This window comes from Melanaphis sacchari, unplaced genomic scaffold (genome assembly GCF_002803265.2).
Source record: "Melanaphis sacchari strain LSU unplaced genomic scaffold, SCAv2.0 Contig2_pilon_pilon, whole genome shotgun sequence".
Classification (NCBI taxonomy): domain Eukaryota; kingdom Metazoa; phylum Arthropoda; class Insecta; order Hemiptera; family Aphididae; genus Melanaphis; species Melanaphis sacchari.
Genome location: NW_020271173.1, coordinates 7,926,341 through 7,998,429, shown reverse-complemented (window position 1 = coordinate 7,998,429; position 72,089 = coordinate 7,926,341). Strand labels below are relative to the sequence as shown.

At 26.9% G+C, this 72,089-nt stretch overlaps 5 protein-coding genes across 11 annotated transcripts; 2 read left to right on the top strand and 3 right to left on the bottom strand.

Moving 5' to 3' along the window:
- The first annotated feature begins 12,178 nt into the window (after positions 1-12,178).
- Positions 12,179-13,092, top strand: LOC112595913 (ataxin-2 homolog). The gene has a single exon (XM_025341305.1). It carries the CDS (start codon positions 12,279-12,281, stop codon positions 12,924-12,926), a length of 648 nt encoding a protein of 215 aa, XP_025197090.1. The 5' UTR covers positions 12,179-12,278; the 3' UTR covers positions 12,927-13,092.
- A 17,286-nt stretch (positions 13,093-30,378) lies between these two features.
- LOC112596003 lies at positions 30,379-31,128 on the bottom strand. Its single transcript, XM_025341440.1, has one exon. It carries the CDS (start codon positions 30,995-30,997, stop codon positions 30,494-30,496), a length of 504 nt encoding a protein of 167 aa, XP_025197225.1. The 5' UTR covers positions 30,998-31,128; the 3' UTR covers positions 30,379-30,493.
- Positions 31,129-32,889: 1,761 nt separating this feature from the next.
- LOC112595985 lies at positions 32,890-34,018 on the bottom strand. Its single transcript, XM_025341416.1, has one exon. The coding sequence runs from the start codon at positions 33,727-33,729 to the stop codon at positions 33,133-33,135; it is 597 nt and encodes a 198-aa protein (XP_025197201.1). The 5' UTR covers positions 33,730-34,018; the 3' UTR covers positions 32,890-33,132.
- Positions 34,019-41,352: 7,334 nt separating this feature from the next.
- LOC112596021 lies at positions 41,353-42,050 on the bottom strand. Its single transcript, XM_025341461.1, has one exon. The coding sequence runs from the start codon at positions 41,972-41,974 to the stop codon at positions 41,534-41,536; it is 441 nt and encodes a 146-aa protein (XP_025197246.1). The 5' UTR covers positions 41,975-42,050; the 3' UTR covers positions 41,353-41,533.
- Positions 42,051-48,667: 6,617 nt separating this feature from the next.
- LOC112596060 lies at positions 48,668-69,200 on the top strand. 7 transcript variants are annotated; one of them, XM_025341536.1, is made up of 11 exons: positions 48,668-48,794; positions 49,817-49,828; positions 49,894-50,147; positions 60,847-61,003; positions 63,256-63,421; positions 64,905-65,041; positions 65,159-65,318; positions 65,798-65,973; positions 66,204-66,356; positions 67,616-67,794; positions 68,897-69,200. In XM_025341536.1, the coding sequence occupies exons 3-11, from the start codon at positions 49,975-49,977 to the stop codon at positions 69,084-69,086; spliced, it is 1,491 nt and encodes a 496-aa protein (XP_025197321.1). In that variant the 5' UTR covers positions 48,668-48,794; positions 49,817-49,828; positions 49,894-49,974; the 3' UTR covers positions 69,087-69,200. The 7 variants fall into 7 exon arrangements, with proteins under 7 accessions (XP_025197321.1, XP_025197318.1, XP_025197323.1 ...); XM_025341533.1 differs by lacking the exon at positions 49,817-49,828; XM_025341538.1 differs by having other exon boundaries at positions 49,817-50,147; positions 64,908-65,041.
- The last annotated feature ends 2,889 nt before the right edge of the window (positions 69,201-72,089 follow it).

Genomic DNA, 72,089 nt, shown 5'->3' with positions numbered 1-72,089 from the left:
TTAATATAATGAATGAATTTATTGGCAGTAAACACTCATTATCTCAAGAAATATTACTATTTTTACTAAGTATTTTTTTTCTTCATCTTAATTTGATGTTATTAAAATTTACAGAAGAACATTTTCTAAAAAATGGCATTATCCTAGTTCTTTTATCGTTAACTTAAAATATGAAGAAAAAAATTATTTTTAAAAACTTTAATTCTTATTTATTTATTTATTTATTTTTTTTTTTTTGAGATAATTAGTAAATTATGTATTATTAAAATAATCACACATGATGTGTTTATAGTGTTTATAACGTAAACACCAAGTATATAATTACTTTAAATGAAGCTCAAAAGAGGACAGGGTTATTAAAAATAAAATTTAAATTGTTTATTAATTTATTAAGATTCTTGCGAATTATGATAAGTAGACGATTTACTGTAAATAATATTTACTTCATAATCTTTAAAACATACTCAATGTTTTCATTCATATCATTCCATCAAAATTTTTATGATGAATGTTAGTGTTTGTTTCTGAAACTAGATAACCAATCGTGATTTCTAAGACTATACATTATTGCAGTAGGTATAACTGAAATGTTATCTAAATATTATTATTTTTTAATTTATGTATCAAAAATATATTGTGTGTTATGATGTATTTTAAGTTGTTTTTATTACACAAAAAGGTGTATAATAATATCCATACTCCCGATTTGAACGACGCATTCAACTATCATAAGATTTAAACCAAACTCTACCCGTTTCGGAAAAAAAAAACGATATAGGTGGCGATTCACAAAGAATTATGGTTACTGGAAGTCGGGAAGACAAGAGAAAAATTCTAACTTGGTAATTTTTCCATTTTATTTGGCCGAGTGCGCGCCTTCGGTCTTCGAGGATTTCACGGCATGCGCGCGTGCGTCATTAACGTCGAGATACATACAAGCTACAACATTATTGTATTTTATAAATAGTGTTTACTGCCATGTTAGATCTGTGCGATTTTGTCAAATTACCACACCGATATGGTCGTCGATGCGTAAATGTTTATGTAAATGTGAATACAAACGGCGTAAAAACGATTTGGCTGAAGCGATTGTCCTAAAACAGTACGATTATAATATAATATATTCGGGTTCGGGTATACTGCCGTGGCGAAATGTTGTTGTGGTTTTTTAACGATAATCCGTAATTTAAATACGCCTTTTTTTTTTTTTTTGAATTCGCGTCGTTCAATATACCAAATGGAAAATACGTTATTGTTTTGCGTCACTATTCTATTGTGGGTGTGTGTTTTTGGAACGAAAATATGTATACCATACGCGCGTGCGACCCGCAGAAATCGTTCGTCGAGCTCTGTGCAAAGGGTTAAGCGTATTTAAACAAAAGAACTTTTGTCACGTGAGACTTTTAGAATAATTACAACATTGTTTGCAAAAAAAAAAAAAAAATCAAAAAACTAGTGCCGTTTCTTTATTTTTATCATTTCATTTTTTATACAAAAAACAAAGACATTTGAAAATTTTTTATAATAATTTTCGAGTGCTTTTGTCTCCTCTAGGGTGGGAGCACATTTCAGATTAGCAACCGCAGTAGGTGTAATAGTACAATAACCTGCGGATTGTCGTAGACCTCGTACTATATATAGGTAGGTACTAGCTTTGACTACAAAGCGCTGAGATAATAATACATCTGAAGTTTTGAACTTAACTCGTACGATTATTAAGCAAGTTATTTGAGACTTCGAGTGTACCGTATATGTAATCTCGCAATGATTATCGTCGTATGGTCACACTGCGACCGCATGTGTGGTACTCACACAGATAGCCTCGCTGTAAGGTTTGTGACCATTCAAACACCTCAGGGACTTCATATAAAGTTTAAACGTCTTCCAGGTATATATGTCGCATACTTGTAAGATTGCACATTTGCACACGTTAACATACATTAAATGACAATGAAGACATAACAATTGCGTGTGTAATCTCTGAGGAAATCGTCAAATCTCGTCACTTCCACATCTAGATTGTCATTTTAAATCCCTATTTGCGCGTCTTGTCGAAAGTAATATTAATTCTCAAAACTTGTTCTAACTGCAGTACAATCAGTTTCACCGACAAACTACCAACAAGCAAAATAAAACTTAAAACCAGGTTCACACTAAATTTCCTTATATATATATTTAGCTTATTAATTACGTATTACCAAATTATTGATATTAATTATTTTTACTTATTTATATTAAACGTACAGGATATATCTACATGGAGTAGAGCAAACCGTATATAATATTATCTCGGACTTAAACGATATTATTAATTTTTGAAGGGGTTGCCTTACAAAGAAATAAAAATAGGTAATCGTAGTTCGTAAAAGGTTAAATACCACCCGCTGATCTAGAGTCAAATGACTTTTCAAAAATTCTACAGTATAACATGAATACATTATTTAAATAGTATAATACAAATAAAAGTATACATATTACACTCATGGTTTTGAGTTAAATAGTATAAAATGCGTGAATTTTTATAACTATTTTACTTAAATAATTACAATAGCAATATAGCTTACAACATTTGTTTGATAACAATGAATACATGTACATTAAATAATTCAATTAAATAGTTTAATTTCAACAACACACATGTCATCTTACCTAACCTTAATCATTGAGATAGTAATAGTAGGTATTTAGTTAAAACCTCTACTAACATAAAAGAATACAAGGAATTGTTTTGGCGAGGGCTAAATTAAATCATTTTTAAATTGTAATAAGGTTTATTTTGAAGTACGATAAGTACATAAATTCAAAGAAAGTCGTCTACAACGCCTCTAACAATACATATGTATTAATTATCATATTGATTGTGAATTCTGGCTACCCAGCCCCCTATAACGTCTTACATACTCACAAATCCCAAATTAGAAACCACTGATTTGCTAGTTAAATATTATAAATAATCCCAAACCCCAATATATATCATAATTTTGAAATCAATTGCAGCGAGACAAGTATTCGTAGTATTCGTATCTAGAACCATTAATATACTTAATAATAGACTATTTTTTTTCCATTATTTTAAATTGAATAAATTACTTTCTTTTATTACTTCTTTTAATTACTCGAATATAAAATAAATAAAATACATTTACTATAATCGTTTGGTATGAAGTTTAATATGTAAACTTAAAATTATATATTGATCTGGTTTAATACTTTAAAAACCATACATATAATATAAACAGAGTTTAAGAACTTTTGTAAAACACAAAACGGTTATGCGAATATTCTGAATAAGAATAAATAATTGACCAAAATTTAAAATTATATAATCCAATTATTTTTATATTTTATATCATAACTTTCAAAAAAGATAGGTTTACTATTTTGATCTAAATTTCTTCAAGTGGTTAAAATTTAAAATTTATCGGTTAATAAAATATTATTGTCTCTGTGAAAATTTTACCAATAAATTCGACGAATCATCCAATTTTTTTTTTTTTTTTTTTTTTGGAACGTAAAAAACTATAATTTTAATAATTTAATGTAGCCACCGACGTTTTAACCAATTTTTTTAGAGATTTTCAAAGTTTCTTAGTGTATTAATAGGAGCCTTACGCACAACAATAAATCCTCAACTTAAACAAAAACAACTCTGTCAGTAGGTACATTATATACATACAAGTAGGTACTCGAAAAAAGTTTAAATAATTTACACGATATTATATAAGCCATGTGCGGCATCCGACGATAATAGATGATTCTCCGATATAGCAATATAGAGATGAACGTTTTGGGTAAACATGATGTTAAAATTAAAAAAATAAAAGTTTAATAAAATGATCTCGGTTGAATAAACATTTTTGTAATTTTATTTTATTATTTCCCGTTTTGTTTCAGCTGCACGAAAAACACGTTCAGCGACGCGACGGGAGCTCTGATGTAACGCTTATTTATATTGAGTTTTAAACGACCATAGTGTGTGCACATACAACGCCTCTGAATGTGTGTACACTATGAAAGTATTTAGCGCACATATATACAAACCATGGTGTTTTTTTTTTCGTCAACCGTCGACCATTTTACGTTTTTTTTTTACGCGAGCACGCCCTGTATGCACGGCGTGGTGGTATTTTTTCCGCAGTTTATTATTTGCACGTCGCTTAAGCGATTCGTAAACGTTGCCAATGAATTATGGGCTGCGTAATATGCACATAAAAGACCGGAGAAAAAACCCGTCGCCGAAGCACGTCCGTTCGCATTAATTTTTCCTTCGCAACACCCCCGTCGGCTTGCACGCCGTACACTCGGGCCGCTGTCTGCATCTCTTAGGGAATAAATCCGTGATCTCATCCCGCTGTCGACCTAAAATGGTCCACGCGATAAATCCTTCTTGAAATCCGCTCTCATGTGTGTGTGTATGTTTTTTTTTTTTTTTTTGTAGAGATAACAAACACTATATAAACCACCGTACATCTCCTATTATAACAGTTATGAATTATTTACGTTTACACCGCAATTACGAGTATATAACATTCAATTAGCATTTTGCGATGATTAAATGCAGCTCTCCAGATTTTAAAAAACTTGCCACATTGTAGTTTTATGAATATTTTAATACACTCCTCCCCCTGCTACATAAGTTCGGTTAGCCTATGTAAATAATCATATAAAATCGATACTCTGTGTGCATCGGAGCAGACATCGTTTCGCTGTATAACCTAAATGAAATCACAGAAATGACATCCGTCAAAGCCAAGAATCAGAAAAAAATCTATTAATTTTATACATATAAATGGTTAACTTAAAGTTTTTAACAGATACTTAAATAATATTTATATATTATATAACGATATCGACTTGTATAGTATTAACAAAAATGTATTTAATAGAGCTTGTCACTTTTCACTTTTAATGTTTGTTTAGTAGAGTAGATACCCTACTCAAAAGGGAATATATAAACTTTTCACTAAATTGAATTACAATTAGGCGTTTCCGCATAAGTACCAAAAATACACCCAAAGTTACTTTCAAGTACTTATAGACTATAAAGTGCATTTTTGATTTCATTATCTTCTGAAATGTATATTGAAAATGTTTTATGAACAAGTGACTTGTGAATAATTAATTTACAATGTCTATACTTTTAAAATATCGTATATATTGAGATTATTAATAATATACCTACGATTAAAATTTTAACTCTTTAGGACATTGTAGATATAGAACAAAAATTGATTTGACAAGTTCAAAAGATAAAACTAAAAATACAAAAAAAAACTTTTCAAATAAATATGAATGATATAGACATATAGTATACATGAGTATTAGTTTTTCAGTGCACCTTATTATTTTATATATTCTTTTCATTTCACGAATAGATTACCTACAAATACATTATTATTTTTAATTTACTTTTAACAAATTTTATCGTTTGATGTTTTTTTACGAATTCCATTTTAGATATCAAAAAAAGTCAATGAATGTATTAGTTATACAAAGATGTTTTTTTTTTTTTGTTTTTTATGTGTGTGTATGTCTGTAAGCAATTTTTGAGACAGTAAACATGCTTTGACTTTCAAAAATGAAGTTTGCTTCTGGCAGAAAACAGGAAAAGTTAAAATGTTGATAAAATTCATAAAAGTTTAATTTTATACATAAAACTCGAAAATTTAAATCAATATCTTTAAAAGATTTTCAATCTTCACAAAAAAAAAAAAAAAAATTCTACCAAAAAGCTAAATTAATTTCTATAAATACTTTAAGTTCTAATTTTTAGGACAAAGGTTTATTCACTGGTAAAATAATAATTTTTACTTCTCAAAAAATGTTTGATGTTTTGCTGTGTTCTAAAAAAAAAAAAATCAATATTTTAAATTTTCATAAAATCCATTTATTATTATTTTAATTTTATAATAACATTTTAAAAATATTTTAACTCTTTTTGAGCTATTTTTATTATTCAAAACAGGCAACTTTTTAATTATTTTAGTTTAATAATTATTGATTTATTGATTAAAAATTACTCACTGGGTCCAATTTCTCATAAATTTAATACTACAAATCTCACTGAAGTTGTTTTTATATCAGTGTAAAAATATTAAAATTACAGAGACACATTTTGTTTTATATTTTATAAACAATTTTATCAACCTACCGTTACATTAACATTAAAATAAATTACTTTAATAACTATATCACTAAATATATTTTGTGATATAAGCGCGCGTCTCCGCTTAAAATTAATTTTCGTATACAATTATATTATGTATCATAGAATTCAAGTTTAACACACTCATAATAGTGACTCACTCAATACCTAATTCGCAGCTAAGTGGTACCTACTTTTTTTTTTTCATATGAGCAAGCATAGGCTGTTGCCCGAAAAATGTTATTCTGAATTTTCGAACAGATCGATGAAAATTAATTAAAAACTATAAATAAAATATATTAGAAACAATCATATTTGAACGAGACTGGGAAATGTGATTATTCCTCTGACATCGTGGCCTGGGGACTTGATAAATATTGATCGGTTGTCGACTGTCGAAACAGGAGAGAATAAAACAAAAACCAGACCGAAAATGTTTTGGCAAGTTATTATATGCTCGTAACTTTCAAATTGAACTTTGTATGACTTCGTAAAAAGGTTTATATATATATATATATATATATATATAGACAAGATTCCTATAGTGAATACGTCACGAGGTTTCATCGAACAAGTCTTCAATTCAACGAGCAATAAAAAAAATTTACATTATACAATATACATACATACATACGTGCGTATGCGTGTGTATGTACTGTGTACGTATTTATCACTGTGTTTTCGATTTTCTTGATTTTCTAAAAGGACCTTAACAAAAGACTGCTAACTCATCATTTAAAATTTAATTGTGGCTTTAACCATTCAGATATACAATTTTAAAACGCCCGTGTCTTGACAACTGTACGTATCTGAAAGTATATCATAATATTATACCCGTATTTATTTTAAAAAACTATCGCTACAATGGTGTGTTTCAAGTGTCATGCGATAATTTCTATTATACAGTATTGTTAATACGTAAAATATTTTAAAACCTATGTATACACAATTATATACAACATCTCTGCAACAAATTTGTTTAATAATTATTTTTATAATTTAATTTTATAAACGTTACATTGTTACATTACCCCTATGTATAAGAGATGTTTATAGATAGTATACACATTACAACTGTAAAAGCACAAACGAGAAAAACCTAAAAAAAAGTTAAAGCTTTCAACTTTGATACGTTTTTAAAAATAATATTAAAATTGTTTTCAACAATACACAGCAACTCTCCATTGTCATATTAACAATATCATTATTTCATTTCTTAAAAACTACAAAAAAAAAAAAAATATATAAAAGCCATTTTAGGATTAGCAATTCAATTTTAATGTATCAACTAATCAAAAATAATATTGTTAAATTTAAATAAATGATAAATATTATTCTAAACAAAATTCATAGTTAATAAAAAAATATCTAATAATACATAAATGTGTACTAATAATTCTCTTTTTGTAGTTGAATATTTATGTATTATTTATTATCAAATAGTAATAAGTATATATAGTAATTCTATTGTTTATATAATCAATGGTAGTACTTATTTTTAAAAAAAGATGATTTATTTAAAGTTATTTTTCAAGTATGTAATTATTGTTATTATGGTCTTAAAAAAAATCTTGTAAACCTAATTCTTCTTTGTGATATCATGTTGTTGCAAAAATATTCACCTTTCAATTTGTTCAAATAAATAAATTTATTCACAGTAGTTATTGAGGCCACTTCTTTTGTTTCCTCTTAGATAATTATTTATATATGCCAGGATTAATATATTCATCAAAGTCAACTGTCGATGAATGTAATTAATATTAGTAGTAAATGTACATCGCCTGTAACCTGTAAATATGTAAATATTATATTAGCATATTATTATAATATATGTGTAACACACATAATCGCATTCATAATAATAAAAAAAAATATTTGTGATTTTATTTAAACTTTTCAAATTTTAGACACTAATAACCCATACACATCGTCGATTATAAAAATATTCCAATTGTTTTGTACACATTAAATACTTCAATAGTTTTATCTTTAGGAACAATTTATAAAATATGTACAGTATAAATGGTTGTTAGTAAATATTATAAACCTCGAAGAATTTTCCCGTGAAACCGGTTAAAGATTAGAACAAATAAAAATATTACTTCTATGAGATGAAAATATTTAGCAATGTGTCGTATAGCTCAAAAGATAAATTATGTAAAGTTTCATAACCCTAGTAAATATGTTAAACGATTGTTGATTTTTTGATTTTAACATAGTTTGATTTTAAAATAAAATTATAATATTTACAAAATGTATGTAAAACCATTCTGTGTAATTGAAAATAACATAATATTTCTAATGTACTTATGTACCAATTATTCTGAGAAAGTTTTGCAACAAATTATTCCGATGAAATGAAAATTTAAAAAGACGTGTGCAATTCTACCAATAATATATATTATTTATAATATGTCCATTGTTTTTACTCTTATATTTGTTAGTCAAATCACTTCATATTTTCGATTTTTGTAAGGAAAATCAAATGTTTAATTTCGTTTCTGGAGCTAATTACTTTTGTAAGACTATAAAAATGGTTGGGCTTTGTTATAATAGTTGTTTAAAGTTTGGGTGAACGGAGAAATGAAGTCATTGGATAAATATTTCACGAAGTTAAACATTTTGTGATAACTGATTAAATAATGTTATCGACAGTACATAATCATAGTTTATAGTTAATGACTTTTCTATTTTTCTAGCAATATCATAGGATAAAAATTAAAATAGTTTTCCCATCAAATAAATCACTTTTTAATACAACAGATATTTTACTATACTAATATTATGTTTTTTATTGATCGAGTAACTTACTTTTGTAAATTATCTAAGTATTTTTGCTAAAAAAAATTACTTAATTAATGTATTTTTTACATAATATATCCGTTAAACAAAACTTGCAGGTTTATATAAAACAATAACTTTAACAATGAATTGACATTTTCAAACTTGTATAATTTTTATAACGAATAATTGTGCTAATTTTGAGAACTACAAATAAGCAAAGTCATTAAAACTTGATAATAAGATAATGAGAAAGACATCATAATGAGTTCCAAGTTGCCAAGTTCAAATTTATACTTTCATTGAACACTTTGCTAAAAGTGTATCAACATATCATTGAAAAATATTATATGAAATATATTATTCAATCTGGTGCCCCATTTATGCATATGATGAGTATACACAGATTAAAATATTTCATTTGTAAAGTTTCAAGTATCAGAGAGAGGAAAAAACCCATGCGAATGGAATTATTAAATTTGGTATGAAAGGTGGTTCCCATGTGATTTTTTGTACCATTAATCATTCGTATTAACATACAAGGCAGAAAATTTGTTTTTATACTTCATTTTTCTACCACATTGAAAAATGAAAAAGTACAACGGTGTGTCGTTTAGAAAAGTGTACATATATACATCACCTATACAAAAAAAAAAAAAAAAAAAAAAAAAAGGGGATGATATTAAAAAAAGTAAAAAAAAATACAACACCAAAAAAAAAAAAAAAAAAAAAAAAACAGAAAAACTGTAACAGTATTTTCTGTTTCTCACATAATCAACAAATATAATATATTTAAATACTTGGTTTATGGGTATATAGGTAAGTTAACGACTTATATGTCCAAGAATAAAATATATATTTGTCCATTGACTTTAAAGTCTACAATACATGTCTTGATAAGTAATTATGACATTTTATATGCATTTTTTTCTCTATATACACGATTTATAATTGTGTTGACATGTGAAGTTTACAATAAATCCCACAGATTTTTTTCATTACTACAATACGAGTAGTAATTTAAATAAATAATATTACTAATGCACTAACTGAGCTCGTAAAGTTTTCGTTTTACCAAAATACACCATTAGTTAAAACAACTTTACGACCATAATGTAAAATAATACATCAATGTTAATGATAACGGAAAATGGAATAATGTTAATTATTTTATATTATCATCGTGTTATATTATTTATATGATACTCTATCACAAAAGTTACTTAAATAATTAAAAAAATTAAATACACCCAAGAACGGCAGAAATTTATGACTTTTATACACTTATAAATTAAGTATAACTGTATAAGATTACTTAAAAAATAATTATTTTGTGCATAAAATAAAAAAAACCCGTGATTTTTAATCAACGTGATTGAAATTGTTCTATAATATGCGTATATTATGTAAGTTATGGTTAGGTTAGTTAACTAAACAATAAAATTTTTCTAAAATCTAAAAACAATAAATTTGTAAATAATTAATTAAAAGTAAATAATGTATTATACAGATAACAATACGGAAGTAATTATTATAACGTGCTGTATGCATAACATATATAATTTTATTACCTATTGTTATTTATACATAGGATTTTCATTTTTATATTATCAATTTATCAATTTAAGTAAGATAGTTTATCGTTAAATTATATTATCAATATTAACTATCTTGTTTCCACCAATTTATTTTTTCTTACAGTAAAAATAAAAAAAAAAATGTTAACGACTATTTATCCATTATATTATACAATAACTAAAATTTAAATTCTTACTAAATAAGCTATTTTTGAATATTGTGTTAAAAATTAACACATATTTCCATGTTTCAACTTAACTATAGCTAACGACTAATTAATCATATTACTAAATAATTAATGAATTATAAAATGTTAATAGTAATACGAATCACTAATAATAGCTATAATACTATGTGTAAAATCACTATCTATTAATATCATACCCAACTATAATAGTATAGCATCAAAACATTTTAATAAGTAAATTAAGTAAACGCAAAATGGATAATAATCGTTGGGTTTTAATAATTAATGAAAGTCGGGGAACTATATTAACATAAAAAACATAACTGTTTTAATTAAAATACAAAATGTTTGAGCATTATATACAGTTGATATATGAAATGTTCAAGTAGATATAGTCATATAAACATCAGTTTTCTAAAATTAATTTTTATGTCGAATGGAAAAAAAATCAAAAACAGATGAATGGACTATTTAGGACTCATGTGAAATTGTTTTTGAAATTTCATATAATTTATATATAATATATGGGCCAACGACTGTTGACCAGTTATTATTCGTATAGTTAACCTCGAACTCTACCTACAGCGGTGTAATTGTAATGGGAATAAATCATTTTCTCGCTTGAAATTTTTGCAGATGATAAAAGTATTAATTTTCCTACCCTTCTCTGATACAAGAGACTGCAGAAGAAATGTACAAACCTTCTAAAATAAAAATAGTATGCATTTAACATACATTTATAAAAAAAAAATTAATATTATTTTTTTTAGAACAATTGCATAATATACATTTATTACGCGTTTCTCCAATTGTATAATACATTGATGAATTATCGACATTATTTCCTAATCTAGGTGACAGAAATAACTCAATAATATTATTTCATGTATTATGTTTACACGATTATCATCATTCATAACATAATTTTTTTCAAACAAATTATGACACCTTTTTTTTTAATAAGCTCTTGCTTAATATTTATTGACCATACAGATGAACACCTGCGATTTGTTTCTAAGCCTTAAAATAAGTTTTAAGATTTATGTCCAAACAAACAATAAATTAAGTCATAGTTTTGATTTTAGTAAATACTTTATTGTACCCCGCTCCCTTTAATATGTTACCCCGATTACGCTACTGGGTACCTATATAAGTATATATTATAATACGAGCAAATATATGAGATATATATTATATAATATATATCTCACCAAATGTCTAATAATAATAGTTCACATACCGGTAGCGGTTGGTTATCACGTTGGAATTTTAATTTTTCGCGTACGATTCGCACTCGCTCTGTATATACGCCACATGATACATAAAATGACTACCAATTTAATCATAATATTGTTATGTACAATATATGTGTACGGTAGAAACGATTTAATCGTCATCGGATGGAGGGACGGACGGTTGTTGCGCTCGGAAGAGTAGGAGAAAAGACAAAAACCTTTTCATTTTTTTTTTTTTTTTTTTGTCAGCACAAAATCAAACATCACTATACCACACAGTGTCACCCGAACCGATCTCGCGAACGGATACGACTCTTCCTCATTTCGCGCACGCGCGTGAAATCTATTGCGTATGGTATACTTGGTTTACAGAAGAACAGTGATAAATAGTATACGATCGACGACCATGGATAGTGCAAGATCCGCTCGCCACTTGTTGGCAGTGGCAATAATAACTGTGGCGATTGCGTTGTGCTACGCGGCCGCGGTGGGTGGAGGGACCGGACCTAGCCCGGGAAACGCCGCCGCTTTTGCCCCGTCGTCAATACTGAACAAATTACCGCAATCGCAGTTACCGAAATTTCCGGTAATCTACACGTACGGGAAATCCCGAACGACGCAAACACCGGTGTCAAATTATCCGACTCTTCTGGGCGGCAAACATCAACAACCACAGCAATCTGCGCCTCAGCCCCAACGACCGTCTCAGCAACAACAACAACAGCCACAAAAAACACCGCAGCAAACGTCTCAGCCACAGAAACGTCCGTCAAAACCGACGTCGACGACGGACGAACGACCTGGAGGACGAGTCCCTAACCAGCTGCCGGTGGCAAACGCTTCTGTGACGACTACGTCAAAACCGAAGTTGGAAACGACCACCCAGGTCCGATCCATCATCACAGCGCCACAAAAAACGTGTCCCGAAGGACAACGGATGAGTCCCGACCGGAACTGCAGACCCGACTTCACAGACCCCGAAGACGACCAATCCAAATAGTCGACGGACCGAACTGCACCACGATATTGTAATGAATATATAACACACACACATAGCAGCACTTTACGTCGGTACTGCAATTAATATTGTGACGCGATTTATTTTACAGACATCAAATTTTTACTCCCGTGTACTACGTGTAATATATACATAATCATACCATTTATTTATGTTTTATTTGTGTTCGGCATAACCCACGATTTTTCCATTTCTAAAACGTTTTTGCGTGACTAAATTAATGAATAATATAAAAATCCTTAATCACTAGAGTTTTAAAAACAATTGTAACTAAAGTTATTGCCGCATCACTCGTCTGCAATAAGGTCCACGACTCCACCGTTTTCCATACATCTACTGCAAAGATCTATTAACATATTATTATAATATTTATTACTTTTCTCGTACGAAATTCGCATTCTGATTTTCCGCAGTTTTCATAGCGTGTTCGAACGGTAATCAAAGTCGGTATGAATCAAATTAAATGAATCCTCTCCACCCGCGACAATAAAAAAAATAAAACACAACCAGTATCTCGTATATAATAGCATTCTTGTGACACGCGTCTGCGCAGTTATTATAAAATAAATAATTATTATTACTTCTATTATCGGCTAGCCAAACGCATACAAATGGTATATTTTTGATACCCGCTGGTGTGCTCAATGACATGCGCGCCTATATTATACTAATACGTTAGTCTTAACATTTCAAGGTTCATTATACGCGCACATATATTATGTATATTTATGTACTACGATCCGACAACGGCGTTGTTCGCGAAAACCGTCATCCGACAATAATGACGTAATCTTTACGGCGGAACGTCACCGCCTTCGTGCATTTACTGTCACGCCGCCAAACTGCATTCTTAAATCAATTTCAGAACAATAATGTTTATTTTATACGATAACACGCGACACGAAAACTTCTGTAAATTTTCTATCGGTACAAAAGAATGAAAGCCGATCTCAGGTCTGAAACATCCCCCCTGCCACCCACCAAGCGCCTATTACAGTAACAGTATTAAACGATATATTGTATCCGTTGTTGATGCGAATTGTAAGAAATAATATTTGACAACAATATATTGGTTCACACAAAAATGTACATTATAATTTTTATAGTGCTCTTATAATACGATGATCTTCAAAAATGTATAGTCAGTCCACTGGAAGTGTTCTGCAGTTATTGGTTATTTATTTTTTTTTTTTACCTATATCTAATTTTGTCTATATTTTTGTGTTATTGCGATCTTTGATGGTCATGTAATATTTATCGATTCATAATGTAATGAAAACAAAAACAAAACACACATAGGTATATACTACACTGAAATTCCTCATCATACAACTCGTCGAACATAATATTATTAAAATTGTACTTTTTTAAGTTTATTTTGAGTATTTTTTTTTTAGATTTACGTAGCACAAATATACGATAAGTGCTATATGGCTTAACTAAGTGTAATTAGATTACTGAGTATTTTAAATGCTTAAGTTTAAACTTAATATTAATTTCAATAGAATAAAAAATTTAAAAAAAATACAGATACAAACTTGTGTTTGATAATATCTGTAACGAAAACTTGATTGAGTTGTAATTATAAGATGTATAAAATATCGATAATATTTTAAATTATAATCACGAGCATATTTTACACAAATACCTATATATTATGATATACTTGTATGCACCAAACAATACTGATTTACAATATTTGTGACGCAATCAATTCGATACATTCATCATTTAGGTATGTATGTCTACTTTGATTTTATTTATTACCGCTGTATTTCTTTGTATTCCAAAACATTGTTTCAGACAACTAACAAAAGTGACAAATTCAATGAAATATTATGTACGCTTAAGATTTGATTAATTATGGCTAAAATATAATATACCTATTCACGAACAAAACATTTGAGTAAAAATAATACAATAATTCATCATTTAATATTTAAGATTAATTATAGCAATTAGCAGATAACTCTGAAACATTATTGACAATTAGAACCCACAAGGTTATAGTGTAGTTAAGTTTGGAAAGTTTACATGGCTTGTTTTAAATATTATATACATAACCAAAACAATCTTAATATAAATACAAAAGTAACTAACAATCGTAGATAAAATATTTCAATACTCGATAAAAATAAAAGAACGTGTAAAGGCGCAAAATATTGTGACATATTGACGACAAGTAATTTGTATTTTCCACAACAAAAAATGTGTACATAATTATTTTATCAAGTGTTATTCATTTTTCATTATCTTGAATATCTTAAACGGAATTAAGCGGATTCTTATCAATATTTAGCACCGATTAATAATAAATTATCGCCGATATAATTTACTATTAGCATTATAAAATTATTGTAACAAAAGGAAAACATCTTTTAAATAAGAAATGAGTTGAATAAATTTGTTTAATTAAATTTTATTGTTTTACGATCATCCACGATGAGTATTACAACAACAATTGGATGTTGAAAAAATTATGCATATTTTGTTATCTTTTAACGAATTTGTTTAAAATAAATATATAATTTTAAATTCCACGTATACATATAGGTACTATGCTTTTATATTACTGAATATATTTTTTTAATGATGCAAAAAAAAATATCGTGTATGAGGTTTGTTTTATATTTTAGCACGGTTATTATTATTATTATTTTTTTTATATATATATTTCAAATGCGCCCTTCTTTGAATTATTTCTTGACTAAACCTTATAGTAATCAAAAAATGAGTAAAATGTTATAGATAAGTTTATTGATCTTATTATTAGCTGACTATTTTCTCGTATTACCTAATATTAACAAAATATAATACTTGGTAATTACTAATTCTTATATGAGACAAATTATAAAAAAATAATGAATATCAATATACTATTTCTAATTTTTTTATATTTATAACTAACGATTTAGAATACTTGGTAATATATTATAAAAATTATGTACGTAGTTATACTGATATATTGTGAATTATGATATGGAATATAAATTTAAGATTCTAAGCAAATGAATATATTGATTTTATGATAATGTTTGTTTTATATTTTCCTATTTGTTATCACTAATACTTTGATTCTCAACTTTGAGAGTGATTTCAAACCCAATTTTTGATAAAATGTATTTATTTTCATTGTGTTTATTATAATTAAAACAAATAGCCTTAGAAACTTAAAATTTTCACCACAAAGTCTTATAATATTTAATATAATTATTTTCTATGCATAACATAAATTTAAATATATTTTGATTCTTTTTGATGTATTTTATAGACGCAAGAAATATCATACTTTTTTTATTATTTTTTTCTGTGAATTTCAATAAAAATTATTCTCTAGATCAAAATTGTTGAATATATAATACAATATTCCACATAAATATTATTCATATTATCTGTACAAAACTATTAAAAATACATAGGCATAATTTTTTTTAAAATATATTTTAGGTTGAAAATTTTATAAAATTTGTTAAAATCACGCAAATTACAAACTTCAAGTGTTTTTTAATTAACAATGTATATAATCTACAACTTTTAAAGGTGATGTTTGAAAATGTAATACAATATTTCTTATATGTAATTTATACTGAAACTAATAAATCTAAAAAATACGCAATCACAATTATTTTTTATAAACATGTGAAAAAGTTCAAATGTTAACGAAATTACGAACTATAACAATGAATAACGTTATTAATTATTTTGTTATAAATCAATAATATTATTCGTAGAGGCTTCAAAATTTTACGTATATTATATTATTTTAAATTTTACTCTTCGCATTGGCATTTTCAACATATTTTGAATTATTTTAAGATATTTTATTTATACTATGAACCTTTTCCCCCTGTTTTATTGTATTTACAGTTAACTCAAAAGCTTTTAATTATAATATTATATGATATAAATATATATACTGTTATGATAGTTAAATACTAATAATATAATAAAGACGCAAATGAAATATTTAGGCACAAATACACCACAACCAAAATCCCATAACCAAAATACTCAACACCCGACCTTATTGCAAAAAATATTCTCAACAACTAATATACATATAGCTCAATCGAATGCAAACACATCACTTTTATGAAGATTCCCTGGCTCAGCAATGTCGTCAGCAATAATGGTGTTGACCATTCGGCAAAACACACCCATGTTTCCTTTTTAGATATTTCTGTACCATGTTTCTCATATTTATATATTAAAAAAAATGCATAAATAAACATAATCAACATAAATCATAATCCTGGCCTGGACCATCTACAATGATATTTTCAGAAGACAAGAAACAAAACAATCATCATCCAGAAACACAACACTCGCCTATTAAACCTTTGGAATATCAATAGAAGATCCATATGTAACATTTCATGTGTACAGCTCACAGCAAACATACAATTACCGAATGTCTTAACATTACTTGACTATATACCCTATTCGGTTCACCAATTAACTTTTTTTTTTTTTACATAACTCTACCACTGAACTTGAACTATTATGTTCATACGAATATGATCTGAAGATTAAATACAAATATTCCAAATCCATGTAGTAATAAAAGTAAAGGTAAAAATATCATATTAAGAAATATGATAACATTTCGTATCTATCTTAGATAGGTAATAGATACATTATTATATTACTGTAAATGGGATGATACTGGCTAAATTATTAATATAATAATTTTTATGAGTAAAAGAAAAAATATTTACCTGACATAAGTATATTATATCAGAATTATTTCAACTCTGAAACGAGTAAATTAAAAAATATTGTATTGAACCAATACAATTCTAAACTAAAATAATCAATTTATATTTACATATACGAATATAATTTTATTTAACTCGTTGAAAAAATTGTATATGCTATTCGAGAAGGGGTGGTATTACAAACTTACACCCCTTTGTGTACTACCATATAATTTTAAGTTATTTCAAATACAGTAATTAGTACAATTATAAATTATAATATTACCATATTATTTTCTACAGCGTAATCATGCGCAACAGAATGCTATTGAAGAGGTTTAATATATTTAGCATTTTTAATTAAAATTGAAGGAACGTTCAATTATTTTAATATAATATTTTTATCAAGAAGGTGAAAAACTTAGAATTGCATTGTGTGTGTATATGCATAAATCATATATAAAATAATATCCATTTGAACCCCACACGAATACCATCGCACTTAATTTAATTATGAATTTTCGCTTAGCACAATTTCTAGGACTTTTTATCAATCGTTCCAATCAAATATTGATAATGCAATAAAATGTCTGACAATAAATAATTATATCAACTAGTTTGTTATCAACCGAATTGTTTTCTTATATATTGCGTTAAATTTGATTTCCTTATATTTTATACACCTATCTAAACAAAATATATTATACATTGAATATTAATTATAAAAATGTAAAAATATGTACTTATTATATTATTATCCGGGCAAAAACATATAAAACATCACAATTTAATATCGTTACTTAATAATATTATTAATACATTATGTATTATATTATGATTTACGTATATTGATATGTACATATATATATATATATATATATATATATAAAAACGCCTTTTTTGATACCATTTGCAGTAATAATCTTATTAACGCTAAATCAATTCGTTCCTATATTACTTTTAAATGTACAGCGACGTTAGCTGGTTTTGATGTCATTCAATTAAAATATTGCTCGCATTTTAATCACATTATGAATAGCACATCAACTTTAAATTTAATTGATATTACCGTATGATACTTTACATTTGTTATTTTTTTTTTTTCATAAGGCTTATATAAATGTACTATGTATTTATAGACTAGTATACATATTATACTTTCCTTTTCAAATGGCATACAGGGATTAGTTGTATTCCATATTTATTTTTGGTAGATCGTATATATAAATTCCATACCAAAAATAAACTACCAATAATCAATATGAATATAACTAATGTCTCTAATTTAAATACACAATATAACTATGGAATACAACATTATAACAATATTACATTTAAATTTAAAATACAATTTATATCATTGAGTCTTATTCGATCGTATGACCAAAAACACCCATCGTGAAAAACACTGCAATTTACATACTGTTTATATACTGTATCGTATAAGTTATTTTAAATTATACAGCTATACTTAAAAATCACAAATTAATCATATTATTATACATTTCATGATAATCTCTTGAAATGATTTTATAATTTTTTCTATTTGTGATTTTATAAACCATAAGAAAAGACACCAGACGAAAAAAATATATGTATACAAATTTATTGTTTTCAAACATGGTTACTGCATATTATACATAACAAAGACTTAATGAGTACAAAAATATCGTAAATCAGTATGGTTATTTTTAATTTCTTGCCAATATAAAATATATTTAGTTCGATCTTGAAGAATAAAATTATTACATTTATTTTTACATTGGTAATTTATTTGATTTTCATGAAATTATTATAATAATGAACATTTAAAGCAGTTATTTTCTAAACAATTATAAATAGATAAACATGCAAACTACTTTAAAACTTTGTATCATGAAAATTATGAAAAAATTATGATAGAGGTGTACTCGTGAACCGTAAACTGAAATTTCATATTGCCAGTATTGATCGTTGACGGATTTTAGCTTAAATAATAAAAATTTATTGATACTAATATAAAAGAAAAATGTCACGCATACTCAATACAATAGATTATTATATTTTTAAATATTAATGATACGTATAGAATATTATATAAATAATAAATTATAATATGTATTTTCTAATTTTATGAGTTAATAGTATCTGAATACCATAAATACATTTATTTAAGGACAATTTATTTTATTTTACGTATATAATACTTTTTATACTTTAAATTTCATATTCTCAACAGAATTTATTTTTAGTTTATTTATGTACAAAGACATTCATCGAGTATTTTGATTCCCACTTTCTTCTTTTAGTGATAGATTTATTCAAATTCTGTTTTTTTTTTTTTTTTTAAATATAGACATTTTAAGACCATATTTTGACATTTTTAACCTTTAAGGAATTTTTTGAAAATACGAATAATACACAATGCTCCAAATATATTTTAAAATTGTATCTTGAAGTCTGTAGTATTATTATTTTTTATTAAAATCATAATATAGAAAGTAATACTTATGAATTGTTTGATTGTTTATATTATGTTATTTAGATTCAAAACTTATTTAATTATTATTCACTACCTAAAATATTAAAATATTAAATAAAATTGAAATAAAAATACGCATTATATATGTAAAATCTAACAAACGGATATTACGAGTATTACAATAACATTCAAACGAGTAATTGGATTTTTGTATAATAAATATAATACTTTTTTTCACATGCACAAATACATAGCATAAGCATATTTGTGGTGCAAAGTAAAAGACTTGGCTCAATGAACCGAGTTTGCTTAGTAATTTTGTATTACGATAAAAAAAGTTGTATGTTTGATAAATGCGAATGTGCGAATATACAGAGAGATAACCAAGCATACTCGCTCCTTTTTATCTTTTAATAATGTATTTACTTAAATTATGATTTTGAAATGTATAACTATAATCTAAAAATATGTTTTTAAATACTCAGATTTTCCTACAGTTTAATAATTGTCCTTTAGCGGTAAAAACTTGTTATTTTTTTGTAAGAGAACCATTAATTAAAATTAATATAGGTGGTTTTTGAGTTAACAAAATGTATACATTAAGAAAATATTCCTTTAAAATAGACTTACAAAAATATTAAATGCATTGCATTTAGTATTTATTATATATATTTTAAAAATGTTTACACAATATAACATTTTCATGAATTAATATTAATTATTATTATTTTGAAATAATAACCCTTCTTTATCTTCAAAAACTATCATCACAAAGATTATTATTTGAATTTTTAATATATTATCTAAACATATTGAAATAATTGAAAATTGCATAAAAAAAAAAAAAGAAGAACAAGTTCTTATCTGGAAGAAATAGCATTGTACTCATATTGTTATAAAACAATTTCTAAAAGGTATAAAAATTTAAGTATTTGATAATGTTGTCCTCAAGTAAACTCAAGAATTCAAAAATTGGGATTAATCGGGAAATTTATAATTATAAAAACATATTGGTATTAGCATTCTTGTGAACCGCTCTGTATATTAATCATACTCCAGTTGTTGGCTGATTGCCTAACGGTTGTAACTGTATAGTGGTTAAATAACAATTTATAGGTACCTGTTTATGTCTTTTTATTTCTTCTTGCTTTTTTATTCTTTGTTTGTGGCTGTGGGCAGACTTTAATACCTCTATGAAAATATGTATGTGTGTACAAGTGAACACAAAGAAAGACACATTGCTCAGCTTAAAAGTTGATGAAAATGTTTATCTAAAGACCAACGGTGAATAATTTGAATACTTAATGAACAACAGAAATATCAAGCAATTTGTTTCGACTTTGTAAGTTTGATTATTCAAATTAGAATTTTGCCCCTTTTTTATGAATTATTATTCCAACCACAATCCCAACGATTTAACCTTTTCATCGCAAAAATATTTAAACGCCGAAAACCTAAAAAGCATCAACCGTGCGTTGATTTATATCATCGAGTATTTGAATTTTTAATTGTGTAGCGTGTATAATATCTGTAGACATAAGTCATAATGATTCAATAAAATGAAAGTCTATAACCGTTAGCTATTCTAGTAAGTCGTCATCATAATTTATATCTAAAAAGTAGTTAACTGCTCTGCTGTATAAAATTGTCAAGTGTACTTTGTCATTAAGTAAGTAATTGTATTGGGTGTATTACATTTGAATTCAATAATAATTCATCGTATTCGTAAAACAATTCTAAACGAAAATAGTCTATCAGCTAATATTATTAAGAATATTTTATTATATATTTATTTTGCTATTATAGTAGTTTATTATACAGGACGTATAAACTATAATTATGCAATAGCTTAAAATTCGTCTACATTTTTTGAAAATAATATTACATATAGTAAAACATACTAATAAACTTAAAAATCTTTAATTGCCACAAATATTTTTGAAGTAAGATAAAATAAAAAAAATATTTGTTTTTTGTTTAAATATCTAATATCATCAAAACTTGAACTTCGAATATCTAATGAAAAATATTATGCTTAGATTTTTTTTTAGATTTATATTTATGAGAAAACTAGTATTATATTTTCAAATCTTATCTAAAAATATTAAAAACTTTATACATTTTTAACAACAAAATATTTTACAATTTTTATGATTTTGACAAAATTTGAACTTTAATGCTTATATAAAAAAATAATGTGATCATTGGCATTCAAACATTTTTAATTAATATATGAAAAACTTATGATAACCCTTGTATTAAATTTTACAGATTTTATACCCAAAAACAAAAATTGTATCATAAATTCATAAATAAATCAAAAATCTAATTTATAAATAGATCAAAATTGGTAAAAATAGGTCAAAAAACTAGGATGTCTATAGAATATTACTATAAATATTTATTATTTAGGGGAAATTTCAAATTTATACAGCTTTTAATTTTTGAGTTACAACAAAATAACAAATACAATTATATAAAAAACCATACGCTTTGGAAAAATTCTGATTTTTTCATAGATTTTTTTTTTTTATCCTAGTTATATTGTTAAATACTGTTAATTATATAGTTTTACCTCCTCTTTTTAATGTATCAACTAAATCAAATTTTCTACCAGAGCCCGCCCTTAGAGAAACATTTTTTCTACCATAAAAAATGTCTTCAAGCACAAAAAAAAATTTTAAAAAAAACATATCATTGTATGATCAATACACTATAATTGCTCCGCTCAAAATCTAATAAAAATAGATAAATGAATTAATAAATAAATAACTTATATACTTAGTACTTAGTACTTATAGAGCTTAAAATAATAAATTATTTGTATAATAAATAAATGTATATTTATATAATATATTTTTTGAGTACTGTAAAATATATTAATCTAGAGGTTTCCAAATTTTTTAAGATACAAACCATTTTAAAAATGTTTCAAATTGTGGTATTTTTACTGTTTTGTGAATTAGTTCCTTACAACAAAAAATTTGAAAAAATACATTTTAAAGAACACTAAATTTTATTTTTTAATTTTTATCATGGAATTTTTATACTTGTTAATATTTTAAAACTTATTTTATATGAGGCGTACGTAGTTTTTTGGTTAATTGCGTTAAAATTAAAAATAACATTATTTTTTAATGTTTTTAGAAATTTTAGTTTTCTTTCATAAAACTCGAGTGGTTTATTCTTCATTTCTAGAAGATTCATATTTATATGTCGATGTATTTTTGTTCGGTGGTATACTCTCATTTGCAACTTTGCAAGTAGGTATACATTCACAAAAAATAAATTGTAGTCGTGAATATTCTTCGTTTCCATTCCACAAAAATTTAATTTACGAATATTTATAATAATATTTTTAGAAAGTTGTTTTTTACTTAGACTATAAAGGACTTGTTGAAGGCTCATCATAAATTAATTTTCTTTTTTTAACCGTTGACACAAATATTGTCTTTGTTTTTTCATGTTTAAATCATTGTTATTATTTCACTATTTGACCATAAAAATTGTACTAAAGCACTAAAAAAACAAATTTATTAGTTATTTGAGAAAAAGTAGTATTGAAATTAGGTGCATATATCGTATTTAATTTATCGTGTATTACTGAAAGTAATCAATAGTGATGAGCGTCATACAAGTTCTAATTTGTTTCAAATAAATTACTATCATTTCAATAACTATTAACTTGGTTAAGTAATGTTAATATGATTGCAAATGACGATCTATAATAAAATTTAATTTGAACATAAACAGAAAGTAATAGATACACGAGATTTTAGAAACACAAATTTAAAAAATGTATTATTTAAAAATATAACATGTCCCACAAAAAATATAATCGATACCCACTTTGGGGTTACAAACCATAGTTTTCGAACTTATTTATATTCATAAAAATCATCATGATAGTATATTATAATACTATACTTTGGTACTTATTAATTGGTAAAATAATTTGTGTATATAATAGTGTCAATAACAAATATCAATACTGTATAAATATTAAATACTAAAATAAATTAACTATATTAAAATATCAAATAATTATTTGATGGAAATAATTTTCTAAAAGAAACGATTTTCCGTTTTGTTTTTGAATACGTATACTGGTATATTATAATTTTATAATCTCAAAGTGATTCGCCCAAAAAACTACATAAAATCGATCAGGTTTCCAAATTGAACATTTCGTAGTTATTTTAAATAATTTAATCAATACATTTTCCTATAATTATCTTTGATTAATTTAGTTTTAGATTGATAAACAATTTTTGTATTCGTAACATTTCATAACAGATAAATTAATTGAATTTATAATCATTTTGATTTAATTAAAAATTAAATTCTTCGAAGTACAATAATAAACTTGTCAAAAGCACTTATTTTAAATTTTTGTTAGTAATGTAATTTAAAATAATTATTTATACGCACGGTATTATTTTTATGTATACCTAGAATACCATATATTTTTTGTAGGTTTAAAGGTTAATGTACCATGTACATAACTGTTTTTAATTCTCCTCTTTATTTTTCGAAGAAAAAAAAACTAAGAACTTTTGATACATCACTACATCAGTTAAAACATCAAAAAATCCATCCTGTTAAATTAACTACAACTATAAGGTAAAAAAATAAAATAAAAATAAAAATGTGACTTTCATAGTTGAATTATAAATTATTTTTAAATTATATTAAATTCCAGTAATGTGATTTACGAGACAACTATAATTTTCCAAATACATATAATGAGCACAAAGCAAAGTTTAAACTGTATGCATTTTCCAACTATTCGTTCCTGTGGATTCGTAGTCTTGGTTAATAATGTTCCGTAGAGCATTATATTAAATTATAAAACTGTAAAATGTGATATTTAGCGCATAACTATAAATTAATTTATGTTATGTACCTGATAAATGTAAACCTAGAAATTTAATATACATGTATTATATAATGTCCTTCGGCACTATTCGAACAATATTAATTGCATTATTTTTCGATTAAATCTAATAAAAATTTAACTTTAAACAAAATACAAAAAAATGAATGAAATAAATTTGTAAATTCAAATCGTAACAAACAATTGATAAATGTAATTTCATCATATTTTTTTATTTTTTTATTAAAAATTTAAATTCTTCCAATTCAAACTGTAATTCTGAAATTAATTTTTCACTAAAATGAATTACCTTTTTGGAAAATCAAAACTATTATAAAAAGCTTGCGACCATGTGAACTATCCTATAAATAACACACAATTTAGGCTTAATATTTTTAAAACCACCTTTCTAATAAAGTGATATAACAATTAAAAACCAGCTGATGTTAACAAAATACTTTTTTTTTTTTATTGTTAAATAACTCATTTTTGACACTTTAATTAATTGAAAACGCTGACTCGCACTATTTTTCTTTTGACGAAACATACATTTTTGATTTTCTCAAAAACAACAAATAAATTAAATATTTGGTAAGATATCTATAAATTTTAAATTTTATATCACAATATAAGGTTATAATATAATGTTTATACCATATCATGATGTTTAAAACTTCATTAAAACCCATTTGCAATTTTAGCGATCAAATAACAGAATTAGAAGGTAATTAAATAGTAATGATACTATACATTTTCTATATTAATTAGGTGCTAGAAGCATTAAAACAAAATATATTTCAAGTAATAACCATTTCTATAAAACAATAACAATTGTATTTTATTTTTTTATTCATAAAAGAATATTTATAAACTATACAGAAAAGTATAATAAGTAAATTGGATAATATAGTTATAACAATTGCATTTAAATATTTTATTATTAAAAATATTATTAGATTCTAAACCTAAGAATTATCAATATAAATATACATATTACATATTTACGAAACTGGTTTCGATTATTTCTGCGATTATAAAATAAATAAAAAATAACAATAATAATAGTATCTATTGCAATATAATGTATACTTACCTATGATTAATACACCTAGGACTTATATCAATATTTTTTACATGTCAGTACCGTTAAACCCACCTACTTCACTGCGTAATATTTCATTTCAACTTGTCAAATATTTTTTAATAACATGATCCAGCTAGTATACATTACAGTTGTAACAGTTTGCTGTTACTTGTTCGTATATAGGTTTAGATTAAATCTCCTTCGTAATTTAAAAATTACAAGAAACCTTTAATTAATTTCTAAAAATAAAGTATGTGGTAGAAAGTTCACAAATTGAATAACTTTTTCACTCCACCTATCTGATTACTCGTGTTCAAGTAGGGACTTTCAACGGACGTAACTGAATTTTTCTTTATAATGGGCAGCCTGTGATAAGTTGTACTGGCATTGTTTTTTGTTTTCTGGTTAAGATATAAAATAGACAAAAACATTTTATCTCACGAGTTTCATACAATTCGTAATTTTAAATATAAGGGGAATTTCATATACTTGCACATAGACTGTTAAAATAGGTGTAGATACCTATTTATGCTAATGCATTTCAAACTACAACTATTTTATACACGATCCACAATTTAATCATACAATATATTTTTGGGTTTATAACAAACTATTTATTTCGATCACACGATTTCTTACTTACGACTATTTTTAAGTGATTGTTCCCTTAAGTGTAGTTGTTTGTTATTATGCATATAATATTATGTACATTTTATATTAATATACATTTATAGAACTTTCAAAAATTCTTTTTAATAAATTTCGTGATTACACATGAATTATCTGAATAAAATGACGTAATATAGTTATTTAATATCCACTAAAACTAATTAGTACAAACCACACAAAACAATTTAACATAAACGATATACTTGTATATGTCGGTCCAATAAATAAAAATTAAAAAATATAATATTCATTATTTAAAATAAAATATCCTTAAACATCACAAATAACACATATATTTGCTTATAAATGTAGAAATATATAACAATGAGCATAATTAGTGGTTTAAAAATTTCCCAATACTAAAAAATATATTTATTTTTAATAATTTATATAATATTCAATTCACCTTTTATTCGAAATACTATATTTAAAAACATACAAACAAATACTTGCAATTATTGTATTTAGAACAAATTTAAAAAAATATATAATACTTAGTACATTTAAAGTATTAAAGTTAATAAAAATTTGACTGCTTTTGTAAATTGATAGTGAGGTGTGATAAAGTAATGTTTACATCTATATCTTCTCAAATATATTCAAAAAATATTATTTAAAACTTTTTAATATCAAATATGAATATGGCTTTCATTATATTTATCTAAAACAACAGACTGTACCTGTGGAACAAAGATTATTTTGATTCCAATATATTTGACGAATAATAGGTATTAACTGAATAAACTAGGTAAAAATCAATTATTATCAATACGTGATAAAAGTTGTAAGTAGAATACGAGATAATAAATAAATATGTATAAGCAAATTATTATATTTTTATACATTAAATTTACCCAATCAGTTTTAAATATATTTAAAACATCGCTCAATTTTATAATATCTTTCTAACTCACTCAATACTCATAAAATCATACCAAAGAAACAAATTTTGCAGTGATTCAAAAAATATATATATTCCTATAACTTGTAGTGGGCAAAATAATATATACTGTAAACATATTATATTTAATTAAATTTATTAAATACTTTATAATACAGATTATTCTAATCTCGGGAATGATTATTTGACATGTTAAACTCATTTGAAAAACTAATTCAACGATAGATTTACTTTGTTAAAATGCTGGTGAACATCCTCCATTTGAATTTTCAGTTTGTCCACTGGGACACTTAGTAAAAAGTTTTGCAATTATTATATTTCTTGTGATCAAAAATTCACTTTCGGTTGTCTGATTTGTTGATGTCTGGTATTCGGTTACTGTTTCCACACTAGTTATTTCGGTTGTCTGTGCTATAGTTGTTTCCTCGATAGACGTCGTGTAGGTGGTGCCATTAAACGTAGACTTTTTCGTAGTAATGTTCGCAGAAGACGAGACCATAGTGGTGTTCGTGGTGGCATCAGTCAAGGGCTTCACTACCGCGTCGATATGGAATATGGGTAAATGTATATTAGATGACTGTTTCACGCTGAATTTTTCCGTCTTCAACTGATTGTTGGTAACAGGATTTTGCAAGACATTCTTTGCGATCGCTGTAGAAACGACGAAAACGATAGTGACGCAAGCCAAAATCGTAGGATTATACTGAATTTTCATCGTGTTACAAGAGTATTTATTACGCGCGATAGTAAATTATCTAGTAACAGATGGAACTTTAATATACCGTAAAATTATCGTTATTAAGAAAGACGTCCAATAAACGCGCACTCTACAGATGTAAATCGAATACTGGCTTCGACATATGACTAGTGAAACCTATCTGCTTTGATATCCAGTCAGCTTATTTTAACCTTGCGTTAAAAATTACCTTGTCCCACTACTAAACGTGTATTTCCACAAAATAGAGATCTAACTGTTTTAAGAGCCCATTAAATACGCATCATGTACACATCAATGAAACAATTAATACCTTTAAGAATATCTACGGCAAAAAAAACATACAATTTTCATTTTATTTGAATATTACGTTGATTTGTTCACTAATGAACGTTTTGTTAATTTATTGAACATTAGATTTTTATTTTAACCTAATGTAATATTAAAAATAAATTTAATTTCTATATTAAAAAACATATCATTAACCATACTTATTAACGTAGACTGATAGATCGTCTCTACTGCTAATAATAATAGTATCTACCTATTTCAATTAATTATATACCTATTATTATTCGAGGTATGACTTAAATTATTATTTTCTACTTGTTGATACCGTTAAACTTACCTATTTCAAATGTCCTATAATTATTCGACTCATTACAGACTGCAGTTGTAACAGTTTGTTGTTACTTGTTCATGTATTAATTAAGATAAAATCTCCCTCGTGTTTTAAAAATTAAAAAAACTTTTGATTAATTTTTAAACTTAAAATATATTATAGCGGTAAGATTACAAATTTCATAATTACTCGTACCCGCACATATATTAATAAAGGAATGACTGACTTATTTATACTAATTCTATGAGTTATCACAAATATTTTACACACAGTACACATTCAAACAATATATTTTTAGATCAATAAAAAACTGTTTATTTCGATTTAACGGTATCATACTTACAACTACGCTTCTATGATTTCTTCTTAAGTACAGCAGTTTACTACGATGCGTATACATTTCATAAATATATAATATATATTTATTTTTTTTTGGAATTCGCATCTAACCTCTATCTCCAATTTTAGAATTTGGTACAAAACTTAAACGTAAAATTTTTAACAATTTTATTCAAATTTACTCATAATACTTAGCATTTGTAAAATCGTCTAAACCTGCTTTGTATATGCCGTGATTACACGAGTTACTTAAATAAACGACGTTTTAGTTATCTATTAATCAATATTGATAAAATTTAATAAGTACAAGCCACTCACACAAATTTAACACGAACTACGTAATAATATAACAGTTCAAAAATATATAGTATTTACCATAAGAATTTAAACATAGCAACTCTTTTGAAATTTTTAATATAATAACACTTTAGCTAGTACAAAAAAAAAATACACACGTTATAGGATTATTTAATAACTTGTCACGTTAATTATTAGATTATTATTTTTAGTAATAAATTTTTTTTATTTTATTATTTAATCACATAATTTTGATTATAATATTACATCATAGATAAATATAGAAAAAAATATGTAGATATTTATATTTATTTGTATTTTAGTTATGTTAAAAAAATGTGTCATAATTATTTAATTGTATTAGATACTTTATGAATTATTATTTCAAACTGTGAGCCCATTGACTCCAACTCAAACATTTTCAATGTAATTCATTATCTTCTTAAAAAGTAAATTAAAATTAAAAAAATAATATTTATTATATTAAATAAAATACGGTTAAACGTTATGCATAACTCATGTATTTTTTGCTTATAAATGTGAAATTATACTACAATGAGCATTTCATGGTATAAAAATGTCCCAACACTAAAAGAAAATATTTATTCTCAATAATATTCTCATTTTAAAATGAAATATGAAAACAGAACACACCTTAAATTGTGTAAAATATCTGAGAAGTTATTTCAATGTATGAAACAAATTTTGCAGTAGTCTCAAAAATTGTACCTATTACTTATAGCAGACGAGATATCGCATAAAACATAAACAAATTATTATATTACATTTAATTTATTAATTAATGATAAATGTTATTCTAATCTCAAGATCGATTTTTTGACATGTAGTGATCATTTGAAAGATTCTTTCGAAATAAGATTCACTTTGTTAAAATATTGGTGAACATCCTCCGTTTGAATTTTCAGTCTGTCCACTCGGACACTTAGTGGATTCAGTAAAAACACTAGGATTGATCACATACCTCGTGGTCAAAAGTCCACTTTCAGTTGTCTGATTTGTGGACGTCTGGTTTTCGGTTACCATTTCTACGCTAGTTATTGTCGTTGCTTGTAAAATAGTTGTATCCTCGATAGACGTCGAGTTGGTGGTGTCGTTGTTGACTGTTTCCTTGACAAAGGTTTTCGCAGTTGTGTTCGATGGAGGCATGTCCAAAGTGGTATTTGTAGTGTCATCGGTCATGGACTTTTCTACGGCGTCAATATGGGATATAGGTAAATGTATATCAGATGACTGTTTCACACTAGGTTTCTTCGACTTAGACTGATTATCGGCAACAGGATTCTGCAAAATATTCTTTGCGTTCACCAAAGACACGACGAAAACGATAGCGATGATGGCCGAAATCACGAGATTAAACCGAATTTTCATCATGAATTGTTTTAACGTAATAATAAATTGTCTAGTAGCGAGCGAAACTTTATATTAATAAATAGAAAACTTTAATATGCCCGTTAAATTATAATACTCTTCAAGTGACGACCAATACACGTACACTCTATAGATGCAAATCGCATACTGGTTTTTAAATATTACTACTTAAACCTATACCAGCTTTGGTATGTGGTCTACTAATTTTAACCTTGTATTGAAAATTACTTCACCCCACTTAAAATTTTTATTCTCACAAAGAAAGATTTAATCGTTTTCGTAGTCGATTATAAATACGCATCGTGTACCCATCGTTGAAATAATAACTAAAGCAAAATAAAACATACTATTTAATATTTTCTAATAATATTATGTTTATTATTTCAGTGATGCACGTTTTATAAATATTTCAAATGTAATGTTTTTATTTTAACCTAACGTAATAATAATAAAATAAATTACTTTTTAACTTTATCAAAAAACATATCATTAAATATACTTAGTTATAAAGCCTGACAGAACGTCTTTACTCAAAATCGTTTTTCGTGTACAATGATATTATATCAATAAATTCGTATTTAACATATTCGTTTAATTGATCCACTCGATAACAAATGTATAGCAGAGTGATACCAGCTTCCCTGCCTTCTTTTTTTTAATTTTTATAGTTTTCTTATTTTTTATGAAAAAGTAGTAAGTGCCTTTTAAAAATCAAAAATCATAATATAGTTATTACAATCAAAACTTTTTTAATTTTGTATATCATATTTATTAACTAGAGTTGTAAATATTACATTAAATGCACATTAAACAAGATAATTTTATTACATATAAGCTAATTTCTATATTATATCATTAACTTAAATTATTGAAATGAGTGTATATTTCATTTTAACTACCATTATATAACAAATACAAAAAAAAAAAAAAAAATCAATTTTAAACATTATTCAGTGATACCTATAATTTATTATCAGAAAATTTTTTTAGATAATTCAATATTTTTTTTTTAATTTTCATTTGAGTAATCTTTTCAATTCAAGAGTCTACAAACATAAAATCTGTTTTAATTTTAAATCGTACAATTACTTAATTAATATTCATACTTAACAATTTTAAATTTATTTGTTTAATAACTCATTTGCATTTTTCGGAGACATAACTAAGCGTTGTGCAGCTATTATGACATTTTTGATTTTAAACGCTTCCCCTTTTCGTTTTAATCTATATCTATATATTACATTATTATTATTTTTGAAATTACCAAAGTAGAATATAAGACCTTTCTTTGATTTTGTTCTCATAGGTTTCCCATCAACAGGAACTTGTCTTCTCCAGCTTCCCACTGAAACTTTAACAATTTGAATACTTGACAGATGTTATTAATCTCCTTTTAGGATAACTTTAATATAAATTGGAAATTTCAAATAATTTAACTCAAAGGAATATGAAAACAAATTTCTATATTTTAGATATTATGAAAAGAATATATCCAAAAATAAAATAAATAATATTAAATCGTCTAAGATTATATAACGTTAAATTATGGCTCAGCGAAGTAATTATAATAATTATTACAAGCATATGCCTCATAGCTAACAGCATATACCACTTTTAAAGGAAGGGTTTTCTCCTTAAAATAAATAATTTATGAAACTACACCCAATGTAACCTATCAAAGAAAATATTTGGTTGGACTTTTCTTTGTGCATTTTATGGAATAAAAATGATCCAATTATGAAACTATTTATTTATTTTTAATATTTTATACAATTTTATACAGTTCAATTTTTATCTTTTAAATTGACTATATTTTAAAATATACAGCAAAATACTAATAATTATTTCATATTAAGATTAAATCAAAAATAATTAAGAATAACAATACATTAAAATTATTAAGAGTCAAAAATATGTGTCAGTTCATTTAAATAGATAGTGAAATATTTAATCCCTATTTCTTCTTCCCGCCCAATTAAAAAAATTATCAAGATTACAAATTAAATTGATTTTTTTATAGTTTCAAATAATATATAGGTACATATTACTTGTTATAGATAAGATATAGAACATATAATATACTATATATAAAATAATAATAAATCCCATTCTAAACTTAAGGCTCATTAGAGGTTAGATCAATCTTTAAATATTGGTGAACATCCTCCGTTTGTATTTACAGTATATCCATCTGAACAAATAGGAGCTTTAGTAGTCACTCTATGTCTTATAATATGGTGACCCCCATGATAATACCAACGTCTTGTGGTTTTTATAGTTGTGGATGTCACGTCTGCAGTTACTGTTTCTACACTGGTTGTTGTAGTCTCTGTTTCCTCACTAGACGTTGTATAGGTAGTAATGTTTTTCACAATTCCCTCGGTAGTCGTGTAGATGGTGTCGTTGTTGACTGTTTCCTCAACAAACGTTGACGCAATGATGTTACTGGACGTAGACGTTTCCGTAGTAATATTCGCAGAAGACGAGACCGTAGTGGTGCTCGATAGAGGCATAACCAAAGTGGTATTCGTAATGTCGTCGATTGTGGAATTTTCTTCAAATTCAATATGGAATACGGGTAAATGTATATCAGATGACTGTTTCACACTGGGTTTGTCCGTCCTCGACTGATTATTGGCGGCAAGATTTTGTGAGACATTCTTTGCGTTCGTTGTAGAAACGACAAAAACGATAGTAACAAAAGACAAAATCGTGAGATTAAACTGAATTTTCATTATGTTATAAAAGAATTTATTACGCACGTTAGTAAATTATCTAGTAACGGATGGAACTGTAATATACAATATTACAGATGAAAAGCTTTAACATGCAATATGCCAATACGAGTATTTAATATTATGAAAAAGACGCACAATAAACGAGCACTCCACAGATGCAAATCAAATACTGGTTCGAAATATGACTACTCAAATCTACCAGCTTTGGGTATGTTGTTAGCTAATTTTAACCTTGGATCAAAAATTACTTCGCCCCACTAAAAACGTTTATTTCCACAAACAAAAATTCAATCATTTAATTAACCAATTTAATACGCATCATATACACATCATTGAGATAGTGCTATTTTTAAAAATATCTACGAAAAAAAACACACGATTTTTATTTTATTAAAATATGATGTTGATTTGTTCATTAATCATTGATGTACGTTTTATAAATATGTAAAATTTAATATTTCGTTAAAACGATTTTCTACTTTTTAATATTTGCGAGAAGTGCGATGACTTTTGCGATGTCATTGTCCATCAAAAATGGTGTTGTGTAAAAATGAAAATAAAACAGAGGCATTAAATGAAATATTGAGACTATTATGTATGTTTAATTTTATTAGATTAAAACACTAATATATTATTGATACACTATCACTCCTAATGGTTGATAAACAACTTCATTGATCTAGTTAGTCGTAGCACGTCACCAAGGGTCGTCGTGGCGTTTGTCGTCGGTCGTACTTGTGTGTACTATCAGCCCAGTTCCACGACGCAATTCTTCTATGAATAGGCAAAATGAGAGAGTCGAAAGAGCGATAGCGGTTTTCTGCGATGCTTAAACTTTGTACTTGCGATTACTACGGACCTCATAGATATAAATACAGTTAATTAATACAACAGGTCAAAAAAGTTCTGATGTGATAAGTACTAGATTAAATATTAAATTTTTTTTTAAACATATAATTCTGTAAAACAATTTATAAAGAAATAATGTTATCTTTAATAACTAAATATATTTTAACGACTCAAAAACTACACGTTATAATTTGTATGTATTTATTAACAAAGAACTTCCAAGAAAATCATCTGCTTCATAATTTACAGTAAAATTATTAATTCTCAGTAATAGTTAATGTGAGACATATAATATTATTTTGATAAAAAAAATATATTTTAAAAATTATTATACAATTTATTAATATTTTCAATGACTATAAGCAAAGTTATATTATTATAAACCAATGATATAATATTACATAACATCTATTTTCCCGCGTTATGCACCCTTCATATTTTTTATGTATGCATTCAATTCAGGTAAGAAAGATAATCAATAGTTAATATGTGATAAAAATTGATAATATTGTCTTTCTTCTCCTTGAAATATTCAAAATTGTTTTAACAATAACCTACTGAATCTTATAAGAATCATTTTGACAAGTCGTATTGAGGGTCATCGTGGCGCTTAACCTGTTAATATATATGTATATTTTATTTTTTTTTATTATTATTATAAGTGCAACTAAAATATGTGAATATTATACATAATAGGAACTATATAGATTTGATTCAATAATAAGTTATTTTAGGTTATTCACCAAAATGAAAGCCACATGTTTATTAGGTACCGAGTAGGTCACTGTTATAGGTACCTATGTTAAACTTAAATTCGTTTATATAGTTCAATAACTGAAAAAACCTCCATAGTATAACATATATCAAAAGATAACTATATACTACAGAGGTGGGCAACTGGAGGCCCGCGCTACATTTTCAAATTGCATTAGGTATAGGTATACAATTTTAACCTATGTCCTATTTCATTATAAACAAAATAAATGCTATTCAAAATATATTTTTGAATGACTTTTTTTTTTTTTTTTGCTTTCTATGTTCTGGCCCGCTATATTTTAAATTTCTAAAAATTGGCCCTATAGTAACTTTGAGTTGCCCATCTGCCCATCCCTGATATACTATGATTAAAAAGAAATTAATTTTAAACAATCACGAATTTATCGATATTTGGCATTTTATGGAAATAATTTTAGAAATTTATTTTAAAATTTTAAATGAATAATACACTTTTTGATTAAGGCAGTTTTGGTATTTTTAAGGTATACAGTTCTTAGCCATAAATCTTGCCTTGTCCGCAAGCCATTTGAAATAAAACACAAAAACCAAATGGCTTACTAGTTAAAAAACTAACGCCTTCAATAACGAATATTTAAAAGCGTTTCTAGAATATAATATTTCATTAAAACGCAAAAAAATATAGCTTATATAATAAATCTAATACCTATCATAAGTGTACATGTACAATAATATAATGTTGTACCTATGTATTAGTTGAAAACATTAAAAATTGTAAAATAATTTTCAATACATATTTTTTTTCATCAAAAGAACATAATATATCTTTTATTATTATTTTAGCGTTTAAGTAAAATAACCGTAACTCATGTTTGATAATTTATGTATTTACCACTGAAGATAATTATTGATAACGCACATATACCATGCAGGTATAAATTAAGAGGAGCAAACATTTGGCCCTCATCTAAGCTCATGCTTGTAAAGGGCAAATTTTTCCATCTTATTGAAATTATAAGAAGTTATTTGTACCTACTATTTGAATATAAAAAATATTACATGTTAAGACAAACCAAAAAAATATGTATAATAGCCTGACTTTATGGATGCCTGCTATACAATTCGTATGTGAAAATAGTTGGTAGGTACAATAGTAATAATTTTTATTGTTTCAAGTAATCTAGTACTTATTATACTATAATTATTGTTGAATTAATGAAGCATCGCACTGCATTTTTTATATTATTACGTTACAAGTCGTTACGATGAAAACATTACATTTTGTGTATTGATTTTGTATATAAACGTAATATTTTAATAAAATGAAAATGGTATGTTTTTTTGCCGTAAATATTTTTAAAAATACATATTATTTTATTGATGTACACATGATGCGTATTTAATAAACGTATGATAGAAGGGCGAAGTATTTTTTAATGTAAGGTTAGGTCACGATACCGCATACTAAAGCTGGTAAATTTAAATAATAATATTTCAAAACCAGTATTCGATTTGTATCTTTAGTGTGCGCGTGTATTGGGCGTTTTTCTGATATTACGATAATTTTACGGGTATATTAAAGTTTTCCATTTATTATATTAAATACTAAGTCTCGTCTGTTTCTAGACAATTAACTAACGCGCGCAATAAATACTTTTGTAACACGATGAAAATTCAGTTTTATCTCACGATTTTTGCTTTTATTGCTATTATTTTCAATGTTTCTTCGGCGAATGCAAAGAATATCTCGCAAAATCATGTTTCCAATAAATTAGTCAAGGACGGACAAACCTAGTGTGAAACAGTCATCTGATATATACTTACCCATACCCCTTATTAACACTGTAGAAAAGTCCACGACCGACGCCATCGCAAATAACACTACTGCAAGAACGTCTACATCCAATAACATCAGCACGACCATGTTTGCCTAGGAAACAGCCAAGAACACCACTGTCCACAAACTTTTCAAGGAAACAAACATGATAGTGCAAGCGACAACAATAGTCAACGTTGAAACGATAACTGAAAACCAGATATTGGAAATTATTGATTTTAACAACCACGATATAAATTATGCTTTCAACTTCAATAAAGATTATGCTCCGAACACCGATATATTTTCCGATACCAAGCCGTATAGATTAATCAATTCAAAAGATTTAATTTTTCCAAATGGATACATTAAAAATACAAACAGAGGATGTGAATCAATATTTACTTGTCGATCCATCACCCAATGAAATTCGATCTTAGAATAATATTATTTATTAAATAATTTAAACATTTATAATAAGTTTATGTTTATGTGTTATCTTATCTGTAACAATTGATAGGTATAACTTTTTTTTTTTTTTTAATTCGTTTTATTTATATGATTTTATGAATATTGAGTAAATAGAAAATTATTATAAAATTCAAACGTGTTAAATATTATGTTATAATTACTTGTTTATAGATGCACGTTTTATAAATATATGAAATAAAAATTTTTAATTTTATAAATTTGCAATGTTATACAATAAATATGGTGAGTCTATAAATCGATTTAAAAACTATCTGAGTTAACAAGTATAACAAGTATTATATTAAAGATGACATATATTTTAAGATTGTGTAAAGTGATTTATAAAGAAAAAATATGGTCCATAATATCCATAATACCTTTATATATTTTAAAAACTCAGGAACTGCTCATTCTAGTATTTTGAATGTAACTCAATCCGATAAATTTCTAGTTATATAGATTATTATATACTACAAAGTGATTCATTTAAAAGGTAACAACTCTAAAAACGATAATACTTTTCAATAAAATTAGTATACTGTTAAATAAACACCTTTTATATATTATAATATATATATATATAAATCTTCTCAGCTAGATGCTTTTTTTCTTGCATTTATGTGAAGTAATATCTTCTGGAAATGCTTCGACATATTCATTAATGGAGACTCTAGTCGATCCATCCGGGCAGCAATTTAGTTTTTATACTGTTATTCCAACTGACTTGGGTATAAAGCAAAATTTACGACTGCAAATTATATACCTAAAAAAAAAAAACTGAAAAAAATGACCCAATTAAAAAATGCATTTATCCTCTAAAAGTTTTGAATAATTTATTAAATACATCCAAATAAAACGCTATGTGTTGTTAGATATGTTTTTACTTTTTTATTATTAATTTCTTTTCAACTAAGTAATTTTTTTAGCTATTGAATTTATAAATTAAAAAAAAAATAACCAGCCTATCAGTAGAATATCCATTAATGCCATGTTCGAAAACATATATACGTAACCGACTCACCGTCAAACATTTTACTTTCGGATTATTTATACGTGTTCACTATTAATACTCGACAATACAATTCGTGACTAAGCTTTGTTAAACAATATTTATTATTTTGTCTATTTTTATTCAATTATTACAAAAGTGTTTGATACCCAAGTAAATATTTATATATTTAAAAATTAGTGGCATAGCTACATATAAAAGCACCCAGGCGAAAAGTATTTTTTCACCCCTTAGAATAATAGAAATTATTCTCTTTGTTACTAAAACAATAATATAAATCTCCAAAAATTGTTTCACTCTGAGAAAACTGCCTTTGTTATCCTAGGGTTAGCTACACCACTATTAAAAATGTACTTTATGTTACATCTATTTTTATTATCTGTTAGCCTATAATGATTTTATAAATTATAGTGATTACACCATTGCACGGAATTTCATAGTCTTGAAAATGCAAAATTAGAAGAGTTTTATTATTTTGATAGTAAATATTAAATATACATAATTAATATTATATAAATATAAAATTAACATATAATATAATATAATAATACAATTTTTAAATTTAAATTTACACAAAAAATTTCCTAAAATCATAAAAATGCTTAATAAAATATGAATTATAAATTCAACAAAAGAATGAAAAAGGTTTGTGTCAGAACCAATGGCGTGTAACTTTGCCTAAAAAAAAAAAAAAAAATGCAAAGTAAATTAAGATACTAGGCAATCTGATCAAAGTATTGTTGCTACTGATTTTGAAGTTTATATTTGATTCTGGATTATTTAATGAATTCTCTAAAATGTTCGTTGGCAGTTTGCTTTCATGAATTGAAGTTGTTAAATGTCTTGCGTTCGCTTACATCATTATTACAGTCAGAGCAACTATCGATGAAACACAAATCTATAAATTCATCGTCCGTTTTACAATCATAATATTTATTTATTTTTTACCACTAAATTCCAGATGTAATTTTTATAATACTTACGTATAATATTCTAATTTCTAATAATTTAATAGGGCTAATATCGAACAAAAATTGTTGGAAAAATTAAAATTCTCACTAACTAGTATTGTGTACTATTAATCGGATAATCAGAAGCTTCTTAATTTAAGTATTTGTCTCAAATCTTGAGATTTTTAAAGAAGATTATTATTCAGACTCTTATTATTAACAGTCGTATTTTCATATTAATGATCATTATAAAATTCGTATCTTTACTACTATTTTTAACTTAACACGCTACCTGTTTAGTATTACGTATTTTTTTGTTATTGTTTTTGATCAGTGTCTACTGATCAAAGTCTACATTATCATTCCGAGTTCGCCGTGATTACCTAAAGCCAATAGCATAAAGTCCATTCAGATCAATAACACTTTGTTTCTACATTTCGAACCGAAATTGACGAGGAATTTATTCATTGTACGATAATATTATTTTATCATACATTAAAATACTAATTTATGAAGTTTATTTAAATATATTAATCACGATGAATTGGCTTAAATAACTTAAATTCGATTTAATATACACCTAGTTTATTTTATTCATGTACAGCCGTGAAACAGATAGACACTTGCACGAACTGGTCAGATATTAACATTTTTCAATTAGTTAAAAAACCATTACTGCACAAAGTATACTTAGTTAGATATTTTTACTTTATTATCTTTGTATTATATTATACTTTGCTATCTTATTTGTATAGGCATTAAGAAAATTAATATTATGTAGGGATGATAATGTATATGTAAATCCCAAAGAACACATAATTCTTTTATTATCAATATATTATTTTATTATTACCTTATAATTAAGAATTTCGTCATTATAAGCATTACACAATTTAATTATGAGACTAGATGCTAAATAAAGTTATAATTTTAAAAATAATAAATTTACATTAAATTTACAATAATATTAGGTAATTATTTAAATCTGTATACATTAAGAATTTATTTAAGTTTATATAAAACGATCAAAATACTTTATAGATTTTTATACACTTTGCCTTTTGAGTTACAGTAACTATTGTAAACTATTTTCATTTAATTTCCTAAGATTTAGATTTTCCTAGTTAGTTACCATGTTTTTATAGTTGAAGTACACGTTATACGTCCAAAAAGCTTAATAAACATATTTGAAAAAGCTAGAACCACTAAATTATATGTTTTCTTTACTTATTATTAAAATGTTGCATGTAATAAATAAAAACAAAAACATATTATACTGTTACAAATGCTTATCAATCTACAACCTTTTTTTTTAAATAAATTATATAGATATATAAAAAAATTACCTAAAATACATTATATTATAATTATATGCCAATTACCCATTTAAGAATATTAATTCATATTTTTGAATTTTTGATTTAAATATATACAGATAAATAAATAAAGTTACTTACCAAATTAATTTAGACAATCTTATATTTTGAATGCATTTTTTTGCATACAAGTGTAATAATGTGAAACTTTAGTACTTAAATACATTGAATTTCATCAATGACTAGTTTTATATAGACTTATTAGTTATTACATACATTTTAATTAAAAACTAAACAACCTAGAAAAAAAAAAATTATGACAATAGAATTAAATAAAAACTATATTTAGCCATTTATAAGTATACATAAACAGAATTCATTCAATACAAAGAATACTATAATACCTAATAATCATATTCTAAACAAAATCGAATATTATATAACTTTTACTTCATTATAATTATTTATTTGGTAAATTAGAAAAAATTTCACCAACAACATTTAAGCATACCTTAGTTTTCGTAAATCATAATAATATTATAATTTTTTAATTAAAACTATTTAAAAAAAAATGTATTTAAACGATAATACTGTAAATAAATATCTTATTCTTTCCAGTTAATGTATTTAATTAATATAGGTAGATAATACCATTTTAATCCGAGAAATTAATAACGCATTTTCCATGAATGTCTCGAGTTAATCCCTCTTTGCATTCCTTTATTGGAGCAGTTATCATAAATCTTGTCTCAATAATACTCGATTCAGTAATTATTCGGCCATCCACGATCACAGCTCTCTCGGTGACAGTACTGTTTAAATTCGTATACTTCTGCGTTGTATTATTCCTGCGAAACTTATCAGTTTTGGTGACAGTACTGTCTGATATTCTATACTTCTTCGTTGTAGTGCTCACAGGAAACTGTTTGGAATTTCGTCCGACGGGAGTGATTGATGTAGTAATATTGCATTTTATCGTACCATTAATCCGAATTTGGTGTTTGCAACTGGAACTATTATTGGTCGATGTTTGATGCACGTGTCTCGCGTATAATGTAGTAACTACAAAAGTCAACAATAAAATTGACAATTTCATTGTTATAATGTGGCACCTTGTAATATGTGACGTTTTATCATAAGCGACTTTTAAATCATTCACCGTCTGAGGATCAAACAAGACTGATTTCAAATAATTGCTAATGTGTTCATTATAATATATTCAATATATGTTATAAGTACATAGTAAAGAGAGCGGCCCCCTTCTTTTTAGATCAATTGATATAAAATATAACACAACAATTACTACCGATAATGAGTTATATTATAGCCGTATCGGCGTACCACGATTACAACAAAAGTATTTAGCTATAGTACCAACATATCTAATTATTTTATATTTTCTGTAGCCATTTTATCCAATTTCTACTGGCCAAAGTCAGTTTAAAATACTACAATACTATTATAATATTGTGACCACAAAAAATGCATATAACTATAGATTGCAAAAAAAAAAAAATGACGGCTATATCGTTATAATATACTATAGATTCTATTACCTCTATACTATAGAGATAACAATAATTGTATCAATTTAAAATATTTTTTAAAAAAATATTGATTTAACGTATATACCATTAAAAACATATTAGTCATTATTTAAAATTCCAAATAATTAAACCAGAATTCAGTTTAGAATTTATTATCACTATAAAACTCACATATTAACGTTTTAAACGAACAGGTTATAAAAAAAAAAAAATCGTTTTGTAGTATAATATTAATGTAAACTTAAAACGATTTTGATTTTGCATTTAGAATAAATTAATATGCGAAAACTATGCCTATTTTTAGTTCTCAAATTTATAAGATCATTCTCCTTTATAATCATGAACCATTCTTTCTAGACATTCCTTCAACTTGTGTTCGATAAAATTTAGTAGGATTCTCTTTACGATATGTCTCATGTCTAATACCTACTTTTAAAAATATCTACGAAAAAACACACGATTTTTATTTTAATAAAATATTATGTTAATTTTTTCATTGATGTACGTTTCATAAATACGTAAAATTTAATATTTTGTTAAAACGATTTTCTACTTTTTAATATTGGCGAGAAGTGCGATGACTTCAATCATAGTTTATCATTGTCCGTCAAAAATGATGTTGTGTAAAAATGAAAATAAAACAGAGACATTAAATGAAATATTGAGACTATTATGTATGTTTAATTTTATTAGATTAAAATACTAATATACTAATGATACACTAACACTCCTAATGGTTGGTGATCATCTTCATGGATATAGTTAATCGTAGCACGTCATCAAGGGTCGTCGTGGCGTTTATCGTCGGTCGTACTTGTGTGTACTATCAGCCCAGTTCCACGACGCAATTCTTCTATGAATAGGCAAGGTGGGAGAGTCGAAATAGTGATAGCGGTTAGCTGCGACGATGGCCAAAATCGTGAGATTAAACCGAATTTTCATTTTGTTTCAAGAATATTTTTGCACGTTATAATACATTTTCTAGTAACGGACAAGGTTTTAATATATAATATAATCAATAAAAAACTTTAATGTTTTCATTAAATGATCGTACTATTCAAAAGATGCACAATAAACTTGCACACTACAGATACAAATTGAAAACTGACTTAAAAATATGACTAAGCCTATCAGCTTTAGTATGCGATCTAGAAATTTAAGCTTGCATTAAAAATGTATTTAGCTCTGCTGTTGAACGTGTATTTTCGCAAGAAAATAATTGACCATTTTTGCATTCCAATAAATATGCATCATGGCGCATCATTGGTATAAATGATATAATATCTACCTTTAAAAATATCTATGACAAAAAAAAACATACAATTTTAAAATGATTATATGATATTATATTGATTTGTTTATTGATGCACGTTTTATAATATCAGATGAAATTAAATGTTCCATTATATTAATTTGCAATGCTACACTCTTACACTAATATATAATAATACGGTGAGATGGTACATCAATTCAAAAATTATCTGAGTACAATAAGTACTAGAACAAATATTACATCTATTATATAATTCTTTAAAACAATTTATAAAATATTATAATCATCCTTAATACCTTTATGCTTATTTTAATAATTCAAAAACTACTCGTTCTAATATTTTTAATTTATCTTAACATCTTAACAATGTTGATAATAATATTCACCAGAATCGCCATGGTGATAACTGATAACAGTCTAAGATAACATTTTCTTATAATATTACGCATATAATAATATAATAATGTACAACCAGCTAATTTAAAGTCCCTCTTTTTCCACTGTAAAAATATTGTCATGTTATCAATTATCACTATTAATTAGTGTTAATCGCATTATTTATTTACCGCTATATATTATTTTACTAAAATCTTAACTTATAATAATTTCATAGTTAATGCGTTTTTATAGATTTAGAATGGTTTTCTCCAATCGAATTATATTAAATATTAAAATGTATCTTTCTACGATTAAAAAAACAACTACCAATGTTTAAACTCCTTAATATATATTCTCGTTTTAGTTAATTCTCTTCATACAAAATCCTCTCCTTCTTCCTACAGCACGTTTAACTTTATGTTCCTTCGTGAGAAGTTTTCGACAATTATTACTTTACTGTTGTTAAGTTCGTCTTTTTCATTATCTCTACTAATGAAAATCTACTTTAATACAAATAAATAAGTAACAAAATTAAATTAATTTTTTTCAAACAATATCAATCGTTCATCGTTGTTATAGAACTCAGATCTAAATTTATTTAAACCTAATTTATGTAATATAATATTATTAAAAATTATAATAAAAAGTACAAGTTCATAATATACATAGAATTATTTTAAATTTATAAATAGTTTATACACTTGAAAATTTCAAAATGTGTAAATAATAAGTATTTTGTAATTATTAAAAAATGTAAAATATTATTGTTTTTGTGATACAATAACCGCTTTGATAACGGCTAACTGATGATAAAACTTAATAATCTTCATCTTGATTACAATAATTTCCCAAAGTTATAAATTCTGTATACCCTCTCTCCTTAGGTTTTTGAAAATGAGTTATTTCCATTCTCTAATATTAAAATCATCATGAGTAATTCTTCGGGCTTCAATAATAAAAAACTAGATAAATTATATTGTTATTGTTAAATTATTATATTTTAATACTCTTCTATTATATTATTGCTATATTAATAAATAAATGTACTCGTAGTTACAATATTATAATATATTTCTTGTTTGTATTCTCTATTTCTTAACTCCATACCCCAACTGCTATCATTTTTTTTTTTTTTGTAATAGTACATTAAGTCCATGATTTTAATTAAATAAATAATATCAATCATCCAGTTGAATGTCTATGCATAAAATAACATTATTTAATAAACAATTACAGGAGCAAACAAAATAACCTGAAAAGCAATCAATAACCAAACTAAATAAATTTTCTCATTATAATTTGTTACATTTCTACTTAATGTTGTCGATTCTTGCGCAATATGTTTTCCATTGCAGTGAACAATTATAAATTATCATACCTTAACATTAATACCTCCTGCTCAATTATGACATTTACTCAAAATATACTGTGTAACAAAGCAATTTCCCCATTTTTTCTCCATCGATTGTCATATTCCTGCCAACCTGTCATATATATAATAACATACAATACAGTGGCCGTTAACTATAACAATAATTATTTAATATTATTAAAAATCTTCCATCTGTAAACGAAAAAAAAATTATATATTAAGACTGCAGTTTTGACGAGAATGATCTACAATCGCGCAAAAGGGTCTTTTGTGTTGTCGTGTCCTACACTGCCACCCAATAGGGGGTAGCGACGAGGAGCGATGAGCTGGGATGGTGAGGAAAGTTTTATGAGCCGAACATAAATCTACAAACGGGAGCGTTTTGATGTATATACACTATATGGAGACCTTGGCGTAGAACTTTGTCCGTCTAATTTTAGTAAACTGGAACGGAGGGGTAACCCCACCGACCGTTTTCGCAAATATATATATATACTTTATACCGCAGTATTATTAATCCCAAGGCCTGCTGTGGAAAGGCATGGCTGGAAGCTTCCGCTTAAACTTTATTTGGTACGACCGGACCAGTGCAGTTTCCGGTATAGTCACCGTTGTCTTGGGGACCCGAAATATTATATACCTACACACAAGTCACCATGTATAAACGACAAACAACTTTACTATAGAATTATACTATACACGCGTTCATTATATATTATTCACATATTAATACATGTACATGCATTTAAACACTTAGATATTTATTTAACCAAACACACGGTACGTTGATTGATGTAATAACATTTTTTTTTTTTTTTTTTGGTTATTTATCTTTAAAAAAATCTACAAAAACTAGCTCTATAAATATGATATGTGTTATAATATTGAATTACAGACATGTGTGAGTTAGGAGCCACCCATTAATGATTCAAATGTGAATAACAATTAATTAATGTAATTAATGTAATTTTAATGTAATTAAATATAAATAACATTTTCATTAAAAATTAAATCAATCAACCGTATTTTATTAGATATAAAATAAATTACTACATTAGCAATATAAATATCCAAAATATATACGTTATAATATATTAACGCCTATATTATAGGCAGACAGATCATCTTAGCTCAATTTTTCACATCTAGTAATCTATCATTGTATTCAAATTATAGTGATTTTTTTTTAATTATTATGTACACTCAATTCCTACCTACTGTTGTATACAGCAGAGTGGCTTTCTGCTTTCCGATTTTTATTATTTTTTACTATTTTTAGTATATTGATTTTTAAGATTTATTTATGTTAAACTGTTTTAATTACAAGTTATATTATTTTAAATTTCATAATTAGAAGGAGATTAATTTCTTCAAATTATATAAACTATTAATATCGAATATCGATTGAAATGAATTTTAATTATTTTGCTTTTGAAAATAAAAGTATGGGTAGGTAAAGATATTCAAATAAAACATGACAGAAAAATGATTAAACAGTCATTAAGATTCTCACAGAACGGAATCCTGCTCTGTGCGGAAATTTATTATGATCCCGGCAGATTTCTATAATTTAACATAGGATTAAACGCTTGATAAAATGGAACCTGTCTTACATAAAATGGAAAGCTTTTTTTGGTCCCGTAAATCATATATACCTTTAACAAACGGAAAAATATATCATAAAATGAACAAAAATATTTTTTATATCCACATTTATTTTGTTATTAAACAATTATTAAGGTCAACAATATTAATACGTGTCGATAGACAACTATATTTTATCTTGAATCTCTATATCATCAGTGTTCATTATTATCATACCGTATAGTCGTATTTTTCCTGTCTTTTGTCTCGTCTAACTTGTTCTCACGATGTCTTCAAAGATTTGTTTAAATTTAAATTAAAAAAATGAATATTATAGAAGAAATTTGTTAATAATTGTTAACGAAAAAACTGTACAACAATTTTTCATGAATTTTGGAATTTTTAATTGTATTTTAATCTGCTTACTTTATTTTATTATATTAGTATTTGATTAATACCTACTAAATATTATGTTTTTCAAATTTTGGAATTGAAATTTATCATTATTTTGAAATATTTAATTAATACATATTATGCAATTATTTACTAAAAATTAAAATTTATTGTAGCCTATGATATTTATTAATTTTCAACATTTTAATTATTATTATTATTATTATTATTATTGACCGGAAAATGTTATAACCTTAAACTTTAATCATGCAGAATATTGTAACTCTATAGTACAGAATTTTCCTTTTCATTCAGTTACATGGAAACCTGCTTAAAACGGAAATCGTTTTTATTGGTCCCGTGCAATAATTCCTCACAGGATAGGTTGTACTGTATTATATATAATTTTTTAACACGCATAACTTTCAAAATTAGAAAAATTAATGTAGATCAATCACGTGAATTATTATCGCGTCCAACGATGTTCCAGTGAAAATAACTGCCCGTGTGTCTTCCCGTACATTTAAGACGTATTATATAAACGCATTATACAAGTGTACGTGTTATTCATTATTATTATAAAATACTCTGCCCGCGTGTACACGACTATAATAGGTACCTACACCTATATTATACACATTAAACATTATATTATTATACATAATATTATATACACATGCGTGTACACACACATTACACACATGTGTAAGTTATTATATGTATTACGCGGCTGAGAGACCCGAACATTCCAATAACGGTTAATGGCTTACGTTATTATAGCCATCACCGTCTTTCTCCCCGGGGCTGCGTTTTTTGTTCCGACGGCGGACGACACCGAAACCGGATTGTGCCCCCGCCGCACCGCGCAGTGATGTCCCCGGGTCGGGTGCGTGTTTGCAAATCCCGCACGAGGTTCTTTCGTACGTTTTGCAGACTGCCAATAAAAATATATTGTTGCGATATTGTAGAGTAAACATCACGTCGTGTCCAACAATCGTAGGCATCGCAGTGCACGAAAATATATTATATTATCATTGTCGTAGGTATCGTAGAGTTTTCGGATTCGGCGCCGTTACGGTTCGTAGATGGCCCGTGAACCGTACACAATGTTTTCGGAAATTATGTGACTGGCAGCGGCCCCGTCGTAAGGCTACACTGTAAGACCGGTTGTAAGACAATAATAATAATAGTGGTAAGGAAAAGAAGAAATGTTACGTTATTTTTTTCGGATCCGATCCGACGCCGGAGTTGGCAGACGGCAGTAAAACCGAAACTCTCGTACTGTTCGTGTCGTGTCGCTCTATACGACGAATAGTTTACACCTTCACGTGCCGCCAAATCCACCGCGTGCGCGGTATCTTCTCTTCTGGTGAGCAATACCTATTGAAACATTAAATTATTATTTTTTTATTATTTTTTTTTTTTTTACGCGTGTAAACGGGAACTACATAGCGATTTGATTTTTTTTTTTTCGTTTTACAAAATTTTAAAAGACGTTTTCTAAACTCGCAAACTCGAGCAAAATGGCGACATCGTAGACAATATAGAGAATTAAAGAAACGACAATATCTATATATAGCTATATTATGAAGTAATAATAAGTAATAAATATTAATAACGATGAAAACGCTTTAAAGTTTCAATACCCTAAAAGGCTAAAACCACCATCATCACGTTACGCGCTCCACGATATACGGTTATGTACTGAACGTTGTACAAACATTGTAGGTATTAAAACAATTTATTTTATAGTCATCGATTTATACACGAATTAATTGGTAGTGAACGATACCCGGGGGATTGTTTCGTTATAAATATTTCGTTTTCGCTATTTCAGGTTTTAAATTCGAGGTCTATTTGACTGTTCCTATTCTTCTGATTACCCATACTTATACGCATATTTAAGAATTTTATCGGTTTTTCAAATCGTTAACAAATCAACTCATCAACGACATACTATAATATGTTGTCATGTTGTCATACACATACTTATGTCTGATCATATCTCTGATATAAATTTCGTAAAACCAAGTTTTGTGAAACTTAATCATAATTAATCCGTCGTGTCGTTAGCAGCCGAAAAATCTAAAACAGCGTTTTGATTAAATTAATAAGTACCTACACTACATCGGTTTTCAAGGTTTTTCAAGATAATCATTTTAATATTTTCCTCCGTGTTATGTATGTATCTACCTATTCCAATTTCTTATCACTACGACGTAAAATCTCAAATATAACTCAGGAAACCAAAAAGTATACTATTATACTTTTGTCACTGTATGGTTTTGATTTAAAACTTACATAATACTATTTAAAAAAACATTTTAACAGAATTCTGAAATATTTTACACGTATTTGAACGTTTCAAAAATGGTTTAATGCATTTTTCAGATTTACTTATTTGTATGGAACCCCTCTGCGTTGTGTTAAAAAAAAAATCTCAAAACTAATGTCAATGGGTTTTTTAGTATTCACTGAGTTAAACGACTGAATGGCGTCGGAACAGACTTAGCGGGGTATTATAGCAGAATAACCAAAAACACGGTAATATGGGCACGAGAGTGGCAGCAGCGCATTTCTCGGATAAGACGTTCGCTGGGGTGCCACAGTTGCTAGAAGATCTTCAAAAATTGGCCGACGATCATGAATCAGCCGATATTGTATTCCTTATTGGTCGAGAAGAAGTACCCGTTTATGCCCACCGAATAATCTTAATGACGAGGTTAGTATAATATTTATAAAAAAAAACGAGCATTTAAATCCAACTTAGGTAGTTAGGTGAATACGAATTACAAGTATAAGCTATTTATCAGATTATATTAATTTATAAATTATTACTAAAAATTATTGATTAATTTAATAGAAACTAACATATGTATCTGTATAATACTATTATATTCTCAAAGACTATCGTTAGTTGTAATCTCGTAATTATATTCTACATTCTAAGAACCGTGTCTTTTTTCACACATGCCATTATATTCACTTATTGTTCAATATATTTATGAACTAATTGTACAATAGAAATTGTAAAACGAGTAAAGAAAATATACTTTATGAAGTTCACAATTTACTTCATTTATGTATATTGGTGCTTAATATTGTGTAATAATTTGTATTTAGTTGATTGGTTCCCAAAGTGTAACGACCTAAAGAGCTCAGTATCATTATAGAGGGTTTATTAACAACTCATCCTTCTCCAAAAATGATTTCCTTCATGATAATGTATTTCTAGAAAAATTCCCTCTTCTCTAGTTACACTAGTAACTATATAATACCAAAAAAAATAATAAAAGCACAATGACCTCAAAAATGTTGTGTGCATTACTGTGGGTTATACTAACGTTCCTGAATAATATTTATCGTGACGATTATCCAAATGAGGTGATGTAAATAATAATATTTTTTGTACATTATCTCTAAGTCACGTGTGTTATTCATGCTATAACTTGTACTTCTTGCGGCACCACTACCGTGCGACTTCCTCACTCATGCCTCATATTTACTTATTGTACAAATTTTAAACTTTTTTAATTTAAAATACAAAAAATAAACTTAGACTTGATAAAAATTACGCATTGCACTTTTTTAATCAACGTAATATCATTTAGCTCAACGCTGTCCAAAGACAGAGGTATAGTATTGTACAAAGTTCAGGCGTTATACCTTTATAACTAATACGGACTTAATATACTCGGTAATTACTATACATTTATATATACCCTTGTTTTTTCTTTTTATGTTCACATTCCTTTAAATTTATATTATTTTATGAATTTTTGAATATATTTTATTTAAAAAGACGTAAAAATCATGATACTGATTCGCCCAAGTTATAATATCTGAATTTACAAAAAACATTAATTTGTAATGCGTAATGACAAACAACATTATTTTTATTATCGTAATTAGTAAACATATACATATAAAAATATAAAACTCACTATAAAAAAATGGAGTATCTTAACCAAATCAATGTTAATAGATTAAAATAATATTTTTAATTAAAAAAAAATATTAAAATAACGTGCTAAATGTTATTAAATTCGTCTATATAATAAATTATAGTAAATTAATAATATAAGTTAGGTTAGTAGATACTTATGTAATTTATTATTTTATTATTTTAGTATTTAAATGGGTGTGCTAATATAATTTTACTTTTATCTATTGAATAGTTGCATTAACAATTTAATAGAAAATGTAATTACTAATTTGTTTTTTACGCTTTTCTTGTGTCATTTAATATACTTTTATACGTTACGTTATTTGATTCTTTAATGCAGCTATCCATGACATAGCGTGCCTGCTGCGTATATGTTGTTTCAAACTTCTACACAGTTTTAACGTTGTTATCAAAAAAAAAAAAAAATTTACACCATAATAATAAAACATAATTAGGGTAGGTACACATCATATAGAATATAATAATATATTTTATCGACTTGTTGATCTCTGCATTCCACTATGTAATGTGCGCCTCAAAAAATAAAGCAGTTTTCAAAACCGTTATACATCTACACAAATACACAATATGTACTTCGCAGTTTCCCATTACTGTGCATTACCGGGTCTAACCTGTGTACGCAATATACGGTCAGACCAAATTGGTTTTTTTCCTGTGGAAGACTGATTTCCGTTCAAGATGACATACTCATTTCCGGGGGTTCTCTCCTGCAGAATAAAATAAGAAAAATCAAAAAAAATCACCGACAACAACGTCTACGGCAAAAAACCCATTTGCTCCATCGACTTTAATATTGTATATACTTCGCTTGCTAGAGGGTTGACAAATCTAACCCTTGTACACGCTGCAGCGTAAAAGCAAACACGTCGAATAAATTGTGTGTATACTTTCTGCGTGCGCTCGTGGAAAAAATATTTTTCCGTCAGAATGAATCGCAATTCAATATTTACACTCAGGGAAATTTATAATTTCCTTTTATTTGAGCGAATACTGGGGAAATTCCGTAAACGCGAACACAAATATACCCTCACCTCGAAATTACAAATACTGATTTTTGTATTTTCAAATCTAGTCAATGTATTTAATATTACATCCCTTAGATTTCAACCATTCGTCTATAAACGAACGAACTAATAAATCGCGAATAATATATTAATCGATAGCTATAACGCTTAAAAATCATATATTATCTTTATCTTAATGCATATACAGATATGGCAAATTAATTTGATTAATTTAAACATTTTGAACATTCAAAGTTACTACTGAATTGATTATTTATGTTAATTTTGTCAAAAAATCATGAAGTTTCCAAATATTTATTTAATATTTATTAAATATTTGTTTCTATGAGGGGATCGTTATAAAAATGTATTAGTAGTCTGTGAAAAAACAATAAATTTTAAGTCAAATTAGCTTACTTTTCAGAAGATGCATACATTAGAGATATACTGGATAAAAATACATAAAATACAATGATGGTTTATTAAGATTCCACTACTTCATAATTTTACGATAATTATGTCATAGTATAAAATATGTGGTAAAAATACCACGATAACTAAAATATAAAAAATACAAAAAATAAATATAATAATAATATTTTTTATCATATAATATGACAAAATATACATTCATAGTTTATAATTAAAAAAAGTAAACAAGTGGGTGGATATCTGATGTTCCAATCTGCTATACAATAAGGGTTGAATAAGGGCCACTGTAATAGATGTATCAATTAATTTGAATTCAACGATTTATCGTTATATCTGATAAACGAATTGAGAGAAAACGGTTTAACAGTCTTGAATATTTTATGTACAATTAGATACATTTTCATTGACATAAGAAAAATAGTAAAAAAAAATAACTTCAAAATAATCTAAATATCTTAAATCAATATTATGTATAAAGAATAATAATAAAAACATTTGATAAAAATTTCACGTAACTGCGATTATTGGTTTTTGAATCATAAAAAAATAACGAAAATCGTTGAGGGGAAATAATTATTTTACGAGTGTATCGTGTAAATGTTATGTCAAAAAATTTTAACTTCAAACGCAAATAAAACATTTTTGTGGATTTACTTTACACTCAACTCATCATTAAATTTCTATTAATAAATACTTATGAAGAACCTTGTAATAAATTTTCAATGTTTTCGACTAATCAAACATTTTTTTATTTAAATTTAAAAAAATTTCAATTGATTCTAATTAGCTAATAATATTTTGAAAATTATACATGTATAATATAAAATGATAAAATAAATACTTTGTATAAATTCTAAGTATCTACAGTTATTTGTTTTCGAGTTACACCAAAAATATAAAATATAAACTTTATCAAAAACTAGATTTGCGTATAGATTTCCGTTTTTCGTTAATTTTTTTGTATTGTTTTACCGGTTATTAACTAAAGTACTGAGATGTTTTACTTTTAACCTCTTAAAAACCAACGAGATCCAAATTGCTACCAGAAATCACTCAAATAGTTAAAAATCAAAAAAATTTTACTGTCCCAAAAGATGATGACACAAAAAATAATGATAAAAAACTAAAAACGCGCATCGTTGTAAAATAAATACATTATATCGCTCCACTCAAAACCTAAAATAAAATAATGAACAAAATAGATATTAAATTGTATTTTCATATTTGATATAAAAAGTTATGTAATATTCCACTCAGATAGTCAGAAATTAATCTATTTTCAAAATCTCGAATATATATTTAAATATATATCCCTTACCGCAAAATGTTTGTATTTTTTTTTTTTTTTTTTTGGTCAGAGAGGTTCGATGCTGTTCAACAAACAAAAACTATATTTGTAAACTTTATCGACGACTGCGACGATATCTATCTGTAACATTTTTCTTCAGGTAACATTTTTATCGATATTTTGGTTGGATACCTTTTATCAAGCTACAAACTACCACGTCATATTTACTACATTTAACAACTTACTGCAATTACGCTTTTACCATTAACTACATCAAACACTACTCTCTTAAGTTGTACAAAAAACACTGCTTATTTATTCACGTAAAAAAAAAATAAATATAAAATATTATTAATAATAACACAAAAACATCACTGTGACTTATTTAAGCGTCAAAATTAGTCTCAATATCATATATTGAGCTAAATAACATTAAACGAAAACATTAGGTACTCACTATATTGCAGTTATTTACCAGGGAAGTTGGGAAGAACATTTATTATATTATATTTCAATATATTTATGTACACACCGTGGATTTATGAAACATGATTACGTCATCCATACAATTTTTAATTATTGTTAATTTAAGTAATCTTTTAAACTAACATTAATTCATGTTTTTACAATACAATTAAATTTATAAATTACATTTTACTATACCTACATAAATATTATTTAATCTTCAGATTCTAATGATGATGATGATGATGATGATGATTATGATTATGATGATGTATATAAATCATCTTGAAGTAGAAGTGGTTTCAGTCGACTATTTTTTTTCAATTTTTTAATATAAAGCTCCTTTTATTGAATGGAATTAATTGAACTGTTCTTTGATTCAATTGGCCGAGTACGATATTCTCGGTATCCTTGTGGTGTTGCTTGTTACACAGAAACCCAGGGATTTTTAGAGCTTGTCTTAGAATTTTGTTTTATTATGTTCAGCATACTTATTTATTTTTATTTGAAATATGCAGCTCCACTCTGTATTTATTTATTTATTTAAATGGTAGTAAAAATTACAAAAACATAATAACGTATTATAAAAAAATATACGTAAATACATAATATTCTAATTAATAATTTATATAATGTCTTCAATAAAATATTAACATCATAATTCACAGTTACAATAAATTTAAACTTAATGTGATTGATATCGTAATAAATTTTCTTAAAAAACCTCAATAAATGTTGAGCAGATAATCAATATATTGGTTTTAGAGTAGTGTGTTTTTTCGTGTTTCCTTTCGAAAAGGAATCGAAAAAAATGATTTACCTTTCAGGATGATTTCTGGCAGAAGATAGAATTTATTTGGTAGCTTTTTTGAAAGTAGGAGCTATCAAAAGTAGAAGATTATTAAGTACTTTATAAAATGATTTGGAAAAACAAAAAAATAAAAAAATGAGGAAATTTAATTCAATGACAATTATAGTGAACAAAAACCGATTCTGAGCGGAAACGATCCAACAGCTTATATCACCGAGTGATATGTTTCATTGCTCAAAATGTAATAACATATTTTTGTAAATATCTAAAACTTAAAACTATATAAAAACTAAACAATTATTCACAGTACTTATAAATAAATAATATTTTAAAATAAATCAAAAATATTATTGCGTTTAGTACCTAAAATTCATATTAATACAAAATACATAAAAGTTAGATTAGTCATGAGAAATGACTTATAACCGATATAAATTAGCTTGCCACACTTTTATCCTCGTTGAGACTGATGGGGAGTCGTGCATGTATAACTATCGGAAAACGTATAACTGTGAGTAGTTATTTATTTGTCTTTCCAACATTCATATATAAACCAACAGCGCCAAATGATAAACAATGGAAAAATTTATATATACACTATGTAGCCGGGAAAAAAATCGTAGCCATCAAACTCGTTTACAACTTCTGCTTCTCTTTTATACTCGATCCTCTTTTATTTCGACAATGATAAATCCGAGACAATAAGAGAAAACGGGCAGGTAGTTTATATTATAGTCTCTACGCACCGTAATGTAACGCTCGCAGCACCACTGTTTCCAGCGACACCGCTCCGCAAAAGCGAGTGTGACAAATGATTTGATTAAAATAAATAAAGCCACTGAACGGCAATAAAAAGTGATTAGTGAAGTTTACCTTTCCGCTGCGCCACCACCGCCACCGGTGTGCTTCAACTATAAGGATTTAGATTACCGGCATTGAATGAAATACGAGCGTAATTCAAAACATCAACAACGAGTGTTTAATCAACGAATATGATGTTTTTTCAATCGTAAACATGGTGCGTCTAGTAATTCAACTATCGAGTTTAATTTTCTCGGCACACATCCAACTAAGGGGATGTCAAAAGGAAATCGTATTTCTAAATACATTATGGGTTGCAATTCTGGTGTACTAGAAAAGTTTAATATGGAACATTGAACATAAATAGTTAATATTTACGTTAAAATACTGTATGAAACAACGTTGTACACGATGTGCGCACAAAAAGTTCAGGACTCGTAGGACTATAAAACAATAATTTTTATTTAAATATTTTTATTAAAACAATGAATAAACTTGCTATGAAATATGAAATCTCAATACCAAAAGCTACAAAAATTAAAATAAATCACGAGAATAACAGTTTATATAGAAAAATCACAATTTAATTTTTAACTATTGTTGTCAGTATTTCATATAGATATAAACCAAGCCAATACATTTAAAAATTTTAAATTTTACTTAAAAAAATAAATCATTATTATTTTGGAAAATTTTCAATTCAAAAAAATATAATAGACAATGCATATATCAAATGAATTTGTAAAAATATTATGTTTTATAATTCTAGTAATGATTTCAAAAAACACGTAAATCGTGTTAAATTTTCAATCTAAAATGATCTACAGTAGTTACGTAATACTTTTAAATGAGCTTTATGTACTGATGAAAAATAGTGATCTTTTGATAGAAAAAATACACATTTCGTTGTAAAATAAATAATTCCCTATCTCGTTTGAGCTCAATATCTAAAATTATAATATCCCAAAACAATGGATTTGCTATATTTTTAAAAATTTCCACTTAAGACTACACACATTTTACTAGTAGATTAGTTTGTTTGATATATTGTAACAATATGTACCATGCATTTTATATGACACAAGTGCGTACAAAAGCGAAATAGAAAAAAAGATTGAAAAACCTACTTTAGAATCAAACGAAGACAAACACGCCTACTTACAATACCGACGTCAACAAAGTGTACCGCTCGTACAAAGGGGTTGTACGTCGTTTCATGCATTTATTTTTATGCAACGTCTATATACAATAATTAACGTTGTTGGTAGCAATTTCAAGACCGCCGGCTAATTGAACCAAGTCTGATTATTTTCGAAATACGCACCCCCGACCGGGGCGAAGTGCACTGTCACCTTTAAGAGATCAAAAGAATTTTACGCAAAAGGCGGGGAACAAAAGCTCCGCAGAGTATCATTACACCCACACGCGTACACGCAGATATTTATGTGTATATATTATATATATATATTTCCCCCGGGGCTCTTGTAAAAAATCCCAAGTTTTTTAATACCTCTTTTCAATGATAATGACGCGGCTCCCGTCAAAGTCAAAGGAATAAGTTATAATAAGGATCTTTTTGTTCTCGGGCATACACGCCTGGGCACGCGCGCTCACACACGCACACATGACAACCCCTTCGACCTGCTACTTAGATCGTAAAGAAAAAAAATGCATGGGCCGTCGGCATAATGCGAACACGCGTGTGTATACAAATGTGTTTATGTAAAGTAGAGCACTGATGCTGTATTACGCGCAAAAAAACGACATTTTTTATACTCTACACACAATATATAATATTTTATATGTAAATACTCACATTACATACGACCATATTTCTGTTTTCCTATTTTACTCGTATGATGCATGTTATGTTTATACGAGCATTATGAATTATATCATAAACGTCTAATTCGTATGTGTTTATACGGACATAATAATAGCTTAGTACTCTAAGTCACTACACATGCATGTATACATACATACATATATCATGTATAGATATATCGTATATAATGTGTCTATAGAGGTGAATGCGCTTTCTGAAAATCAAAAACTCTAATTTCATCGAAAATTGTGTTTTCCTCTTTTCCCGAGTAGAGCATTTGTTTTTATTCTTCTTTCTTGGCGTCACGAAAAATGTGTATAAATCGTGATAAAGAATATAAAACACGATCGCATAACGAAAAACCGCCATAAATATAACGCCCCGGAATACGCTTGTACTTATGATAACAATAATAATTTTATAACATATATAAACATATAGTAAAAATAATAACTCTTAACCCCAAAGACAGATGAACATGCGATAGTAGCCACCTTATCTTCGCCGTAGGTTTGACGGTGCGCGTACGCGAGACGGGCAAGTGGGCGGGCGTGTGTGTGCCGCCGAGAAAAGGGTTAGAAGCGAACATTTGCCGAAGTGCTCGTGGGCTCCGGGCCAGGGTATCCTCAGTGCTACTGGAGCTTCTAGCCGGATTACGGTCGTGTACTTACGAGCGTTTTAAATGATGAATGGTCCCGATCCGACCCAGTCATATATGTATATAGTATGTAGTGTGTATACCACAGTATAAGGACAAGCCAACACGCGCCCGTACGCGTGAGTGTGTGTGTGTAAATGTGTATAAGCTTGTGAAATATTGCTTTTAGTGGAACACAACGCACAATGCAAAAAGCCATTCATTTACCACTCGGATTCTTCAAGCTCGGTGAGTTTCCGCTCGCTCTTACACACACACACACACGCCATTACTGGTTCATATACATATAATACATATATATTATATATATAAACCCCTTGGGTTAATTTTTACGCCTTTACGCCTCTACGAGTGTCCATATACCTAAACAATAATAAGTAAGAGTGTAAGACATCTATGTGTGCGTCTATAGACTTGTAAGATAATGAAAAATAATTCTTTTATATATATATATTACAATCTCCCCTATATTTCGTCGATTCGTTCTCATTTTATTCACTATTAATTCTAATTATTTACAATACATGTAAAGGTATTGTGATTGTGAAGTTGGCATAAATAAGTAGGTATAAAATTTCTTTAAACATAATATGAAAATCAACGATTATAATAGTATTCAGGAAGAGTTAATCAAATAATTAAATCGTTTGTCTGACCACATAATTAAAATATCAATGATATGTTGCGATTGATATATTTTAATACAAACGTTCAAAAGTGACCATAATCCACATCTAAACCATATAAAAATTATAAGAATGTACTATAGACATATATAAATGTAAAAAACATTTATTATTTTTTTTTTGTTAAGATTCGTCAACTTACAGATTATAATTTTGCTACCGTATATTTTCCATGTTGTTCATTCGACTTCATTGTAACTAAAATGCAGTAAAAATTGTTTTTAAGTTACAAAATAATCCAAATAAATAACAACTTTCTTATACAAGCGCATTGTACAATTGAAAATAATTGTATTTTTCATGGTCGTATTCTTCAAAATAGTGACCTATTAATAATTAAAATCTTAAATTATTAATTTCTTATTAATTTCTTCATGTTCTAATAAAAATAAATTGTTTTTTTTTTATTTTTTTTTTTTTAATTCGTAGAAAGTTATTTGTTTTACTTATCGGCATTATATTTTTTAATTGGATGGTGAACATAAATGTTTTTTAGTACCGTGGTTTTATTTTTCAAGAAAATAACTGCCTTTTAATGTATAACCTAATAAATCTTAAAATGGTTGCATAATGTTTTTCGTATATATGTTTAGCCGAGGATGTGATTCAATAATTGTAGGAATTTATTATGATAGTGGACTCTAGTTATTTGAGCGTGACCATTTTCCTCCAAAAAAATAGTTTAGTTTCTATCTCCCTTTAAATTTTTTTTTGAATTTAAATCATTTATTTTTTCTCTAAGTATTTAAAAATGACCAATATTTTAATCAGCACTAACCAACTTAACTATTATAAAGTATTAACATATTTTGTACTGTTTAATAAAGAAAAGTCATAAATCGGACTCTAATTAAAAAATATTATAATATTGGTTTTTCATATTATTTACTAGTTAGCACCAATTCTTATAATTATACACAAGCTTTTAAATAGAAATATTTACAATTATGATATCCAACTTATTAAATAACTTTTTTTTCATCCAATATAAAGTGTTTTTTTTTTTTTTAATTATTTCATATATTACATCCTTGTATTCTATAATATGTTTGGTATAAATATTGCCAACTTATATTTCTTTTTTTAAATAGTTATTAATTTTTTGCTGAAATGTCATAATGTTAAAAAAAATACATAGGTAATTGGTAATAGTTTAAAACTTATAAGTAAATATTTTATAGGTACATAAGTAGATATATTTAATATCTTGAAATTTTAAATATTTTGAATACTTTGTAAACTTACCTATTTAATACTAAATATTTATTTTATTTGCATTAAATGTATTATAATGAACAAAATAAAATATTTTTATTTTATGTTTTAATAATTTCATATTAAAATAATAATGTAGAATAGTATTTTTTCTGGAAATGTCGATCAATAATTATTCTCTCGGTTAAAATTCTTGAAAATATTTTGCAAGATCCTACATAAATTGTTCTTATGTCCATAATTTACATTAAAATATCATAATATTACAGGTGCAAAAGCTTTCAATCGGTAAAGCGGAGTGAGATATGTCGCATACCTGGTTGTTCCGTATCGCCGTCCGCACCTGGAACGCCGACTCCCATCCGATTACCTCAATTCCAGGGCGAAACTTTCAAACAGTTCATCAATTACGTATACACGGGAAAGGTAAGTGTTAAGTTAACATATAAAGTAACTACGTTGTTCATAATGTTTAATGCCACTACTATACTGTGTATTTCCCTATTATGGTAAAAATAGTAAAAATTGAAATAGACATTTTAAAATATCATCTAAATGCGTGCATATTTTTAAATTGTTTAGAAAATGTTCTAAATAAAAGCGATACATTTGTCTAATATAACTCCTTTTTTTGTGTGTGTGTGTAGGTAATATAGTATTCTGTTTTTATTGTAGAAAAATCATTTACAACTAGATAAGTGATTCTTAAACCGTCTTTCTTCACGGCACTTAATTACCTAGCTACTTTTCGAAACACTTTCAATAAAAATATTTTATTTCTTAATAACACAAAATTATTTTAATAATATTTTCATTACTTTTATGTGTTAAAAAAAAATTAATAATACACATAATTTGATATAGATCGCTTATTGTGGACGCTTTGCAATATTTTTAACTCCTTTTTTAATTTATATAATAAGTTTGGAATACTTAATTTACTATTCCACTCACAAGATACTAGGAAGTTAAATTTTAAAAGTATTCATTAATAAAAAACGTAATTTTACAGTAGTTATAAAAATAGTTAAAACCTTAAAAAAAAAAATTTGCTTATAAAATTGTTTGTTTAGGGAATTCATAGATGCTTTCAGATCTAAGTAATTATTTTTAAATTTCTAAATGTAGGTAGGTACCTCTCCAACCACCCGTTTGAAATGGGAATTATTGCTTCTTTTTCCTTTGTAAAACTTACACACACGGGTGCATGTAAAATAATTCAAAATTCAAAACTGTGTACACACTGGATTTTAACTTAATTTTCTTCTACACACTTTTCGTATGAAAAACCTGTAAAAAAATTTTTAATTTAAATATTATTTATTTTTGTCCATTGGTATGCGAAGAACGTAGTCTAATATTTACCAACTCAATATTTATTTACGAAAAACGGACGTATATAATATACGCATATACAGTCACCCAGAAGAGTAATAAATTTATACTTTCATTAAAATTATAATCGTGTTTATTTATTACGTTGTAGTGGAACTACCAGAGCCCCAAAAAGTATGCTTTAACCCTCATAATTATTATTCCGGTATCATAGTGATTTATGACCACGTGGTACACCATAACAAGTTCAAGCTTACACCCATGAAAAATTATACTCATTTTTTCGTCGCTCAAGCTGTGAAAGTTCAGGTGACGGTATGGCAGTGTGTTTGGTGTTTTGTTCGTTTTTTGGAGATAAATAATAAAAAAAAAACATACTTCATGTTCATATATTATAGCCTTATAGGTATACGCGTATGTGCTAGCTGTACTACTGTATTTCTCACCGATAAAACAATTTTAATAATTCTAACAATAACATCTAGTACGTAGTAATCGTATGGAAATTTCATTTAGCTGTCAAAAATTATATTTCTTACTATTAAAAATAATTTATCTAGTAAACACGTTAATAAATGTTATTCTAAATTCAATTTTATTACATTAGCATTTAACATTCAATTGAATATGAAATATATTTCTAAATTTTATGAATGTGGGATTTCTTATGTAGTTCGATTTGAAAGTTTCATCATACATACTCCATAATACATGTGTATAAACTTTTGATAACATGTATATGTGTACTCCTAATGCCTATAACTTATAAGTTATAATTGGCACTTTGACAGTAAACAACAGTCATGGCAGTATTATTATATTTGCTTTAATTTGAAAGCGTTATTGATCAAATTCACTCGTGGTTATAGTTAGTTATATTATGGTCATAAATACTAAAATACCTCACAAGCTTCGAATTTAGATGGAAGATTTAAAGTTTATTTCCCTCTACTCTGGTCCCTTGTAACTTAAATAGATAAATAGATTAGATTTTTCAAATGTTTGTAGAAATTGATTTTAAAGTTCTTTCTCCTAACAAAAAAGCGTGAAAATGTTTTTAACCGAACTCTGTCATCTCGAGTAAGTATACCTATCTCACCATATTCAAGTGGGGTGTTGAGTTTTCTCAGCTGTAAATACTCGCTGTAGATTTATAAACGAAATACGAAATTTGTTAATTTAACCCCTCATGAGACCCGAAAAATATATCTTCATTTTTGCTGGGGATAGCCGGGCATTGTTTTTGGCGTTAACGTGTTGTACCACTCATGTATACAATTATTATTATTAATGGTTTGTTTTCCATGGTTTTTAATCATCCTCTGTGTGTCACATTTATATAGATTGTTTTGCAAGACGGCGGGGTTTTTGAAATGCTCACGTTGGCTCAAGAACTGGGTGTAGAAGACCTGCAAAACAATTGCGAAGAACACGTAACTTCAACCATGTCCGTGTTGAATGCTTGTACGTTTTTGGCTGCGGCAATGGATATACAGGACCGAGCTTCCAGTAAATATACTTCTTGTTTTTTTTTTTTTTATACAACTTTCCGTGTGCTTTTATATACTCGTATCATACAGGTATTAAATGTATATGTGTTTCCATCAAAACCATCATCAATAACGCAAACTATATCTTATTCGTTAATGTTATAAAAAAATAATAATTACTCTTAATTGAAGCCAAAAATATATTTATTTATTTTTTAAGAGTATTTTTTATTAAATCTTAAAATATAGGAAAGAGAACTTAATTAATATAAATTTAACAACCCGATTCATAAATTGGGCTTAACCAACCGACTGTTAATCATAAATTGGCCATAAATTTGGCCATGGTCCAGTCCTGATGTAGTGTTGGGAAAATTAGGTAATATTATAAGCCACAAAAAATTGATTAAAGTTCTTTTTCATTAACGTTTATTGTGGCGCTGGTGAAAATACGCATTTAACAAGTTTGGAAAAAAAAAACATTTAGACGCCTGGTTTTTTGGTTAGTGATGATTGTTCGGCGTCTAACAGTATAAATTTTGGTAAGACGTCACGAAACGAAGAGATCTGGTTTTGTCACTGATATTACTTATTATGCGACGCTGGGAATTGCGTCCAACATTGTACTGTTTTTGAACATGATGGAGATTCAACCGATCGCTAAAATACTTTTGTTTATTGTACTTTCTACTATTACGGACCGCATCACTATAAATACCAATAGACGACAGCCGCTTAATTTAAAAGAACGAGGGAGTTATGCTGCAACATTATGCTATGAAAATATTATTAAATAAACAATATTAATGAGAGATACACTTATATATATTATATAATACTAAGTACTCACCGTGACTTTTCGTACAAAGTTAAAGCGGTTAATAGTTGTTGGTAAGAACATCGTCTATAAATACTATTTATAATCATAGTGAGAACTACAGATATATAAACATACATATTAAATTAGGAATCTACTCCCGAATCCCGTTGGACATCAGTTACAGAAAATCTAAACTCAGTTTCATGGTGATATATCATAATTTTTTCACCTATATTTGGTTAACGTAATTAACATGACTATTTAACTACTTATATAAACAATCAATCAAAAGTTCATGTTTAACTTCCACTGATTGTGATTACTTATTAGTTACTAGTAATCCTTTATATTTATAAGTAACAAAATACGATTGACCATTGATTTGTGATCGAGCTTTAATGATATCATATCTTATGGTCTCCGTTCCTGAAATTGTAGATATAATATTATAAAATAAATGCTGATATCTACATTATAACAATGAACATATTATTATTACGATCCTATTGATATCAGATTTTTAAATATAAATTAATTTGTTTCAATTAAATAAATAATAAGTTATCAAACAAAAAATTCTTAATTTTTTTAAAAACGATCACTTTTGGTATTCTACCCTCTGTTGTATATAATGTAGACTAATATAAAATGTGCAGTACATAAACTCATGATAAAATATTAGCAGGTGGAAAAGGTGCAAAGTCATTTGTCGATCGATGCGTTTCGTTCATAGGCGAAAACGCAGCGAAATGCGTGAAAACCAACTCATTCCTAAACCTACCCAAGGAATCGCTGATCAAACTCATCTCGTCGGATTGCGTAAGCGTATCCACTTTATAAACTATAATATTATATATTTAACATTTTAAAAATATTATCTAACGCTCGATCGCGTGTCACCAGAAAGTGTTTGATGGGTGTGTGGTCTGCTTATAGTTGGCGCTCGAAGAGGAGGACGTGTGGCGAGCTGTGGTAAACTGGGCGAAATTTCACGCAGGTGTGGTACAAAGGACGGCTCATTGGACAGAAGAGGAACGGGCCAGGGTGTGCCAACACTTGTCCGGAGTCATCAATCACGTCAGATTATTGTTGATAGGTGAGACATCTATTTTGCTTTCACGATATTATAATTATGCGGTTTAAATATTAATTATTAAAATAATATAATATCGACGAGACTTTGAACCCTGTATTATATTATACTCGCTTGATATACTCGTAGAATATGCGTTACTACAATATTATTTTCCGAATCGAAACATCGAATAATATCATCCTTTTGCTCCATAATTTGTCAAAGAAGATCATTATACATATTATTTTGTATAGTTTATAATATATATATATATATATATATATGAATATAAGATAAAAAATAAAACTTTTTCCGTTTATTATTTTATCAGTGAATATAACTGTAACTTCACGTTTTTTAACATCTCGAAATCGTTAAAATTTATTATATTATATTATACTACTTCGTAAGCGTTCCTGGTATTTCGATAATCGGTCATTTAAGTGGTTACAATCTTTTTCGCGAACGGTTGTGTACACGTTTTTATTAATAACTTACAGACTCACAGGTTTTCGCCGAAGAAGTGGAACCAACTGGTGCCGTACCCATAGAAATGTCTCTGGAACGGTACCGTTTCGCGGCGTTACCAAATAAATTCAAAGAAATATCGGACGACCATCGTCTGCAGCCGCGAGTCATGCTCAAGTTCTTTTCGGGGTCTCATATTTTAAGTCAAGTTAGTAATTGTCAGCCACTATAGCTATCAATATAGAAATTTCATCTAAAAAATAAAATTATGAGGAATAATTGTTAAAACAATTCATTTTTATTTTTTTATTATTTTTTTTTTTTTTTTGTCATTTTACATGTCTTAATACAATATATAAGGTATCACATTAAATCGTATCACTCTTTCCCCCCTCCTATACATTCGTAAATATTAAAAAACTATGTGTTTTTTTTTAGGATAAAACTCATCTGCAGCGCGTATTAAATCAGTGGTATGGCAGTGTAAAACAGTGTTGGAGGTTGATTTACAGAGCATCCACTGACGGGTTCTCCGCTGAATCGTTTCATAAACACTGTGATGGCGTGTCGCCCACCTACGTTTTAGTATTGGTAAATAACATAAAATTCAACTATAAATGTAATATTATTTCTTATAAATAATAATCATGTTATAAGTGTATCTACAAAAAATAATCCATAACTTATAATTTGATACATTTTATATGTATTAGCTGTGCTTTTCTGATAGTTTAACTTATAAACTTTTAAATAAAATGGCCGAACAAATGTAGAATAACATTTTGATTATTCTGCTTATAGTTCACACGACAAACCAATAATTTATACGTTTCCATTTTACACGCCTAACAACTATTCTAATACACCATCGAACAAAATAATCATTATAAAAGTTTGTCGAAATATTGTACTCGCGGTAATTACACAAATGCAAATTATACGCACTAATGACCGTGTTCATTATGTTATTAGTTATTATAAACGTCATCACGCTTCTAGAAATAAACAAAAAAAAATTTTTATTTTTCACCCTATAAATGTTTACACCCTCGTAATAACGGGTATATCCCGTTGCTTTATGCCATTGATGGTCTCTTGGTCTTTACGAGTTTTTATAGCACGTTAGATTTTTTGTTTGATCTATTGAGTATAAAACAAAAAATACGTTATTCCTCTTTGAAAACAAACAATGGAAAATTAAAATTTATCAATTAAATAAAAATAGCAATAACACAAAGTACTTTTTTCTTTGAAAATAATTAACACGTTCTTTGTGCGTTGTATGGCTAAAATCAATAACGACAAAATAAAGTTATTCGCGTTCATTGGATAAAACGATCAAGTTCCGTGCTATAATAACTACATTCTATAATATAATAGAATAGTAGATTTTCGTAGAATTCGTTACAAAGAAATATTTCTCCGCAGCATTCATCAGTCCATTTCAACCATACACGTTCAAATAATAGGTATCTATAAAAAATATGTACGTATAACTTGGATTATTGTATTTCAATAAAATCACTTTTTAATAGTCATTTATAGTGTACCTATGTCAGGAAAAATTTTTCTAAAGAATATCGCTTAACCCCATTTTTACCCTTGATATATATATATTATAATAGTATAATATACAATAGCGTGACCATTAGTTCAGGTTTTTTGCAGTCTCTAAATTTCTGACATCAAGTGGTTCGCGTGATTTGTGTATTAAAAGTAAACAGAAATTGTAAATATACACGTATATATATATATTATAATATAGTCTTACATTTTCACATATAGGTGCACCCTAGAATCATCGTCCCTTTCGAGTTTTAAATGGATTTTTATTTATTTTTTAAATACAGGGCGTGAACGGCTGGCTGTGCGGAGGATACAGTGACGTGCCATGGGGTAAGAGTCACACTAAGGGTGCTTACATGGTGTCCGACAAGAGCTTCCTATTTTCGCTCAACACCACTCACGAAACCCCACCGATAAAATACGATATTGTTAAAAAACCGTACGCTATATGCTACCATCAAGAGTAAGTATACATATTTAATTTCTATACTAGTTGTGTTGCATTTGAAACTCTTTACCCTACACTTTAAAAATTATAATTTCCTGTCAAAAGTAATAATGATAAAAAAAAACATTAAAAATTAAATAAGGGGTGGTAGGAAAAAAACGAGTGGTGATAAAAACGTTGGTGAACAATAAATTTAATTTGTCTTCAACATTTATAACATTATGAAAAAGCAAACCGCGTAAAATATCGTGGGCAATGGTCTCAATAAATTATTTACGGATAAAATGTAATATATCACATGTATTTATACAAAGTATTTGATTATATAACATACTTCTATCATCGTATACCTCATTTCCTCACATCACCACCGCTTAAAATAATTTCAATTAAATATTATTCTAATTGAGATTTTACTGAATAATTTATTGCATGAACTGATATAAAAATTCTGCATCATCTAATTAGGTATTTGGCAATTTATTTTATGTACCAAATAAAATTTATATTATTTTTCTTATAAAAACTAGTAAATATAATTTTTTGTTACAATCATATAAAAATAATCACAAACACGTAAATGATTTTTTTTTTTTAATCATTTATTACGAAATAATTAATACAAACATAATCATGTTTATTTTAAAATCGATAATTTTATAAATTATTATAATTTAAGTTAACCAATTCAAATAAATAATCAGAGACAATTGAGTTTGTTTCTATGTATGAATATTTTTATTATCGTCTGTACCTACATCTAATATAAAATAAAAATAAATGTATTTACTAGTTTTCATATAATATTAAATATGACGTATGTATACTGTGCATTTTATTACACAAAGTGGATGTCCAAACTTTGGAAACAATTTTACAATGACAAGAGGTTTTCAATTTATATACGGATAGTATTCAGTAAATTAATCTTTTTTCATATTTCAAAAAAAACGTATAAACTGTTTCTGTTTTATTAAATGAATATCAGCTTGTAATGGAATATATATATATATATATATATACATATCATATTTAATCATACATCAGTGTATGATAATACTACTATAGTATAGAGTACAAAAATAATTTTATTTAAATAAACCACGTATGCTTACAGGATAGGTCCGATATTCGGGGCCGGCGCCGACTTACTGATCGCCAACAATTGTAACGCAAATATGGACAGCTACAGCAACCTTCCACACTCGTACGACGGTGAAAACGCGTCGACCAACTCACTAATGGGCGACTACAATTTTACCGTGGCCGATTACGAAGTGTTTACACCCGTCTCGTCGTCGAAATGAAAATCCCTACTCGCGTGTTTTTATCCACTAGCATTGTCAACTTTATATTATGTATTTTAATATTATACTGGACTACAGAAGAGCTAACTGATCAAAAATAAAAAAATACGTCTCGCAAACATTATAATATCAAACCTACACGGAGACGCATCTATTATAAATTATATAATATTTTAACTACTTCCGATATTATATTGTACCTTAACACGAACAACGTCCTAATCCAATTGCCTGAAAAATTGTTCACCCTTAGCACACTTCCGGTCTCTGCACCTATCCCAGTTTTGTCCGCCAGTTCGATGATTTCTTTCCATCCGATCCCCTCCCCTTATCTTTCTTGAAAATAGAACGATCAATAACCCTCAACATAATTATGTATTATGCAATATTTTATGATTTACTAGTTAAACTATGTAGTCCATAAAGTATACAATATGTATTCATATACAACTTAGAAGCATAATATATAAGATTGGTAGAGTAGGCTGTAACCACCCCTCCGCAGAATGTCTGAGAACATTTTTAAAAGTTTTACACGCTTTGAACACTGTTCAAATATATGTAAAGTTACTAAAAGTACCTACCTATGTATTATGGCGTAGAAAATGAGGCATAAATACAACAAGTTTTACCAAAGAGTATTTTTTTTCTCTCAAATGTCTCTCGTAGTAAGTACGCGTATACCAGTAGTCTGTGCAAGTATGACATTTTCAGGCGCGTATTATTATTATAGCCGTACATTAAAATTATCTCATAGGTAGCAATGATACACAATAATTCGACAAAATACGATATAGATGATATTGAAATTATGATTTTAGCCTGATAAAAAAACGCTAAATAACGTCCACTGATGCGAACCGTATAGTCGAGGCCAATCTTTTTTGCCGTCATGTACGTTAACAAACTCTGTGAAATTGCGTTCGCAAACATTGTTACGCTTTTGAAAGGGATTTCTCGCCCGTCTTAGAGCCTTCAGACCGTAAGATTGAGTACTTAAACCCGTACGCCTTAAGTGTGCACTATAGACTTGCAATCTCTGACATGGGACGTGAACCCTCGTTTAAGTATATTCAAATTAAATAATAAATCACCTGTCATTTTGCATTTCTTTGAATTTGCTCCGTATATGGCGACGGCGACGTCTAAACAAATCATTTCGCCACGTGGTGTAAATAACAGATGTTATCGTTATTAATGCTATTATGTTTAATTTACTTCTATCAAAATAATATAATATACAGTGAAGGCGTGTCGTAGTGATATATTGGAAAGTATTTGAAGGTATACTACCCAGATCTTTATATTGAATTTTAATTTATTGTACACATTTATACGGGTATTAAGTATAAATAAATTATCAGTTAAAGATAGATACATAGCTGTTTTAGCTTAAACATTTCACTATAATCGTATTTCTAAAAGTTTTTTTTTTTTTTAATTTTAATAATCAGAATAAAAACTCATTTTTGGTGTTATTTTTAAAATATACTTTAAATATTATGTTTAATAAGATATTATATGATTAAACATGTATTTGAGTATTTCTATAGTAATAGGTAATATGCGTAGACCTTGGCTATATAGGAGGGGAGTTAGAAAGTATGAAATTTCCCTAATAAAGGATATTTAGTTGGTAAATTCATAAAATTTAAATAAAAATAGACGTATGTGTAATTTTAAATTATTTATCGCATATTAATACTCCGAATTAAAGCTAAAATTTAAGCAATCGACTTAAGATAATGAATACATTGATATTTTATAAGTGAGTATACCCATATATATATATACTGATATAAACCACAAAGAAAGGTATGTATGGATGATTTCACGACAACTAATATTTAAGTAATCACTGCACGCTTCCGAGATGCTTTACACCCGTATTCTCATTGTTGTATAATTTTAATTCCAGTATTAGGACTATTTTACTGGTATCTCAAAAGATTTATACGAGTAGCTTATAAAATAAAATTATGTTAATACGGCAATAAGATAAGCAAATCAAGTACATGCCATTTTCTGGTAATTCATAATTCATAAGTTTAGAACAAAATACTTGTACACACTTGTCTTTTTGAGTTTTTTTTTTTTTTTTAAGTTTAATATTTTACTCTTTAGTAAGTTACGAATTATAATTTATTTAACTTTGAACAAAATATAATATAAGAATATTTGAAAACATTAAAGTATGACTATATTCGTAAGAAAAGCAAACGACAATTATTTGGTGAACATTAAGTATTATAAAAATATAAGCATACGATTCGATTAGTTTAAAAGTCTCAGACAAAATAATACCTAATAACTATCGGAAAATTCAGAAAATGTATTTCTAAAGTAAGTGTTTAAATTTTTTCCAATATTGAAGATTTTAATATTTTCTTTTCAAACATAATATAATGCTTGAAAATTCCATCATTATAGTAGACTTCTAAATTCACAAATAAACTTATTTAATTTATCAAAAAAAAAGTATTAAATATGTAGTTACTTGATATCAAAAATTTGTTTTTAGTTAAAATCGTCCATGTAATTAAGATATTATAAAAACGTGTAATTTTAACGTTTCGTTTGTTTTATAAAGGATTCTGGTTAGTCGTCTCATTCAACTCGCTGTACTTATTGTGTAATGTACTAATGTGTATGTCGCTCCAATATAAAGACTTATATAGTATACGATGCTTAAAACAAGTTCCGGAAAACTGAGCCACATAATATGCATAGTGCTGGCATAATTCCAAGACAGGACACAATATACAAATAGTTAAATGTAGAGTTGTACAATACACGATATAGTACCAATGTATCATCGTTCAATAGTATATATTTTCATTATAAAAAAAAACAAACCTTCCGATCTATCCTTACATATTAAATGAACTTAATAAGTATTCGGTTTGAGTTAGAAAACAAATCTAGTTTTAAAAAAACCAAACTGAACAGAACTTAAACAAAAAGTTCAAAATTTTATAATTAATTCAAACTTTAAAATAGTTT

Coding starts and splice junctions, on each gene's coding strand:
- LOC112595913 (XM_025341305.1), top strand. CDS start 12,279: ATGGTATACTTGGTTTACAGAAGAACAGTGATAAATAGTATACGATCG.
- LOC112596003 (XM_025341440.1), bottom strand. CDS start 30,997: ATGATGAAAATTCGGTTTAATCTCGTGATTTCGGCCATCATCGCTATC.
- LOC112595985 (XM_025341416.1), bottom strand. CDS start 33,729: ATGAAAATTCAGTTTAATCTCACGATTTTGTCTTTTGTTACTATCGTT.
- LOC112596021 (XM_025341461.1), bottom strand. CDS start 41,974: ATGAAATTGTCAATTTTATTGTTGACTTTTGTAGTTACTACATTATAC.
- LOC112596060 (XM_025341533.1), top strand. CDS start 49,975: ATGGGCACGAGAGTGGCAGCAGCGCATTTCTCGGATAAGACGTTCGCT. Junction 61,004..63,255: donor ATTACGTATACACGGGAAAG/GTAAGTGTTAAG, acceptor ACATTTATATAG/ATTGTTTTGCAAGACGGCGG. Junction 65,974..66,203: donor GGTCTCATATTTTAAGTCAA/GTTAGTAATTGT, acceptor GTTTTTTTTTAG/GATAAAACTCATCTGCAGCG.